The sequence below is a fragment of the Schistocerca cancellata genome, chromosome 8 (genome assembly GCF_023864275.1).
Source record: "Schistocerca cancellata isolate TAMUIC-IGC-003103 chromosome 8, iqSchCanc2.1, whole genome shotgun sequence".
Lineage (NCBI taxonomy): Eukaryota > Metazoa > Arthropoda > Insecta > Orthoptera > Acrididae > Schistocerca > Schistocerca cancellata.
Window position 1 is genome coordinate 85990004 of NC_064633.1, and position 72089 is coordinate 86062092.

The window sequence follows — 72089 nt, forward strand, 5'->3', positions numbered from 1 at the left end:
GCGGGAATGCCTTGGGCTGCGGATCGGAGCCGCCAGGTGGGGAAACCGCCGGCGGTGGAGCACGCATCACCGGGTAAACACAGGACGAGTCGGACGACTGACCAACAACAACTGACAACAACCGACCACGACCGACTATGACTGACACAACCAGGAAGAGATAAACAATGGAGGCTTGTGGAAACCACAACACCAAACACCAACAGTAAATCCACTCGGAACCAGAGCAAGGCAAATGTCAACAACGAGCAACGACCAGAACGCAGTACTGCCGAGATAGAAACGAAATCCAGAGCGAGTACCAGACTGACTGGACTAGGTTTTCTTTTTTTTTTTTTCTTTATTGTGATTTCATTCCCCTGCCCCATATGGGCAGGAGAGGGCTGTCAGCGGCACAATCCGCCGCTCTTCAGCTGAGTGACACGACAATTAAAACAAGAATAAAATGATACATACATAAGGAGATAAAAAAGGGGAACATAGAACAGAGTAAGGGGAGAAAATGGAGGTAAAAATACATGGACATGGAGACGTTCATGGGGGACAGTTAAAAAAGTCACCAGAAAGTTAAAAAACACAGTTGGCGATTCTTGAAACAGAGAAGACACTGAATGCGCATGCACAGGTTAAAAGTTGGCCACAGTATTAAAAACACTTCGAAACAACACACTTAAAACCCACTTGGAGCACACACGACAAAGAGTAAAACTACCAGGTGGGACCTGCCGAGGGAAAGGTCAGAGAGGATGGAAAAGGAGGGGAGAGCATGGGGCAGCTGGGGAAGCGGCGGGATGAAGAGTGTAGGGGCAACCATGGGTTCACGAAGAGGCAGGAGATACGTGGGGCAGGAGAGGAAAAGGGAAGACAGGGCTGGAGGGAGCGCAGAGACACTGAAAGAAGGCACAAGAGATGGAGGGGGAGTAGGAGGGGAAATCCACTCAGAAGGAGGGAGGGGGGGAGAGGGAGCCCTGAGGAGGAGGCAGGAAGAGGGGGTTAGAGTTGGTAGGAAGGGTAGATATCAGGGCAAAGCTCATCATCCGGGAGGGGTAGACGGTGGAACTTGTGTTGGGAAAGGAGATGGAGGGTGTGGAGATGGAGAGAGGGAGGGACACAACGGTAAAGGCGCAGCAACTGGTTGGGGGTGGAGTGGAAGGGAGACACCAGGGGGTGAGGGGGATCAAGGCGGCGGACAATATATAGTGTGCGGATGTGTTCAAGGAAAAAGAGAAGGTGGGGGAAGGGGATGAGGTCGTAGAGGATGCGCGTGGGGGACGGAAGGCGGATGCGGAAGGCGAGGCGGAGTGCATGGCGTTCGGGGATTTGGAGGGCTTTATAGAACCGGGGAGGGGCGGAAATCCAAGCGACGCTGGCATAACAAAGGATGGAGCGGATCATGGATTTGTAGGTGTGGCTGAACTAGGTTTTTTTTTTTTTCTTTATTGTAATTTCATTCCCCTGCCCCATATGAGGAGGGGAGGGCTGTCAGCAGCACAATCCGCCGCTCTTCAGCCGAGTGACATGACAACTAAAACAAGAATAAAATAATACATACATAAGGAGATAAAAAGGGGAACATAAAACAGAGTAAGGGGAGAAAATGGAGGTTAAAATACACTGACACGTAGACGTTCATTGGGGACAATTAAAAAAAGTCACCAGAAAGTTAAAAAACACAGTTGGCGATTCTTAAAACACAGAGAAGACACTGGATGCGCATGCACAGGTTAAAAGTTGGCCACAGTATTAAAAACACTCCGAAACAACACACTTAAAACCCACTTGGAGCATACACGACGAAGAATAAAACTACCAGGTGGGACCTGCCGAGGGAAAGGTCAGAGAGGATGGGAAAGGAGGGGAGAGCATGGGGCAGCTGGGGGCTGGACTAGGTTTTTTTTTTTTTTTTCCTTTATTGTTATTTAAACACCTATACAGGTGGGCTGGCAGCAGCATGGTACGCTGCTCTTCAGCCTTTAGTTGCACAATAAACATGATAGAGCGGTGACATACAAAAAAGACGGCGGGCAAAAACATGGAGATACAAAAAAAAAAAAAAAAACAAGAGACAAGAAGCCGTTCACGTTGGACGAAAAAACACTAACACTTGGACACATGGCGCACAAAACACGGCGAACGGCGACGGCACATGTGAACAGTTGAGTCGGAACTGCACGAAACACAAAACGATGCACACACACTGAACACTGGTGGCGATGATCTCCGGCGCGCGAATGTTCACTGAGCGTGTACGAGTCCGGGGACCTGCCAAGAGGGGGGTGGAGGAGGAGGAAGGGGAGATGGGAGAGGGGAGAGCAGAGATGCCATGGGCAAAGGAGAGAGGGGGAGGGAGGAAGGGGGAGGGGAAGCCCGGAGGAGAGGGTAGGAGGGAGGGGGAAAGGAAAGAGAAGGGAAGGGAAAGGGGGGGAGGGAGGGTGCCGAAAGGAAAGGACACAGGAGGGGGGGGGAAGGATCAAAGTTGATAGGAGGGGTAGATGCAGGGGAGGAGGACATCATCAGGGAGGGGGAGCTGGCGGAAGCCACCTTGGGAGAGGGTATGGAGGGTGGAGAGATGGAGACCAGGTGGGACATGGGAGTACAGGCGCGGCAGCGGGCGGGGGTGGGAGAGGATCGGGGAGACGAGCGGGTGAGGAGGATCGAGTTTACGGGAGGTGTATAGGATTCGTATCCTTTCGAGGAAGAGGAGGAGGTGGGGGAAGGGGATAAGGTCATACAGGATCCGCGTGGGGGAAGGGAGACTGATGCGATAGGCAAGGCGGAGAGCATGGCGTTCAAGGATTTGGAGGGATTTATAAAAGGAAGGGGGGGCGGAGATCCAGGCGGGATGGGCGTAACAGAGGATAGGGCGGATGAGGGACTTATAGGTGTGGAGGATGGTGGAGGGGTCCAGACCCCACGTTCGGCCGGAAAGGAGCTTGAGGAGACGGAGTCGGGAACGTGCCTTGGCTTGGATTGTCTGGAGATGGGGAGTCCAGGAGAGGCGACGGTCGAGGGTGACGCCAAGGTACTTAAGGGTGGGGGTGAGAGCGATGGGACGGCCATAAACGGTGAGATAGAAATCAAGGAGGCGGAAGGAGGGAGTGGTTTTGCCTACAATGATCGCCTGGGTTTTGGAAGGATTGACCTTGAGCAACCACTGGTTGCACCAAGCGGTGAACCGGTCAAGATGGGATTGGAGAAGGTGTTGGGAGCGTCGCAGGGTGGGGGCAAGGGCAAGGAAGGCGGTGTCATCGGCAAACTGGAGAAGGTGGACGGGGGGTGACGGCGGCGGCATGTCCGCCGTGTACAACAAGTACAGAAGGGGGGAGAGGACAGAGCCTTGGGGCACACCGGCGGAGGGGAAAAAGGTGTAGGAATCAGTGTTATGGATGGTGACATGGGAAGGACGGCGGGAGAGAAAGGAACCGATCAGACGAACGTAGTTGATGGGAAGGGCGAAGGTTTGGAGCTTGAAGAGGAGACCGGAATGCCATACGCGGTCATATGCGCGTTCGAGGTCAAGAGAGAGGAAGATTGCGGAGCGACGGGAATTGAGCTGTTCGGAAAGGAGATGACTGAGGTGAAGGAGAAGATCGTCGGAAGAGAAGGACGGCCGAAAGCCACACTGGGTAACGGGGAGGAGGCGGTGCTGGCGGAGATGCTGGTGGATGCGGCGGGTGAGGATAGATTCCAGGACCTTGCTGAAGACCGAGGTAAGGCTGATGGGACGGTAAGAGGAAACGGCGGACGGCGGTTTGCCAGGTTTGAGGAACATGAGGATACGGGAGGTTTTCCACAGGTCGGGGTAGTAACCAGTGGACAGGACTACATTGTAGAGCCTGGCCAGGGTGGAGAGAAAAGAGACAGGAGCTTCACGAAGGTGACGGTAGGTGACACGATCGTGACCAGGAGCGGTGTTGCGTTTGGTGCGGAGTGTAGTGATGAGATCCTGTGTGGTGATGGGGGCATTAAGGTCTGTGTGTGGAATGTTGTCCAAGTACTGGAAACCAGGAGCGAGGGGAGGGACAGAGGTGTCAGTTCGATCGCGGATATCTGGGAAGAGGGAGTAATCGAACTGGGGATCATCAGGGATGGAAAACACATCGGACAGGTAGGAGGCAAAGTGATTGGCCTTACTAAGGGCGTCAGGGAAGGGGTGATCATCGTGGAGAAGAGGATAGTAGGGGGAGGGTTTGGTTCCGGTAAGGCGACGGAAGGCGGTCCAGAACTTGGACGAGTTTACAGGGAGGGTAGCATTTAAACGGGTGCATGTCTGTCGCCAGTCCCGGCGTTTCTTAGCCGCGAGCAAATTTCGAATGTGCGCTGTAGTTGCCGGTGGCGTCGTAGGGTGTCCGGGTCACGCGTGCGGAGGAAGGCACGGTAGAGACGACGGGATTCACGGAGGAGGAGGACGGCCTGTGGTGGTAAGGTAGGACGGTGGGGGTGGATTGCAACAGTAGGGACGTGGGCCTCCACAGCCTCAGACAAGGTCTGCTGGAGAAAGGAGGCGGCATGGGTGACATCATCGGGACGGCGGTAGGCGAGAGGGTGGCTATCGACCTGAGTGGAGAGGGTATCCCGGTAGGCATTCCAGTCGGCACGGGAATAGTCATGGATGTACTTAGGGGGAGGGGCATGACGAGGGTCGGGGCGGGGGTGACGGCCGTCTGAAACGGTGAGGAGGACAGGGAGATGATCGCTACCAATAGGCTCCAGGACATCAACCGTAATGCGACCAAGGAGGTTGGGGGAGGAGAGAATAACATCGGGAGTGGAGTTGGATTCGGGACGGGTGTGCTGGGGGATGGGGATGAGGTCGCCTTGAAGGGAGGAGAGGAACCGATGCCACCGCCGTAACTGGGCAGCGGAGCGACTATGGATGTTGAGGTCGGCGGCGATCACATAGGAGGAGAAGGTACGGTCGATGTGGGAGAGGAAGTCGAAAGGAAGAGGGGCGTTGGGGCGGACATAGATGGTGGCACAGGTAATGGTAAGGCCGGGGAAGAAGAGACTAAGGATCAGGTGTTCGGTGGGGTCGGGAAGGAGAGGTTGGAGCCGAACGGGGATCTGGCGGTGGTGGCCAATGGCAACTCCGCCACGCGCAACTGGGAGGGGATTATCGGAGCGGTGGAGGAGATAGGGGGAGGTGTGGATGGAGTGGTGGGGTTGGAGGAAGGTTTCATTAAGGAGGAAGGCATCCACACGGTGGGTAGCAAGGGTGTGCAGGAAGAGGTTCTTGTTGGCGGGAAGGGAGCGGATATTGTTGAAAAGGATACGATGCTGTCGCGCCATGATAAGGACTTATACGAGGGTGTCAAGGCGGGAGAAGGTGAAATGGGCCTGGTTATTGGAAAAGGTGGCGTACATTTTAAGGTGGAAGATGGAACGGGCGGCGAGGGAGATCTGTTGTAAGGTGTGGGGGCGCTGAAAGGGATGGACGTTTTGGAGGACAATGGTGAGGAACCTGATGATGTCCTCAGCAGTGGGGGGGGGGACGAAGGGAATTGCCAGGAGGGGTGGGGGCGTCCAGGGGACGGACAGGGACGGTGAGTTCAGGAGTGGCGGGAGGGGGTCGGGCTTTACACTTTTGGGAGTAGGTGGGGTGGGCTGGACTAGGGCAGAGCGGGTCCCTATATACGAAACCGGAGGGAGCGGCTATTGGCCGCTGTCTGCACGTGGCGTAGCGGTGGCGCCCTCGCTGCGCGGAATAGCCGCCGCGGACGCGGAGCCCTCTATGGGCTGACCACGTCCATTTGTTCTGGCGCGTGTTCGGCTTCCGCGGCGGAAGGTACTACTAGAGTCAGCATGGGTGCACGAGCAGGCACCTGCTGCGGAGGCTCGCACGCAGCGACGTTCGCTGAACAGTCGTTGAGCAGACACTTTCGATAGCGCATTGGTTCGTGTGGCCAGTCAATTGTCCAATCACTGGACGCTTATTTGGCCGTACACATCTCCGGAGCCGTTGTTCACCCCTCTCATCTATGGTACGTGGTGAACCACACTTGCCTCAGTGCCGTCTTGCCATGTACGAAATGCTTTAACCACGGCGGGACGCTAACGGTTTACGAACTTAACTGTTTGCAACTGCTTCCAGCCCGAAATCCAATGATCATGCCCTATTTGACGTCCGATAAATCTCCCATTTACGCATTACGACAGCGATAGCACTGTTTTCCGCGTCCCCCGACACGCCTTATGTACCCTCGACTGCTAGTGCTGCCGTCTGTGAATGACAACTGCGCGTTAACGTCGTGCACAGGCGGCGAACACAGTAATGCGACTGGACCGTGTATCACAGTAGTCTGATGTAAGCTGTAAGTAATACGTTTCTCTACAGTAGAGTGGAGATTTTAAAAATACAGGGTGCATTAAAAAGAATCATCCGATTTAAAAAAAATGATAATCATTACGTTATTGGAGACACGCGCGTGAAAAACCTACTGTTGGAAAGAGCAAACTCTAGAGTTTTACTCGGTTCCCGCTAGGTAGCAGCAGTGTGCGCCCACTTCACTTCTAATGAAAATGGGCAACAGAAAGCGTTTTGTGCTCTACGTTTTGCGCAGTGCGGATCAGTAATAACTGTTCAGCTTGACTTTCGTACTAGGTACGGTGTGGATCCTCCTACAGCACAGAGTATTAGAAGATGGCATCAACAATTCCGGAAATCAGGTTGTTTGTGTAAAGGGAAATGGTCGGGCCGTCACCGATTGTCTGACACAGACGTCGAACCCATCCGCCATAGTTTCACAAGGAGTCCGCAGAAATCTTTTCGTCGTGCAGCTCGACAGCTCAGCATTCCCCCGATGTCCGTCTGGCGTTTGTTACGTCGACGTTTACACGTGAAACCATAGAAAATTCAGCTACTGCAAGCTCTTCGTGAAGGTGACAAACAGCAACGTGTGGAGTTCTGTAATTGCGTTTTTGGCAAAATGGAGGATGACAGTTTTCTTCCACGCTTACTGTTTAGTGACGAGGCAACATTCCATTTAAACGGAAAGATGAACCGTCATAAATTGAGAATATGGGGTTCGGAACAACCACACGAAGTTGTACAACATGAGAGGAACTCTCCAAAATTTAATGTTTTTTGTGCATTTTCACGCGAGAAGGTATACTGTCCGTTTTTCTTTGCCGAGAACACTGTTACAGAAAGCACATATCTCGATATGGTTGAGAAATCTCTTTTCCCACAGTTGGAGACTGATTCGAACGACTTCATTTACCAACAGGATGGGGCACCGCCACAGTGGCATCTGGAAGTGCGGGAATTTGTAAATCGAAGGATTACTGAACGATGGATCGGTCCCACTGGACCAGACGATTCAGCCTTACATTACTGGCCTCCAAGACCACTGGACCACCGGACCTCACTGTACGTGATTATTTGATGTGGGGGTTTATTAACCCTTTCGGGACGGAGCGCGTTTCCCCAGAGCGGAGCAATTCGGTGGCGCTGTGCGGGTTCGATATCCCTTAGGTTTCTTTCATCGCTTATAAAATCTACACTTTTGACCTAATCGGTGTAATTTCTTTTGTAAATGAAGCTTAAAACACGCTCTTTACTGGCATACTATTTTCATTAGTCCATATCGCACACTTTTTGACTTGGTGGTGGTGTTAAAATAGAAAAAAAAATTGATTTTTTGTTACTTTTTTTTCAGTTGAGAGGTCAAGCATTGAATTAGACATATTAAAATTAGTTGTACCTTATTCTTTAAAGTTTTAGCTTTAAAACGACATATAAAACACAATTTTATCTCTTATGGGACGTCCGTGGGAAGAAAAATAAAAAGTCTATTTTGAGGGATGAAAAATTTAATTTATGTCAATAAAGTACAAAATTTCATAAAATTTGTTTAAACAAACTTTACCACCTTGGCATATCGATTTTTCGATAGGCAACCATATTTTACAAGTCCTTTCGGTACTTTGCTACTTTATGATAACCTGTTGAAGGACTCGGGCATGTGAAGATTTGGGTTGGACGGGCAAGTTTCGCAAGAAAAGGGGGACCGTTTGCGCCCTCCTGCCTTGGGGCGATCACTGCAAATGACACAGTCACCCTGTTTTCCGGTGTCTATTCTTGCGATGGCATGGCACAGGCCGTCCATCCTGTGTAGGTCACCATGCTCAGAGCCTGGCCTCTTCCTCGAGCCCTGACGTCGCCCACAAGCTCCTTGACTGAGACTCTTCCGAAACTGCAAATGACTCTTTGGTGTCACTCCTCTTTTCTTTGCTATGATGACATATAGCAAGGAAGCGTTGTCGATCCCCACCTGCAATGAGCCAGAACGGTTACCCTTTTGTCAGGATGCTCCCCGTCCCGTGTCGATACTCCAAGCCAGTCCCTAGGTACAGCGCTGGGTGTGTGACGCGACAATCTGGCCACGTAAACGGGCCTCGCGTCCCGAAAGGGTTAAAGACTCTGTTTATGTGCCTCCGTTACCAACAACAATGAATGAATTGTGTGGTGTCACCGCGAGACACCACACTTGCTAGGTGGTAGCCTTTAAATCGGCCGCGGTCCGTTAGTATACGTCGGACCCGCGTGTTGTCACTATCAGTGATTGCAGACCGAGCGCCGCCACACGGCAGGTCTAGTCTAGAGACTCCCTAGCTCTCGCCCCAGTTGTACAGCCGACTTTGCTAGCGATGGTTCACTATCTACATACGCTCTCATTTGCCGAGACGACAGTTTAGCATAATCTTCTGCTAAGGCGCCATATTCAGTTACTATTCTGAACAGATAATACAGGGTGATTCAAAAAGAATATCACAACTTTAAAAATGTGTATTTAATGAAAGAAACATAATATAACCTTCTGTTATACATCATTACAAAGAGTATTTAAAAAGGTTTTTTTTCACTCAAAAACAAGTTCAGAGATGTTCAATATGGCCCCCTCCAGACACTCGAGCAATATCAACCCGATACTCCAACTCGTTCCACACTCTCTGTAGCATATCAGGCGTAACAGTTTGGATAGTTGCTGTTATTTCTCGTTTCAAATCATCAATGGTGGCTGGGAGAGGTGGCCGAAACACCATATCCTTAACATACCCCCATAAGAAAAAATCGCAGGGGGTAAGATCAGGGCTTCTTGGAGGCCAGTAATGAAGTGCTCTGTCACGGGCTGCCTGGCGGCCGATCCATCGCCTCGGGTAGTTGACTTTCAGGTAGTTACGGACAGATAAATGCCAATGTGGTGGCGCTCCATCCTGCTGAAATATGAATTGTTGTGCTTCTTGTTCGAGCTGAGGGAACAGCCAATTCTCTAACATCTCCAGATACTGTAGTCCAGTTACAGTAGCACCTTCGAAGAAAAAGGGACCAAAAACTTTATTGGCTGAAATGGCACAGAAAACGTTCACCTTAGGTGAGTCACGTTCATACTGAGTTGTTTCCCTCGGGCATGGATGTGTGTAATGTCCTTAGGTTAGTTAGGTTTAAGTAGTTCTAAGTTCTAGAGGACTGATGACGTTAGAAGTTAAGTCCCATAGTGCTCAGAGCCATTTGAACCAACCTGAATTGGTGGCATTTTGAACGCGTGTGAAAAGGTATGAAAAAAAACTTGTTGAGTTTCCCGTTCATTGAAAAACAAAATTTATTGTATATGTTTATTAGTTTCAGAAACATAGACGTGACAAATCGGGTTATTCTTTTTGATACGCTGTACGTATAAAATACTGCGCGGACCCTCAGAACAGCTGGCAAAGCGTTCTGTTGGACGTTCGACTCCCCAATTCACGCAAGAGACAGGCGGGTTGCTCAGCAGTGGGGAGTTGCTGAGTGTCGTGCTCTAGCTTCGGGGCCAGCAGTCGGCAACGGCGTCACCGAGCCAGTGGCGCAGCAGGGAGTGTGTGTAAGCAACGCGCGCCGGTTTTGGCGTGCAACGCGGCGGCGACACGCCGGCGACAGCGACAGCACGGCGCGATGCGGCGGGCGCGGTACTGTGTGCGCGTCCGACAAGACGGGCACAGTGTTTAGGGGGGGGGGGGGGGGACAGGCGGCGCGGCGCCGCTGATTAGCCCGCTGCTGCATTATGAATGAGCCGGGCCGCCATTGTCCCAGCGAGCCGTCGACGTCGGCGTCTTTGTCAGCCGGCGCCGCAGCATTCCTCGGCCTCTCCGGGACGTATTGCGCAGCGCTGCGCGTGCGGGGGTGTCCCTCCGCCTCGCACTGCACCGCCACTATACTGGTCACCTGTCTACCGGCTTCCAGATCGAACAGAATTTGATTTTCAGTATTTCCTATAATACCTGACGCAATTTCAGAATGGTGTCCTGAACTACGCACTCTTACTTGAAAGGTTTAAGTTACAAATTGTGTACATGTCCTGTGAGGCAGCGGCCGCTGTGGCCGAGTGGTTCTAGGCGCTTCAGTCCGAAACCGCGCGACTGCTACGGTCGCAGGTTCGAATCCTGTCTCGGGCATGGATGTGTGTGCTGTCCTTAGTTAGGTTTAAGTAGTTCTAAGTTCTAGGGCACTCATGACCTGAGATGTTAAGTCCCATAGTGCTCAGAGCCATAGGAAGCATTTGATTTTGTGAGGCAGCGTAACTCATAGAGCGCAAATTACCCGGACTATAGAATGAGATTTTCACTGTGCAGCGGAGTGTGCACTGACATCAAACATCCTGGCAGATTAAACCTGTGTGCCGGACCGAGACTCGAACTTGGGACCTTTGCCTTTTGCAGGCAAGTGCTCTACCAACTGAGCTACCCAAGCACGACTGGCGACCCCTCGTCATAGCTTCAACTCCGCCAGTACCTCGCCTCACAATTTTAATCTGCCGGGAAGTTTCATATCAGCGCACACTCCGATGCAGAGTAAAAATCTCATTCTGGGAACATCCCCCAGGCTGTGGCTACGCCATGTCTCCACAGTGTTTCCTCCAGGAGAGCTGGTTCTGCAAGGTTCGCAGAAGAGTTTCTGTGGTGTTTGGATGGTAGCAGACGTGATACTGGCAGAATTGAAGCTGTGAGGACGGGTCGCCAGTCGTTCTTCGGTAGCTCAGTTGGTACATCACTTGTTCGCGAAAAGCAGAGGTCCCGACTTTGAGTCTCGGTCAGACACACAGTGTTAATCTGCCAGGAAGTATCGTATCAGCGCACACTCCGATGCAGAATGAAAATCTCATTCTGGAAACATCCCCCAAGCTGTGGCTAAGCCGTGTCTCCGCAATATCTTTCTTCCAGGAGTGCTAGTTCTGCAAAGTTCGCAGAAGAGCTTCTGTGATGTTTGGACGTTAGGAGATGTGATACTGGCAGAATTGAAGCTGTAAGGACGGGTCGCGGATTGTTCTTCAGTAGCTGAGTTGGTACAGCACTTGTTCGCGAAAGGCAAAGGTCCCGACTTCGAGTCTCGGGCCGCCACGCAGTGTTAATCTGCCAGGTAGTTTCATACCCAGACTATAGTCATCCAGAATTTCAGAAAGAAAGCACTTAGTGACTTCCAACAAACTTTGCATATAATCTCAACCCTTTTCGGAACTCTTTCTCGCTGAACATCTCCTCTCCCCCTCCCCCATCCTCCAATCAATCGAAATAGTGAAACAAAAATTTTTGTCGCCTACTGCATTTTCGCTGTTCGTGCAGTAAGACCTCAGCATCAGCGATGACGTCGTTGTGCAGGTGTGTGTGTGTGTGTGTGTGTGTGTGTGTGTGTGTGTTTTGAAGGGTCTCCATATTAGCTCCTTCTTCTTCTTCTTCTTCTTCTTCGTTTCACCCAACTTTGGGGTACGTTGAATCAATCACTTCTGTGTGTTCTGTGCCTTTCTTTTCGCCCAGTACTGTTTCATTCTTTCTGATCTTGCTTTTCTTTCCTCATCAGAGATGACAATCGTTCTTTTCTTTCTATTTTGGAGCTGGAATCCCTCTTTTCTGTCTTTGCTTATCATTTTTGCGGTCCTGTCTGTGAGCATTTTTTCTGTGATGTGTAGTTCTCTTAAGTCTTTCTCTGTTTGGATAAACCAATTTGGTTTGGATTTTTTATTCCTGAAGTAGTCAAACATTCTTTTTGTAAGTCTATTTGGGTTCATTCTGAGAATGTGCCCATAAAACTCAATTCTTCTTTTCCTCATTGTATCCGAAAGTTTTTCTGTGGTTTTGTAGAGTGTTTCATTTTTGGTATGAATTAGTTTGTCGTTATGAAATTTGGGGCCTAAAATTTTTCTCAATATTTTTCTTTCTTTGATCTCTAGCCTTTCAATTGGGCCATGGTTAGTGATAGATAATGTCTCAGCTGCATATAGTGCTTCTGGTTTAATGACAGTGTTGTAATGTTTTATTTTTGAATTCCATGAGAGGGACTTTTTATTATAAGTATTTTTAGTAAGCTGAAAGGCTAGTTCAACTTTGTTTCTTCTTAATTCTATTGCTTTTTTCTCAAGGGCGTTCCAGCTAATCCATTCGCCAAGATATTTGAATTCTTTAACAATTTCGATCTTTTGGTCTCTTACTTTAAGATATTTCATTGGCTTTTTTATATTTGTGATTATTTTGGTTTTTTCAAAAGAAATTTTAAGGCCTATTTTCTCTGCTTGTTTCTGTAATTCGAGGATCTGTTCTTTGGCTTCTTCCCATGTTTCAGCTAGTAGGGCCATATCATCTGCAAATGCTAGGCAATTAACCTTGATGCCTTTGTTTTTTGTTCCTAGTCGGATTCCACTATTGATTTTCTTGTTCCATTCTCTTACTATTTTTTCTAGGGCACAGTTAAATAACAATGGAGAGAGTCCATCACCTTGTCGTACTCCAGTTTTTATCTCAAATAGGTCTGAGAGTTCTCCCATAAATTTAATTTTGGAGTATGTGTTGGTGATGGTTTCTCTAATTAGGTTTGTAGTTTTATTGTCTAGGTTCAATTCTTTTAATATGGAGATTAGAGATTCCCTGTCTATGGAGTCGTACGCCTTTTGAAAGTCAATGAATGTGATGACATACGCTTTTGCTCTCGATTTTTGGTAGGCCATAAGATTTTTGATGTTTAGAATTTGTTCTGGGCAGGATCTTCCCTTTCTGAAGCCTGCCTGGTATTCTCCAAGTTGACAGTCTAGCTGGGGTTCTGCTCTGTTCAAAAGGACTTTAGACAGTATTTTGTATGTTACGTCAAGGAGCGAAATCCCTCTGTAATTGTTGGGGTCTGTTCTGGATCCCTCTTATGAATTGGGTGAATGAGGGCCATCTTCCATTCATCCGGAATTCTTTCTGTTTTCCATATTTCTTCAAATATGTTTTGGAGAGATTCTATGGCATTTCTATTGACATTTTTCCACAGTTCAGCTGTAATTTGGTTCTCTCCCGAAGCCTTATAGTTTTTGAGATTCAAAATGATTGATTGTAGTTCCTCGACGGTGGGTGGTTCTGAGTTAGGACTTGTTGAAGTTGAGTTGCTGAAATCCATTTTTTCAATTGGTTCTTTACAGTTGAGAAGGTTTCTGAAATATTCCCTCAAAATTTTGCAATTATCCCTGTTTTTGTGTGCAATATTACCATTTTTATCTTGTAATTGGAGTGTCGGTGGGCTGTACTTGGTTATTTTTTGTTTAAAAGTTCTGTAAAAGCTCCTAGTCTTGTTTTTGTTGAAGTCTTCGTTGATCTGCAAAAGGAGTTGATCTTCTTGTGCTTTTCTAATTCTTTTGAGGTTTTTACTCACTAGTTTTCTTACACTCAGGAAATTTTGCTTATTATATTCATTTTTCTGAGATTGCATCTGTTGCCATGCTTTCTTTCTTTGCTCAATAAGTTTGTCACATTCCTCTGTCCACCATGCGTGTTTTTTGATTTTGGTTATAGGTGCTATTTGTTCAGCTTTGGTTAGTAGGCTTTCCTTCATTTGATCCCAATTTTGGTTCCTTATATCTTGAGCCGCGAGGGGAAACTCCTTCGAATTCATTATCTTTTCTGGATCGTATCTTCTGCTTTTGGGTTTACTGTTTCTATCTTTCCTTTTGGGGATAATTTTGAGTTTTATTTTAGAAAGATAGTGATCAGAATCCAAGTTTGCTCCTCTGAGTACTTTGACATTTTGTATTTCTGTATGGTGTTTCCATTTTATCGCCACATGATCAAGTTGAAATTCACCCAAGTGTGGGTTTGGTGAGGTCCATGTCTTCTGTTTTCTGGGTAGTCTCTTAAAGGCTGTGGATTTCAGGATCAAGCCATGCGCTTGGCAGAGTTCTACTAATCTGACTCCATTTTGGTTAGTTCTATTGTGCGCTGGGTAGTTTCCAACAATATTTTTGTATTTCTTCTCTTTTCCTACTTGAGCATTGAAGTCCCCCGTAAGTATGATGTTGTGTTTGTCTGGGATCTTTTGCACCGCGTCATCTAGTTGTTCCCAAAAACGTTCCACCTTTTCCTTATTTTTCCTATTGTCTTCATTTATGGGGCATGTGCATTCACAATTGTGTATACTCTATTAGCAGATTTAAAAGTGAGTGTGGAGAGTCTTTCCGATTGTGATTGAAAGCTGATAATGGAGTCTAAAATACTTTTATCTATTATAAAGCCCGTTCCGAGGTGGGGTGTGTTTTTCATTATTCTTTTGCCTACCTTTCCTTTGTATATTCTGAAACCTCCGGAATCAAAATTGTTTTCATCTATGTATCGAGTTTCTTGTAGTGATGTTATGAGTATTCTATGATGTTTGAGGGTATCTGTAAGATGTTTTAATTTTCCTGTTTTTAAAAGAGAGTTTACATTGAAAGTAGCTATGTAACTTGTTTTTTTACATTTCAATTTGCTTGATGTCTTATCATGTCCCGATTCATCTCTGTGCAATGCTGCAGACTCCCCAGAATCCGATAGTCTGCTTGCGCACCTTGGTGCGGTGGATTGTCCACCTGGGGTAATTTGTTTCACATTACACTCTTCCATGATTGATAGTATTATGTAAGGGGTGACTCTTCGAGCCACAAATTTACAACCACGGTTGTTAGCCCTGGAGGTTTTTCCCAGCCGCCCCTAACCTGGGGAACAGACGCTGACCAAAGACCGCCCAATGTGAGACAGTCGCCTTTGGATTTCTGGTCCTGTGTTGGTCCACGGGTGGTATTTTATTTCCCACCTACCCTACATATCTGTAGAGCTTTCCCCTATCCGCCACCTGGGAACGCGCCCGGTAGGGGAACAGGTTCCCCCTCGGGATTAGCTCCTTCATAATGTATAAATAAAAATTTTTTGGCAGTTTTAGTAACAGAGTGTGGCTGGATGCCCTTCCAGTTTTGTGCTACCTAACCTAAGGACAGCACACAACACCCAGCCTTATACATTAGCTCCTTCATAATGTATAAATAAAATTTTAATAGGTACAGTTCATGATTTCCACAGATGATGTACGCAGATAACTTTCAGTGTGTGCGACTGCGTGCGCGCATGCGGTGTCTCCAAAGCTCTACCACCTGTGTGGCTGGACATCCAAGGTGTTTAGGTGAATAATTCAGGTTCAAAAATGGTTCAAATGGCTCTGAGCACTATGGGACTCAACTGCTGCGGTCATAAGTCCCCTAGAACTTAGAACTACTTAAACCTACCTAACCTAAGGACAGCACACAACACCCAGCCATCACGAGGCAGAGAAAATCCCTGACCCCGCCGGGAATCGAACCCGGGAACCCGGGCGTGGGAAGCGAGAACGCTACCGCACGACCACGAGATGCGGGCAATAATTGAGGTCAACTTTATTTGTTATTGAGCAGGGTTTTGGGCTCAGGAGTCCTTAAACCCTACTATGAGGGTTACATTGTGTTTATTTTATTTTCATTTATTGAGGGTCCTGCGTGGTAGCGCGAGGTACCTTTGCCTTGCGTCACCGTGTTGGTGCCACACATCCAGCTCATTCACGGTGTCTCGATGTGGAGCGAAGTTCCCCACATTTGTCGATAAGTCTTCTAGGTGATGCTTGGATGTCTTTCTTTATAGTTCTCATGTTGAGTTCCCTGTCAGGGTCTACCATTCTCGACCACATGAGTGCGCGGAGAATGGTGAGGAAGTACATATTCTGGATAGCCTGAAGAGGTTTGAAGTTTGAGGGACTCACACCACCCCACGTTGAGCATCCGTATAGGCAAAGTACTTGGTTCTTGTTTGTAGTTGCGTACTAACGAGCAATGCATAGAACTGGTGCAGAAGTCCGCTTCTGTCTGACTTGTGGTTGGAAGAACGGCGTGCTGTCGGGAATGACTCCGAGGTATTAACACTATCTCCTTCCAGTTTATAAGGGCCGATTACGGAGAACCAATCTGTCTCCGAGATCCGGGCGCCGGCGGGTGAACATTACAGCCTTCGTTTTTTCGGGGTTACGTTTAATCCAGTTTTGTGCTGCCCATTTTTCGTTAATATCAGCTAGCCCTGAAGACGGCCTGGGGTGGCGGTGATGCGTCTGCTGCTTGTCAAGAATGTCGTGTCCACGGGAAATTGGGCTAGTACAGCTTGTGGTGGGTCGGGGAGGTCTTTGGCACACATGACAAATGACAATGGCGAGAGGGGAGGCGCTTGCGGAATGCCTTCTCTGAGGTGTTTCTTTCTTTAGCATTGGCCGTCAGTCTTGACCATTATCTTTCTGTCGTGAAGAAAGATCAGTATCATCTCAGTGCAATAATCTGTGGGATGTTAGAGTCTTGACGTTTGGTAATTAACTTGTATCGCCAGGCGCGATTTCTGTGTCCAGAAATATGGAGGTGGAGTAGTTGCAAATATTGATCTCGTACGTTACATATTCCAAAACCCATAACAGTTGCGGTTCCGATGAAAGTCTCGGCTGGAAGATAAACTGGCCTGGCGTTGTCACGTCCTCGTGGAAGACGTGTCGTCGAATTCTGTAGAGGAAGACCGTTCAAGAACTTTTGGCACTGTAGATAATAAACCAAAGACCCACCAAGGTAGCCGAGAGCTCTAATGTGCTGCTTCGTGGCCTCTGGTAGGCGCGCTGGCCCCGATCGAATCCGCCCGGCCGATTAACGACGAGGCCCAGTATACTGGCCAGCCTGGATGCGGCTTTTAGGTGGTTTTCCACATCCCACTTTGTGAATACTGGGCTGCTCCCCACGTTCCGACTCACAGACATTTGAAAACGTTCGCACTATTTCATGGCTTACACTCAATGCAGACAGTTGGGGTTCACTACTTACGTCCTGGGGGTGGGGGGGAGAGGGGGGTTCGGGGTGGCGCAGGAAGGGCATCCAGCCACACTCTGTTACTAAAACTGCCAAACCCGTAATAACACGGCCGACCCCGCACTGAAGCAGGACAGACAAAGGCCCAAAGAAAGAAAGAAAGAAATAATAAAGTAATTGGCCCACAACGTCAATTTATTATTCCTTTTTCTACCAAGTCTGTTCACAGAATATTTTACAGACGGCATCCACATTTATACTATTGAATGTATAGGGTGACCAGCAAATAACTACCTGATTTCAAAATTGAATATATGTATTGTGGTGTCTGTTCTTTCAAATATGTCCAAAAGAACAGACACCATTTTGAACTAGCAGCCATAATGAATTAAGTCACAACAAAGGAATTACAGACATTGGCTGTGAGTGGACATTGGTTTAAATCGATGAGGAAAGTTCAAAATTTGTATCAGACTGGGATTCGAACTGGGTCTCTATGCTTACTCTTTCTTTTTAAATTGTTGTATCGAATGAAACAATGCCACAACCAGCAATCGAGAAGGAAACATTGTACCTTTATTTAGATACTTCTTTTATTATTTTAATTTTTGTATCCCAGGAAAAAATACCAATCACATCTGAAAAAGAAAAGAAAGAAATGTAGACTGAACTGTCATCATCGTTACTCTGTTAACGTGAGGCTTACTAGGCACATGCGCTCTCCACTGCGCCAACCGGACTCAGTGGTCACCGCCACTGCACGGACTGCCCTAGCACGCCTCCCTTAAGGGGCTCCGGAACGCCCTATACTTGCAATGTTAAAATAACGCTTATAAATTACATCTTTCCTCACAAAGTATTTGAGGTAGGAAGTTGAACTTTTTACAGATTATTTATTGGAATATGGGCTACAACTTAACACAGGGATTTTACAAAATTTTAGTTCAGTTATTAAAGATGATTTTTTTTTCAATTGTAATTAAAATTCACAACATTTTTTTGCAATTTTTTATTTATATATTCAAAAATATATAGTTTTTTGGAAAAAGGCTGTGTTAAATTATGCGGAAGGTACTGTGTAACATTTACTGAAAGTTTGAAACAAATATGTTTGGAAGATCCTTAGAAAACATGTAATTAGTATGAGAAAATAAAAGTTTTGGGAATCGAGCGACAAAGATTGGATTAACTTTTTAGTGCATTCCAGGTACATAGGATGGATTATCTTCATCCTCTGCAAACTCCTCCTCCAGCTTTCTCTTATTCCTCCTCCTGTTTACTCTTGCTTGTATTTCTAGACTCTTTACAGCCCTGTCTGCAGCCCGAAGGCGTTCCTTGTCTAAAGCAAGCATCGCTCGTACCATGTTAGAACCTATGTTCATTCCCATACCTTTGGCTTTCCAACATTTCTCCTTTTCTTAAAAGCCTTCAGAGGATTTCTAATAACTTTACTTTTACTCATTATTATACTTCAACAAAACAGAGACTCAAGAAACAGAATTAATTACGAATATTTTCGAGATAACGACAGAGTAAATAAACATGAAACAATCGACAATCACACCAGCGATATATATTGAACCATCACAGGTTAGCCACAACACATACTTTATCTCACATCACTAAAATGTACCTGATGAACACGGACGTTAATAATAACACCATTTGACAGCAGTTTAACAGCGCCACAGTGGGTCACGCCCATGTAGAACACATTTCAAAAAAAATTTAAAAATAGTGGTAGTCTTCGGAATTGAATAAATTATATATCTATTAAAAGGTAATAGTCTGCAGATTCAGAAAACGCAAAAAAGTAAAAATTGAACTTTTCATGATTTTGAGCCTTTCCGGAGCCCCGTAAGACTAAAATTGTCAACACATCCGCACACTACCAATGTTGTGCCCCCTGCCCATTATCCTCATTACTCGCGGAATCTCGCCGATTCCAGCAACAGTTCGATCCTGGTATGCATCCACATTGAAGAGATCATTGGCCATCCTCGCATTAATTATACACTGGAGAGCCAAAGAAACTGGTACTCCTGCCTAATATCGTGTAGCGCCCCCGCTAGCACGCAGAAGTGCCGCAACACGACGTTGCATGGACTCGACTAATGTCTGAAGTAATGATGGACGGAACTAACACCATGATTGCTGCAGGGCTGTCAATAAATCCGTGAGAGCACGATGGCGTGGAGATCTCTTCAGAGCAGCACATTGCGAAGGATCCCAGATATGCTCAAAAATGTTCGTGTCTAGGGAGTTTGATGGCCAGCGGAAGTGATTAAACCCAGAAGAGTGTTCCTGGGGCCACTCTGTAGCAATTCTGGACGTGTGGGATGTCGCATTGTCCTTCTGGAATTGCCGAAGTCCTTCGTAATGCACAGTGGACATGAATAGATGTAGGTGATCAGACAGAATGCTTACGTTTGTGTCACATCACAGAGTCGTATCTAGACGTATCAGGAGTCCCATGTCACTCCAGCTGCGCATTTCCCACACCATTACAGAGCCTCCACCAGCTTGAACTGTCCCCAGCTGACATAAAGGGTCCATGGATTCATGAGGTCGTCTGAATAACGGCCGCATACGTCCATCCGCTCGATAGATTTGATACGAGACTCGTCCGAGCAGGCAACATGTTTCCAATCATCAACAGTCCAATTTCGGTGTTGACGGACCCAGGCGAGGCGTAAAGCTTTGTATTATGCAGTCATCAAGGGTACATAAGTGCATCTTCGGCTCCGAAAGCTTATATAGATGATGTTCCGTTGGATGGTTGTTGATGGCCCTGCATAGAAATCTGCAGCAACTTGTGGAAGGGTTGCACTTCTGTCACGTTGAACGTCCCTCTTCAAATAGTTCAAATGGCTGTGAGCGCTATGGGATATAACATCTGAGGTCATCAGTCCCCAGCGCCTAGAACCGCTCGGCCACAACGTCCGGCACGACTCTCTTCAGTCGTGGTTGGTGCCGTTCTTGCAGGATCCTTTTCCGGCCGCAACGATGTCGGGGATTTGATGTTTTACCAGATTCCTGATATTCATAGTACTCTCATGAAATGGTCGTACGGGTAAATCCCCGCTTCATCGCTACCTCGGAGATGCTGTGTCCCATCGCTCGTCCGTCGACAGTTACACCACGTTCAAACTCAGTTAAATCCTGATAACCTGCCATTGTAGCAGCAGTAACCGATCTAACAACTGCGCGGGACACTTGTTGTCTTATATAGGCGTTGCCGACAGCAGTACTCTATTCTGCCTGTTTACGTATATATGTATATGAAATCGCATGCCTATACCAGTTTCTTTGGCACTTCAGTGTATGGCGTGTCTGTTCTTTCGGAATCGAGTCGTGGGGATAATGGGCAGTTGGCATTACATTAGTAGTATGCTGGTGTTGTTGTTATTGTCTTCAGTCCTGAGACTGGTTTGATGCAGCTCTCCATGCTACTCTATCCTGTGCAAGCTTCTTCATCTCCCAGTACCTACTGCAACCTACATCCTTCTGAATCTGCTTAGTGTATTCATCTCTTGGTCTCCCCCTACGATTTTTACCCTCTACGCTGCTCTCCAGTGCTAAATTGGTGATCCCTTGATGCCTCAGAACATGTCCTACCAACCGGTCCCTTCTTCTTCTCAAGTTGTTCCACAGACTTCTCTTCTCCCCAATCCTATTCAATACTTCCTCATTAGTTATGTGATCTACCCACCTAATCTTCAGCATTCTTCTGTAGCACCACATTTCGAAAGCTTCTATCCTCTTCTTGTCCAAACTATTTACCGTCCATGTTTCACTTCCATACATGGCTACACTCCATACAAGTACTTTCAGAAATGACTTCCTGACACTTAAATCTATACTCGATGTTAACAAATTTCTCTTCTTGAGAAACGCTTTCCTTGCCATTGCCAGTCTACATTTTATGTCCTCTCTACTTCGACCATCATCAGTTATTTTGCTCCCCAAATAGCAAAACTCCTTTACTACTTTAAGTGTCTCATTTCCTAATCTAATACCCTCAACATCACCCGACTTAATTCGACTACATTCCAATATCCTCGTTTTGTTTTTGTTGATGTTCATCTTATATCCTCCCTTCAAGACACCATCCATTCCGTTCAACTGCTCTTCCAAGTCCTTTGCTGTCTCTGACAGAATTACAATGTCATCGGCGAACCTCAACGTTTTTATTTCTTCTCCATGGATTTTAATACCTACTCCGAATTTTTCTTTTGTTTCCTTTACTGCTTGCTCAATATACAGATTGAATAACATCGGGGAGAGGCTACAACCCTGTCTTACTCCCTTAACCACTGCTTCCCTTTCATGTCCCTCGATTCTAAAGGTGGCAGGGGTAAAATACAGGGAGCGAAAGGCTATTTACAATTTGTACAGTATGCTGGTAAGGTCACAATTTGCATCTGCCGGGTGGCGGATGGCGCAATCGTGAGCGCATCTGCCTGGTAAGCAGGAGACGAGCGTTCGAACCCTAGACCAGGACAAATTTTCAACTTGCCCCGTCGATTTAAATAAATACCCACTCACAGCCGATTTCTGTAATTATTTTGCGTCTTAAAATTAAATATCTGGAAAACTATGATCAATAGGCGAGTGCAACAAACGGTATGTATATTGTGAAAGCTGTAACAGTTTTATACCGGAGTTTCGAAATAGTTCGAAAAGCTGCTAACAGATGGTGTTGTAACTGCCATACGTTGTTTCTATAAGTAGCGCCACGCAGCTCAAAGCCATGAGTTGCACCGTCGAAAAGTGAAAGAAGGTTAGGGTACCAAAGCAAGACGTTGAAATTATGTATTTTATTTAACAACTTGTTTTCCTGGTACTGGAATGTTACAGGTCAGAACACAGTCATACCGCAACAAGGCCCAGTTTTCGAACGCAATTAACGTTCCAAAAGCGTCCGATGCGAAACCCATTCTCAAGCTCTTCGCCAAATTCGGACGGACAGGCAGCGTGGCTGATGATTTAGCGTGGAATGTTGGGTCCAGAGAAACTGTAGTTACTCCTGGAAATGTCGCCACCGTGGCTGGAATTATTCAGCAAAATCCAAGAAAATCATTCCTAAGAATCGCAGCAAAGACTGCGTTGAGGTGTTCCATCACACAAGAAATACTGAGACAGAGGCTACTCACGTTTCCATTCAAAATCCCAAGCCACATGGCCATACCTGTACAAGCTGTGCGACAGAGGGCTGACTTTGCGAACCAGTTCTCACGGCGACTGGTAATGAAGGATTTGATATTGGCTGCATCTGGTCCACCGATGAAGCACACTTGCACATGAATGGAGTCATGAATAAACAAAACTGGCGACTTGGTATCCCAAAAATCTCCGTTTGAATGAAGCGAAACCACTGTATCCTACAAAAGTTCCTCTTTTAGCTGTGGTATGCAGCAGAGGCATTATTGGCTCTTTTTCACTAGAAAAACGACCATTAGTGAACGTTACGTTGAAGTTTTATTACAATTTGTCAGCAGACAAATAGCGTTGAATGATAGACGCGGCACTGAGTGTTTCATGTAAGGTGGGGCCCGACTATATTACGCCGAACAGGAGTTTCGCTATCTTGACGAATACTCTGGAAACAAGAGTAAGTGCGTTGGATTATTGCAAGTTTATTGTCGCGCGGATGGGTCAGCACCATATTCGTCCGATCTGACCCCTTGTGACTACTTGTAGTGGGGCACATTGAAAGAAACTGTCTATCGGGAGCATCCCACTGCGCTGGGTGATCTTGAATCGGCGATCTGTGTGCCATTTGACTCCATTTCCGATGAGACACTGCAGGCTGCGATGGTAAATTTCATGGTTCGTTTGCGCGGCCTCCGAACCGCGAATGGTCGACATTTCGAAAAAAACTGTAACGTGGTTGCAAAGACTGTTTGCAAAGGACGAGTTTTACTATGAACGCTGATGCTGTACGGGCATCACAGCAAACGGTGCCCTTTATTAGCAGCTTTTCGAACTGTTTCGAAACTTCTGTATAACTTCTGAATAAAGTTCTTAGAGCTTTCACAATAAACATCATCTTGTAAATAAGTTATACACAACTGCAACCAGTCACTTTTTTTCCATAATAATGCTTTATTACATGAACCGGTTTTCGAACCCTTTCAGGTTCATCTTCAGATGATTTCGGGAGGATCCGGGAAGTTACATCATTACTGGTAGTAGCATAATGCTGGGTGCTGGTTCTATGGCAGAAAGATGGGTCACACTTTAATGTATCGTCATGACTATAGCTTATCTGTCGATATGGATGTAAATTTAGTTTTTACTTACTGCGACAGTATAGGCGGCTTTTTTCGTATCAGTCTGCCTCCATTTTGATGTCCAGAACACTTTCACACGTGTGAAAGTGTTCTGGACATCAAAATGGAGGCAGACAGATACGAAAAAAGCCGCCTATACTGTCGCAGTAAGTAAAAACTAAATTTTCACACGTGTGAAAGTGTTCTGGACATCAAAATGGAGGCAGACAGATACAAAAAAAGCCGCCTATACTGTCGCAGTAAGTAAAAACTAAATTTACATCCATATCGATAGATACGCTATAGTCATGACGATACATTAAAGTGTGACCCATCTTTCTGCCATAGAACCAGCACCCAGCATTATGCTACTACCAGTAATGATGTAACTTCCCGGATCCTCCCGAAATCATCTGAAGATGAACCTGAAAGGGTTCGAAAACCGGTTCATGTAATAAAGCATTATTATGGAAAAAAAGTGACTGGTTGCAGTTGTGTATAACTTATTCACATTTAATATACAGTCACGTTTCTAAAATATCCGTAATGGATAAGCATAAACATAATCTTTGTTGCTCTCTTTTATACTTTTTAGTTCTCGAGAACTTTAATTTTAAAATCAGGGACTGTCTCCCCGGGCACCCTGTATCTGCAAAATTATGTCACTGTACGATGCTCAGTTCATGAGCCATGCCGGCATAAACATAGCGATTCCTAAAAAAAGCCAGCGTTCTTAAAAACGGAGCGCAAATTACCCAGACAATACTCATCCCTTGCTTGGTGAGGGCAGCACTTAGCGTACTCCAAAAAACTAAACTTAATTTGTTTTGGATTTGACTTTTTTATAACTCTGTGTGTGAATATTCCAAAACGAATAATAGCCACATAATCAGCGTTTTGCGCACTCAACCATGTAAGTTTTACATGTTTGGCGCCAAATATTTAAGGGTATTACGTAATTTGTAAAGTTATGAGATTTCTGAAACTGTCTTATGCATGCATGGGCGTTCCATTCCTCAAGGAAATGATGTGGCCGGGTTGCTAGTTTTTTCTAATACACTTAAGGAACCCCATCTAAATCAAGTGATACTGAGGAAAGTCTTTCAATAAATAACGCACCACAATTCTTTTCGTGAGAATATATTTACTGTTAAAAGTTATAAGTTTGTGACAGTATCGCTCTCCTACATGCCCTATTTTTCTTATAGTTTCCATCACTTAGTACGGCTTTACGGCAGCGTTGCATAAGAGTATGTATTCTCTGTTGGTAAAAGCTCTTCTCCTGTGCTTCTAGCACTGTTTTTGCAGCACGAGTTACGTTCTCGCCATCTTCAATGTGGCTACCACTTAGAGAAGCCTTAAATGGCCCCAGGGAATAAAAGTCCACTTAGGTCTCCTTGTAAAAGCTATAGGTGGATCAGACAATGCTGTTCAACCCAACTTGGAGGCATGTCCCTGGGTTTTAAGAGTTCTGTATGGAAGTGCATGGTCATGCTGCAGCAAGATTTCTTTTGGATTCTCGTCAGACCGTACACGACGGAAACGGTTCTTGAGTTTGTTCAATGACTTGACATACTCCTCTGAAAGAGTGGTTGGCTCTTTCGGCAAGACATCCACCGTCACTATCCCAAAAGACTGTCGTCATGAGTTTGCAAGCAGAGGAAATAGACTTAATTTTTCTTTATTTTATTTTTTATTTGTTTGTTCTCTGGTGGTGCTACTCCACTGACAGCTTTTTTGTTTCCAGCTCAAAGTGATGCACCCAGTGAAACTTCTTTATTTAAATGAGTGTGTCTGTAATTAAATTGCTGAATGATTGAGGAGATGAAACTTCTACGTTATTTGATTCTGAAACAGCTGAGTAAAACTGAACGTACCGAGCCTACTTTGTCTTTACTTTTTCTTATCATGTCAACATTGACCCACAATATTCCAGCGCAACGTAATCTGACTGCTCAAAGAAATTACAACGTGACTTCAAATGATTGATACAAAAGAATGGCCTTGAATAAGAAGCAATCCTGACAATAACCTATACATTTCAATTAGCACTTACCTCACAAAAATCTTCACTACGCGAACTACTGCAATAAAGCGAGCAACTATACTGCTACCTAAATAAAAGATTCTAACTAATAAAGCCACTAACTACTAATACGCATGTGGTTAGCAAAGGAAAGATTTTGTTGCAAACCAAATAATGTAATTTTATAACTTAATAATGTGACATCCAGTTTAGAAACGAATATAAATCGTCGTTGACATCTAGTACAAAGATATATAATCATGAATAATATTCAATTTCAAGCTGAACATGTACAGATCGTTAGCTTACGCTAACATTTCAGACCTCTACCCTCCATCAATACTAACTTCTTACATCTAACATCCATCACTGCTGGATGTTCACCTCCAACTGCCCAACAGTACTTCCATCACTGCTGGCGACTAACTTCCAGCTGACCAACAGTACTGGCAATTAACTTGCAACGAGTCCAACCAGCCACAGCGTCTCTTACAAAGAAAGCGCAGTCAGAGATCCAATGCAAATCGCTACACAGCGCTGCCAATACAGAAGCAGCCCACACACCCGCAACGACCCGTGATACAAAGGCCTCTTCATTGACCTCATTCTGCTCCAACAGTTCATATGAAATGGCTTCATTTGAATCTTGCGGTCTCTTGTGAGTTTTCGTCCGCAGCTCGTGGTCTCGCGGTCGCGTTCTCGCTTCCCGAGCACGGGGGTCCCGGGTTCGATTTCCGGGAGGGGTCATGGATTTTCACCTGCCTCGAGATGACTGGGTGTTTGTGTTGTCCTCGTCATTTCATTATCATTCATGAAAGTGGCGAGATTGAGCTGAGCAAAGGTTGGGAATTTGTACGGGCGCTGATAACCGCACATTTGAGCGCCCCACGAACCAAATATCATCATCATCTTGAGAGCTTTTGTGGAACTCATCTTTAGAACGTCTCTGAATATCCAAGAGTCTCATCGGTTGCATACGTGCTTCCAATATTCACCGACAGCTGCAGAGCCAATTGTCGAGTTCCGATGCGTCGGTCTGCACGAACAACGGTATCGGCGTGATTTCAACATGACGGTAGCAGGGGCTGTGGCAGGACACCCCGAACGTGCCCGATCACGGAGCTGAGGTTCTGTGCTTCCTGACGCGTTAACTCTCTTTACCCGTCACGCAAGTGTATTACTATCAACCGCATCATTACCATGCATTACTCACCAATGTTTATCCATGTTCACCACGGTTCCTTCCTCCTCAACCAAGAATCCGCTTAAGGCACGTTGCATATGACGAGTGTCTTCAGGCCCCCACAACCTCACGAGTGGTCGACTGTGAAGAGCGGAAAAATTGAATAGCTGGCCGGCGGCCATTAGAGTGGTAAACTGACGCGCGGATTTCGAATGTTTATACATCGCTTTTGGTTATAAAATGCCTTCCCTAGAGTTAGGTCACAAACATAATGCCTCATTTATATACGTTACTACAACATAGTTTTTAATTTATGAACAAACAGCAACTAGTCACTGTTTATGAATTTTTGTTACGTAGTACATGGAATCTGCCGTAGCTAAAAGTTATGCACTGGACCCCTAGCATTTTTCGTAGTTCATTTACGATAGATGTACGCAAAATGCATCAAAATACTATGTTAATAGATATTTTCTGACTCTGCCTTGCTTTAGCTTTTATGACGAAAAGTGCGTTATATATGGCGTAGTGCTTTGGCAACTAACGACCAAATTATCAAGTTTCAACCTAACTTGGACCATGAAAACTACCGATCAGCCAACTACAACAAATAAGACTTCAGGCAGTATCGCATTAGTCACAATATTTACTTTCGAAGATGTACACTTCAGTTTATATGTGTGGTTTTTTCATATAATAAATAAAACTCAACAACTGTTCCGTAGAGAGAAGTTGTGAAATCAGATTACAATTACACACATTCAGTTGCATCTTATAACGATAAAAATGCCTGCTAACTCAAATTTCGTGTTGCTTGAAACTCAACTTTTATAGTTAAAATAAAATGTGGTTCACAAAGAAAAATTTATCTTCTGCTGTATATGGTCAGGAAAACGAAAGATGGATGGAACAGCACCATCTTTCAGCTTCCTGCGATTTACGTAATTTTCAAGGAAACAACTTTCTTCAAAATGATCGGAACATATAAAATGGTATTCTGTCGGTCGGAAATCTTGCCGCCGGCCAGAGTGGCCGTGCGGTTCTAGGCGCTACAGTCTGGAGCCGAGCGACCGCTACGGTCGCAGGTTCGAATCCTACCACGGGCATGGATGTGTGTGATGTCCTTAGGTTAGTTAGGTTTAATTAGTTCTAAGTTCTAGGCGACTGATGACCTCAGAAGTTAAGTCGCATAGTGCTCAGAGCCATTTGGAAATCTTGCCTCCTGACAGCGTGTAACCATTTTTGTAACAGCTGTGGTTTTGACAAAGGAAACCTGCAAATATATGCACAGACATTATGCTAATACCGTTACAAAAACATTTACTAAGCAAGTGCACTGACATAAAAAACAAAATATCCACATACCTGTGAAATGTAATATTCGTTCCTTTCTCGAATTTATTTGTACAATTAATCGCTGCACAACTCTTCACAATTGTACTTCTTTTGATTGGAACGTACAGACAGTAGAATTACGAGTAACAAATACTGTATGTACGCCCCAACAAATATACAACGCTGAATCAGGGTCTTCATAAACAACAGTACTACAGAACACATCAGACTACAACCACTATAATGGCGTCCAGCCGAAGGTTCAAATTATCCCGCGACTGCAGCGCCATCAGTGAGTCTAGTTATTTTTTACAAGGTCTTTGAGTGTCTTGCGTAGACTCCATTTTGATGGTTCACTACTGCTCTGCCATCTGTCGAAATTGTTCGAAACGTCGCACACGTGCAGAACAAACATCAAATTTGAAGTACCTAAAAGACTTTTTTTGTTTAAAAAGTGTCACATATTCAGAGGAGGTGGTAATGGCCACAACTAGAAGAAAAGGTCCTGTTTAGATATAGGCGAATCTGTCCTCTCATTACCGTCTGTTTATTGCTTAGAAGTAGACAGTATAGGCAGTGCTGTACATTGTTACCACGCCTCCAGACACATCCTTCAGCGCTTCTGTGCAACGAATCACGCACTCTTTCAAATAAACCTGGCTCCATTTGGACTGCGTCACACGCCCCTGTAGCGTCTGCACACTATCGATGGGTTGCGATACACCAGTGCCTTTAAATATCCCCAATAGCAGAAATTCAACGATGAGGCCCTGCTACCCGACCCCCTAGACAATCCCATTGCACATGAAACGCCGCGGTGAGGTACTGTCGCACTGTTGTACATAAGCTAAAGTCGTTGTCTTTCTGCAAGGGAAGAATTCTGCTGTAGCACTGGTAATTAATCGCGCAGAAATAGGTGATACTCTGCAACTGGTAATCTGTTTGGTGGAGTATACGGCAATATGAGGCTGTCAGCGATAGATTCCGCCCACACATTGAATGTAAAGCCTTCCTGACGCGTCTCCGCGATTGCTGGAGGATTTACATCTGCCGACACTTGCCTGCGCCATCTCTTGTGAATTGCTGCCTAATCTGTAAATGAAATACAGGGTGCGAGTGGCGGATCTTCAGCGGCCCACATGTTAAAAAGGTACTGGTTTCCGGAAATACGTATATCATATAACCTCTGCAGAGTGAAAAACTCATTCTGGAAACATCCCCCAAGCTGTGGCAAATCGCAGTCTCCGCAATAGCCTTTCTTGCAGGACTATATATGACGGTAGTATCTGTTCCCGAAAGAACAGTTACCGTGGATGACCATGCAGCTTTGCTAGAAATGAAATGATAATTAAATGGACACCCTAGCCGCAAACAGGCGTTGATGTACTTCATTGGGGACATGTTGAAAATATGTGCCCCGACCGGGACTCGAACCCGGGATCTCCTACTTACATGGCAGACGCTCTATCCATCTGAGCCACCGCGGGCACAGAGGATAGTGCGTCTGCAGGGACTTATCCCTTGCACGCTCCCCGTGAGATCCACATTCCCAACATGTCCACACCACTACACTCGTAGTGCGCCTAATAGATGTTTGCCCATCATACTCATTACTCGTGGCAGATTAATCTACCAAGTTGCAGTCAGTCCTTGTGAGGCAAATGAAGAACTACCTGATTGAGAAGTAGCGGCTCCGGTCACGTTAACTGACATGCAGCCGGGAGAGCGGTGTGCTGACCACATGTCCCTCCATATCCACATCCAGTGACGCCTGTGGGCTAAGGTTGACACGGCGGTCGGTCGGTACCGTTGTTCCTTCATGGGCTTTTCGGGCGGAGTTTAGTTTTAACTTTCTCTAACGGATGCGAAAACATAACGGCTGCCACCTGCATAGAGGGAAACGATAATCGTAATAAAATAAGAGAAATCAAGAGTTCACACGGCAAGATTCAATTGTTCGATTTTTGCATGTGCCATTCGCGGATGGAACAGTCGACAAATAGTTTGAAAATGGTTCTTTGAAAGCTCTGGCTAGCACTTAAATCCGAACTGCAGCATAATCATAGAAATGTAAATGTAGATTTCTGCGTGAGACATGAAGTTTTATTTCACGCACTACTCGTTTCGATGATTAACCGTGATCATCAGATGGAACTTGAAAGGCGTCTGCTACATGGTTGCTGACAGTGGTAACCATCACAGATTTCGTGCTGCACCGGTGTGGCGGCTCAGAGGTTACTCTGTGACTTGCGCACTTGATAATTAAGTGACGTTCCAGACGAAGGTACTTACAGTACAAGAAGATCAGCAAGTGTGCTGCATTTCGCCGCTGAAATTCGCATACACTTCTCATTCAACATTAGTCTCACAATGTTGTGGTTATGGACCAAAGAAGTTACGTTATTTCGCCAAAGAATTTGAAACCAAAGAGTTTAATAACAGAATCAAGCAAACAGAAAATTATTATTAAGTCATGCCACAGTGACAACGAGGATTTTGTTCTTTTAAATATAATTTACAACGGTGGGAACTGTTTAAACTACTTATGAATGTTGCAAAATTCCACTGCTGGAAGTTTCTGTGCAGTAGTGTATAAAAATGAAATATAGCTATATATTTTGTGAAACTCTTTACAGAGGCACGAAAAGGCTACGTAAATAATGCGTACATTATAATGTTTCTATCTGAGAGATAAGACAATATATATATATATATATATATATATATATATATATATATATATATACACTCCTGGAAATTGAAATAAGAACACCGTGAATTCATTGTCCCAGGAAGGGGAAACTTTATTGACACATTCCTGGGGTCAGATACATCACATGATCACACTGACAGAACCACAGGCACATAGACACAGGCAACAGAGCATGCACAATGTCGGCACTAGTACAGTGTATATCCACCTTTCGCAGCAATGCAGGCTGCTATTCTCCCATGGAGACGATCGTAGAGATGCTGGATGTAGTCCTGTGGAACGGCTTGCCATGCCATTTCCACCTGGCGCCTCAGTTGGACCAGCGTTCGTGCTGGACGTGCAGACCGCGTGAGACGACGCTTCATCCAGTCCCAAACATGCTCAATGGGGGACAGATCCGGAGATCTTGCTGGCCAGGGTAGTTGACTTACACCTTCTAGAGCACGTTGGGTGGCACGGGATACATGCGGACGTGCATTGTCCTGTTGGAACAGCAAGTTCCCTTGCCGGTCTAGGAATGGTAGAACGATGGGTTCGATGACGGTTTGGATGTACCGTGCACTATTCAGTGTCCCCTCGACGATCACCAGTGGTGTACGGCCAGTGTAGGAGATCGCTCCCCACACGATGATACCGGGTGTTGGCCCTGTGTGCCTCGGTCGTATGCAGTCCTGATTGTGGCGCTCACCTGCACGGCGCCAAACACGCATACGACCATCATTGGCACCAAGGCAGAAGCGACTCTCATCGCTGAAGACGACACGTCTCCATTCGTCCCTGCATTCACGCCTGTCGCGACACCACTGGAGGCGGGCTGCACGATGTTGGGGCGTGAGCGGAAGACGGCCTAACGGTGTGCGGGACCGTAGCCCAGCTTCATGGAGACGGTTGCGAATGGTCCTCGCCGATACCCCAGGAGCAACAGTGTCCCTAATTTGCTGGGAAGTGGCGGTGCGGTCCCCTACGGCACTGCGTAGGATCCTACGGTCTTGGCGTGCATCCGTGCGTCGCTGCGGTCCGGTCCCAGGTCGACGGGCACGTGCACCTTCCGCCGACCACTGGCGACAACATCGATGTACTGTGGAGACCTCACGCCCCACGTGTTGAGCAATTCGGCGGTACGTCCACCCGGCCTCCCGCATGCCCACTATACGCCCTCGCTCAAAGTCCGTCAACTGCACATACGGTTCACGCCCACGCTGTCGCGGCATGCTACCAGTGTTAAAGACTGCGATGGAGCTCCGTATGGCACGGCAAACTGGCTGACACTGACGGCGGCGGTGCACAAATGCTGCGCAGCTAGCGCCATTCGACGGCCAACACCGCGGTTCCTGGTGTGTCCGCTGTGCCGTGCGTGTGACATTGCTTGTACAGCCCTCTCGCAGTGTCCGGAGCAAGTATGGTGGGTCTGACACACCGGTGTCAATGTGTTCTTTTTTCCATTTCCAGGAGTGTATATGTGACAAAAGGGCAGAATTTTAATACGTACAGAAGTCTACAGTTATTACCTAACGATAATTTCTGTGACTATATTAAGAGGATATGAATCATACGATTCGCTAATGACATTGTTGAATGGAATGAGCAGCCGAACGAGCACAGAATATGGACTGAAAGTAAATCGAAGAAAGACGAAAGTAATGAGAATTAGCAGAAATGAGAACTGCGAGAAACTAAACTTGATGGTCACAAAGTAGATGAACTTAAGAAATTCTACCACCTAGGCAGCAAAATAACTAATGGCGGAGGACGACATCAGAAGCAGACTAGCACTGGCGAAAAGGTCTCTGCTGGCCAAGAGAAGTGTACCAGTGTCAAACATAAGGCTTAACCTGAGGAAGAAATAGCTGAGAATGTACGGCTGGAGCACAGCATTGTATAGTAGTGAAACATGGACTGTGGGAAAACAGGAACAGAAGAGAATCGAAGCAATTGAGATGTGGTGCTACAGACAAATGTTGAAAATTAGGTGAGGAATGAGGACGTTCTGCGCAGAATCGGAGACGAAGAAGGGACAGGGTGATACATCTTGGAAGACATCAGGGAATGACTTGCATGTTACTAGAGGGAGCTGTAGAGGGCAAACACTGTAGAGGAAGACAGAGATTGGAATACATCCAGCAAATAGTTGAGGACGTAGGTTGCAAGTGCTACTTTGAGATAAGACGTTGGCAGAGGACAAGAATTTGTGGCGGGCCGCACCAAATCACTCAGAAGGCTGATGACTCAAAAGGAGGTAGGATGTTTGAGGAAATAGTTACACACGTGATACGCGCATGGGTGCGAGTTAAACATCTAAACATATATCAAACACTTCGTCGAAACATGTAAAGAAATTGCTTGCATTTCTTTCAGAATGGTTGTAAGCCTACCGCTCCTGTCTTATTTAAACTTGGATGTTCATGAATAATTATGAACCAGGTTTCGCGCAGAAATTTAACCCTTTTATACTGGATAAGGCCGCGGATAACGCAATGTGACTAAAACAATCGTACTTAGGAGGCGGTAGAACCCTCGCAAGCGAAACTAAAGGAATGAGATTTTCACTCTGCAGCGGAGTGTGCGCTGATATGAAACTTCCTGGCAGATTAAAACTGTGTGCCCGTCCGAGACTCGAACTCGGGACCTTTGCCTTTCGCGGGCAAGGCGAAAGGCAAAGTCCCGAGTTCGAGTCTCGGTCGGGCACACAGTTTTAATCTGCCAGGAAGTTTCGAAACTAAAGGAGTTAATCTGACATGATTCAGAATACTTAAGGTTTGAATACTGATTACCAAGACGGAACAGTGAATTTTCGTCGTGTATTGAGCCGCATGTACAGACTCGACCTCTGCAGGACCAATGTGCCTGCCATTTGTGTCGTGTAGTGCCAGAAAAACCTGTTAACCTATGACTTGGCGAGGGGGAGAAAGTGAGATCCGGTGACATAGTTGCTGCAAGCGCTTGTCTCGTAGTACTCAAGACACGTAGCTTCACCTGTCGCGCTGTGGAAATCTTACGCTGAAGAAGAAAACAGCGGGAGGGTTGCGTATGTGTGTGTCGTTGGTGTTGGGTAGAGTGCGGGTACCTTTTCATGAAACAGTTTTAAGTATGCGCATGCGCAAGTGAGAGATACGCGGTCGTGATCATAGACAGAAGCTAGTACGAAAAGTGATAAATAAATTCACGAATGCCAAAATGATGATCAAAGAGAGGCTACAGAACCAGTTTTACCCTTCAGGGATGATTACATTGCATCAGATCCAAGATCTTCTACGTTTCAGCTTCATATCGTAATAGAAAGAAAACTCAAAAGAATAATATGAAGTTACGGATTGTGATTTGACGAATGAGAGAAAACGATTATAAGTCGCTTGAGTGCACAGGTGTTTCAACTAAAATCGGATGGCGGCTACCACGTACGCTGGTGAAATCGAATGACTACAAAGTTCCCCACAGCAGTGCGAATGAAAGAAGCGACACGAGAAATGAGCGTGACTTTACATAGTTTTAAACTATGATGAAATTCCAGGAGCGTACATTAAACGCGAATGCAAGAGGGGAAGTTGCGGTCTCACCAAATTTTTGTAGTAGCAGCGCACCCATCTCGAAACACACAAACCGTACTCATTGGCTGAGGCGGCAGGCACGAGAGTAAAGTTTCCTCTTATGACACGAAGCTGCCCATCCTCCTACATTTTCACTACGGGTATGCTGTGCTCACAAAGTTGCACCAGAGGTGAGGCGCTGCACCACCCCTCGTCTTGCCCGCTAAACCAACCGATCTCAAACCCCATACAAAAAGTCTTCCACTATTTGAAGCAGCGAATGAAACGTAGCAACCAACATCTCTCCAAGTTGGCAGATTTGCGACATATATTCATCAACGAGTAATTCCACTTGTTTACGGGACGTCTGAAGACCAGGTACTGAATAGAACTGACGAGAAAAGAAATTTATTACAGAACTTGACTAAAAGCAGGGACCAGTTGTTTAGACATACGTGAGGCATCAAGGAAATGTCAATTTGGTGCTGGAGGGAAGTGTGGAAGGCAAAAATTGCCTAGCTCTTAAATGAGTATTAAAAATTTTTAAATTCTATCAGTAATTATATGGAATCGCGAAAATAAAATTTTTGTTGCCACTGTAAGCCTGCAAGATAGCCAACCTGCAACTGAGCTAATGCCATAGAGATGTCGTCCCATACTAGTTGCGATACAGATGCCCTACTGAAATGGGCCGTAGGGCCGACTGCATGAACGTCGATGAAAAATCAAGGCAACCGAGGGTCAGGTGATCACTGTTAAAGCTTAATTATGATTAAATTGTCTCTGTGTTGCAGCAACATTAAATGCCAGTTAGCAAAACGCGTACAGCTAATCAGTAATTTGAATCCCAGTGTTACAAAGGAAAGTGCCCGTTACACAAAGCATAGATACGGATAATGGCAGTGTCCGGTACTTAACTCTGAGGTCCTTGGTACTTAACGACACTTTTCAATTTCTTATTCTAACATGGGTATCCTTGCTGTTCTATGGAGGGAGAGAAAAGGGCACCGAATTTTTCAAAATTTGAAACTGATATCCACAATAATGATGGAAGCTGAAGAAATGAATTAAAATTCGTGCCATGGGTGGGACTTGAACCTTAGTCTGCTTATTTACTGGGCAGGTATACTAGCTGTTACACCACCACAGCATTATAGCTAACAGGCTTGCATGGAAGGGACCGATGACCTCAGCAGTGTGGTCCCATAAGACCTTACCACAAATTTTCAATTTTCCTACATGGACTACCTTGGTCCAGTGCCCCATTGACACAATTTTAGCTTACACCGCCAGCTTATTTACCTCTTCTTAGATGTGGTGTAATGTTTAGCATACATGCCCAGTAAACAAGGAGATCTGGGTTCAAGTCCCAACCACAGCACAAACTTAAATTCATTTCTTCAGCTTCCATTATAATCAGACGAGACTCAAATTTCGCGAGGAAAATTTATTTGTATCAGAACTACAAAGCTTAGAACTGATCAGGTGTAATTTTTAGAATGCAAAAAAAAGGGGGTGATGGCTGTAGTGTTGGGGAGCAACTAGAAGTATGGTCAAATATAGCAACACAGTTTAACTCCACACCAGTACACCGAGCAACAAGGTTCTATATTATTAAACTGTGATCGCTGATGGTTTAGCAGTTAAATGAAAAATACGATTTTCTGTTACAGAAAAGTTCCGTATTATATCCCCCAGGAGACTGAATCCTGATGTGAGTACAATCCTATACACCAGTGACTCCAGGAAATCCATCCAGTACACTTTCAAAACTATCCATCATGGCGTGTAATTCAGTTAAAAAAGGAACCTTTATGTATTGTGGAGACATTGCTGATATGATCCTCAACACATCATTGATGATTCTTTGCGCTGTTCTACAATGTACAGGGTGTTTCAAAAATGACTGGTATATTTGAAACGGCAATAAAAACTAAACAAGCAGCGATAGAAATACACCGTTTGTTGCAATATGCTTGGGACAACAGTACATTTTCAGGCGGACAAACTTTCGAAATTACAGTAGTTACAATTTTCAACAACAGATGGCGCTGCAAGTGATGTGAAAGAGATAGAAGACAACGCAGTCTGTGGGTGCGCCATTCTGTACGTCGTCTTTCTGCTGTAAGCGTGTGCTGTTCACAACGTGCAAGTGTGCTGTAGACAACATGGTTTATTCCTTAGAACAGAGGATTTTTCTGGTGTTGGAATTCCCCCGCCTAGAACACAGTGTTGTTGCAACAAGACGAAGTTTTCAACGGAGGTTTAATGTAACCAAAGGACCGAAAAGCGATACAATAAAGGATCTGTTTGAAAAATTTCAACGGACTGGGAACGTGACGGATGAACGTGCTGGAAAGGTAGGGCGACCGCGTACGGCAACCACAGAGGGCAACGCACAGCTAGTGCAGCAGGTGATCCAACAGCGGCCTCGGGTTTCCGTTCGCCGTGTTGCAGCTGCGGTCCAAATGACGCCAACGTCCTCGTATCGTCTCATGCGCCAGAGTTTACACCTCTATCCATACAAAATTCAAACGCGGCAACCCCTCAGCGCCGCTACCATTGCTGCACGAGAGACATTCGCTAACGATATAGTGCACAGGATTGATGACGGCGATATGCACGTGGGCATCATTTGGTTTACTGACAAAGCTTATTTTTACCTGGACGGCTTCGTCAATAAACAGAACTGGCGCATATGGGGAACCGAAAAGCCCCATGTTGCAGTCCCATCGTCCCTGCATCCTCAAAAAGTACTGGTCTGGGCCGCCATTTCTTCCAAAGGAATCATTGGCCCATTTTTCAGATCCGAAACGATTACTGCATCACGCTATCTGGACATTCTTCGTGAATTTGTGGCGGTACAAACTGCCTTAGACGACACTGCGAATACCTCGTGGTTTATGCAAGATGGTGCCCGGCCACATCGCACGGCCGACGTCTTTAATTTCCTGAATATCAGGTGTATTTCCTGATTGCTTTGGGCTATCCGAAACATACAGGAGGCGGCGTGGATTGGCCTCCCTATTCGCCAGACATGAACCCCTGTGACTTCTTTCTGTGGGGACACTTGAAAGACCAGGTGTACCGCCAGAATCCAGAAACAATTGAACAGCTGAAGCAGTACATCTCATCTGCATGTGAAGCCATTCCGCCAGACACGTTGTCAAAGGTTTCGGGTAATTTCATTCAGAGACTACGCCATATTATTGCTACGCATGGTGGATATGTGGAAAATATCGTACTATAGAGTTTCCCAGACCGCAGCGCCATCTGTTGTTGAAAATTGTAACTACTGTAATTTCGAAAGTTTGTCTGCCTGAAAATGTACTGTTGTCCCAAGCATATTGCAACAAACGGTGTATTTCTATCGCTGCTCGTTTAGTTTGTATTGCCGTTTCAAATATACCGGTCATTTTTGAAACACCCTGTACATTACCACTGTCGACAACAACTTACCCTGCCACACATCACAGGTAATTTTTCAGTCCCTTCATAAAAACTGATTTCTTTCAAAAGCATCGAGAGACGTAAGATGCACGAAGAATTTTTTTACTTATCTTCATTTTCTCGTTGTTGGCTGCAGTTCGTCACGTCTAGGGGTAGATTCTTCAGGCTGTAATTTTTTTTAACTTTGTGGGTTCCAAATAACTAGATAAATTTTAAGTAAGCCTGTTGTATGATTTCCGATTTCACCTTTTTCTTATTATGTCACATTCTTCTATATCACACTGACATCACAATCTCCAATTCCGTAAAAAAGAAATTTACGTTGTTGTTGCCAAACATAAAAACACGCCCGACGCCATCAGAGGAATGAACCATTTGCATATGCCCTTAATGTGATTAAAGTCTGTTCATGAGTAAGACAGGATTAATCTGGTAAGTAGGAAATTCCATCCTTTCATTGATTTGACATACTGACGACCTCACCTGATTCTTTTGAAAGACGAAATCTCCGTTCAAATTTCCTTTACTCCTGATCTTCGAAAGGATTTCCCTTTCCCAGAGGTACACCAATATGGTTGTGGTGACATCTCTTCATCTTCTATGCCATCTGAAACATCAAATCGCGTCACCATCTGAAGACAGTACGTGTGTACTCCATTTTAACCATGATTAATTAAAGATGGACCAGCCTCCAACTTCAGCCAACTTTAACCTTGATTGATTCTCTCATTTAACTTAAAGCGATGTTGGTGCAGTTGAATTTTTTGTTGACCAGAGTTAAATGCCAACATAACTGCGGTTAACTTTTAATCGATGTTGGTGCAGCTGACCCTTAGTCTTACGCTCTCACACAAGCAAATCCACATCTATATTCCGCAAGTCACCTCGTGGTGCGAGGAGGAGGGTACTTTTTGTACAACTATCACTTTCCTCATTCCAGTTCCAGCCGCTAATGGTCCGCCGGAAGAACGATTGTGGGGAAGCCTCCGTGTGAGCTATAACCTCTCTAAGGTTACCTTCATAGCCTTTTCGTGCGGTATACATAGGAGAAAGCAGTATGTTAGTTGACTTTTCTCGGAACGACCGCTCTCGGAATTTTTACAGAAAGCCACGCTATGATGTAGAACGCATCTCTTGCAGCTTCTGCCAATGGAGTTGCCTGAGTGTCTCTGTGGTGCTTTAGCGCCTTCTATACCAATCTGTGACGAAACGCGCTGCTCTTCTTTGGGACTTCTGTACTTCCACAATCAATCATACCTGTTACGGATTCCAGACTGACAAGCAGTATTCAAGAACTGGTAAAACGAGGCTCTTGTACGCTACATCCTCTGCAGGTGGACTAAACTTCCTGAGGATTGTCCCACGAATCTCAGTCTGGTATCCACCTCACCCGCAATTACTTTTATGTTGTTGTTCCACTATAAGTCGCTCCGAACGCATGCTCTCAGATATTTAACGGATGTGACTGCTTCTAGTGATCGTCCTGCAATCGTGTGATCATACAATAGCGAATCTCCCGCGTATCCATGTACAGTACAAACACTTGTTTATGTCGAGGGTCCACTGCCAATCCCTGCACCAAGCCCCGACTCTGTGGAAATATTCGTGCATTTCGTTACAATTTTCTAGCGTTGTGTCTTCTTTGCGTACAATAGTATCATGCGCGAAAAACCTCAATAAACTTGCGATTATCTGCTAGTTGTGTATCGGTTCTATACGTCCAGGAGGAAGGCGTGAAGGGTGTGCGAAGACAAAAGTTCGGTCAGGACGGGCAACTGGAGTGGTCTCTGTCTGGTAGTTACTGGTAGGTGTCTTCCATACAATGCAGCCAACTGTCTTAGGTGTAAATTACCTGCTCTCCTCGCAGTCGACCTATTTCAAATGAAAAACGTACGGGCGCTGCTTTCATAACTCAAAAGTCGTTTTGCGTTTTATTTTTTCCTTATGGTTACGCAAATAAATGACTGTTCCGCAGGACAGAAGCAGATTCATCTACCTTATCATTCATATGTTTAACTTAACCATCGTCGTGACTCGTTGTTCTACAAAATTAAGATTATTACCCAATTTCTTGTGTGAGTGGCCGTGAATGTCCTGACATAAATGAGAATATGAAAATATAATTACAGTTCAGTTTGTTTCCACTGTTTCCATGGCAACATTGGTTGCTGTAATATGCATTACAGATCCCCATTGTAATTTGCCTATTGTAGAATGAAAATGATGATAATTAGTTGTCAAAATGATGATAATTAGGAAATGTGAATTGTAAATTTACTGAACATTTTTGAGTTACAGATTGTTTCGAGCCTTGATTTAGTGCTTATTTCTCAGAATTTTCAAAATTAATTTGCGGAAGCGTTCATTTTATATTATTGCGTTTCTGCAATTTGACTGATTGAAGTGCGGTAGCGGTATTAAACACGGCCAAGACTTCCAGGTAACTGAGTGAAACAGCACTTTTGCGAGCTTCTGTGTTGCAAACTTTGTATAAAAATACCGCGCTGCGTAATTAGTGGTTGTTCATTGGACGCCACGTTAATTGGCGGCATTTACTGTGCGTGACAGCGCGTGCAAAAAGCGCACAGAGGCAGTTTAGATCGCTACTGAAATAAAATTTCTGTAACAAACGCAATGATGTGTACTGTGCAGGTTGAACGTTTTGCGTAGTGTGAGGGGCAGGTCCTGCTTGAATGAGCAGTTCATTTACTAATTTGTAAGTCGTGGAAAGGAATTGTTTCGCGGCACTGCATGTACTAGATTCCAGACCTGTTCTCTGTGTACCCTCCTCCAGTGGTCCATCGGAATTATTTGCAAAGCACGTTGCCACCCCTACTGGTGACGTAAGGCCGTAACGGAATGTAATGGTCCCGAACGTGGCAAGAATAATGGTTGGCATTAATCGACAGGACCATTGGGCGAGGGCACACATAAAACAACTTTGGAATCTAGTGTGCGCAACAATTCGCGTCCACGACGTGCAAAAGTCTCCTTTAAAAGCTGAGCGATGTAAACGATTGTACTTCCATTTCTGTGTCCATAGTACGTAGCTGCAAATGTTTTGTAGCAGACCCACTGTAATCGCTGTATGACGATTAAGACGTCAAATACCGTACCACGCTGACCATATTTAGCAAATAAAAACAAATAACCCACGACCCAGAGTCGAACCCTCGACCTCCTGCATGCTATCCCAAAACGCTATCTACTGTACCAATTGCACGGCACTGAGCTGTTTGCTGACAGAGGTAGTTACCTTATATGTGATTACGGTGTTTCCAGACTGCCAGTCTTTAACGTCCACTTACTGCCTGAAATATTCGCAGGACGAAATTTTGTGACAGACATTTTTGTATTGCCGGTATGTGAGGAATCGCGCTGCGAAGTTCGAGTGCGCGAATTTTTGTTCACCCTGTGTATATGGTGAGTCACGTAAGAGGTAACAACGTTTTCATTTCCTGAAGGGTTACATTTACCAAACCCGGTTATCGGCAAATATTAGAGCATCGAGAGGCACGTTTGGTTTTGTTTGGTTAATGTTTTTAGCGCTAGTATAAACTGAGATACTGGAGTAAGTACGTTTTTTTTTTTTAAAGATGGAACCGTATACTTTATATAACTGCATTCGGTAGCTCTTGAGAAGACAATTACAGTTATATAGCGTTCACAAACTGCCTATTGGCTTCTGTCTCGGGTTCTTCGGCCGACGTTCATCTAATGATTTTTCTGACGTTTCGCCAGCACGAGTGGCTGGCATTGTCAAAGCTTCACCCTCCATTGCCGGTGGTGAACTGGAGGCGAGCTCGCGGCCGCAGACTGTATGTACCTGGCGCGCCAACGTCCGAGGGCTCCTCCACGGTCATTTCCGGTGCGGTTCTCCTCTTGCTACCTGCGACGGTCGTTCGCTGCAGTACGGGAAGCCAGGATCCGTTTACCTTAAGGCTTTCCTCCTCCTTGTTGAAACTGTTCGCGTGTTTTTGGATTTCTACAGCTTCTCGGAACAAGCGCGTGTGATAGTGCTTCTCTACAGCCAGAACTTCCGTGTCGGCGAATTTTATTACGTGGTCGGTCTCATTCAGTGCGTGCTCTGCCACGGCCGATTTCTCCACCTGCCCCAACCTGCAATGTCGCTTATGCTCTTTGATCCTGGTGTTAATGGATCGTCCAGTCATTCCGACATAAACTTTTCCGCATGTGCAAGGTATACGGTATATTCCCGACATTGCAAGTGGGTCTCTTTTCTCCTTCGCCGATCTAAGACACTCTTTGATCTTCCTTGTCGGTTTGAAAATCGTCTTTATACGCCGTGTTTGCGCAATATACGGCCGATTCTGTCCGTCAATCTGGGAATGTATGGCAGAAAGGCCGTACCCGACATTTCTTTTTCTAAGAACCCGAGACAGAAGCCAATAGGCAGTTTGTCAACAAGTGGCCACGAAAGCCTTAACAATTTTGTATATAGCGTTCGTTAATGTCGACGTTAAAATCTATCGTAAAAAAACCGAGAAATGTTCTATTGTGAGAGCACGGTGGCCGGAAACGGCGTTTGGTGTGCGTACGTTGCCAATCAGGCGCCTCGCACCAGGCTGCGTAGTTGTGTGCCGCAAAGGAGCCCTGTGCTACGAGAATGAAGCTCTGTTTCCCCTTGAACCAACTTACGAGCCAGACGCAGGTTCATCAACGAATGTTGTAAATGGAAATACGAAATAGGCTGCAACATAGCGTGTCACTTAGGGCTTCTACATCTACGTTTACATCTACATTTGCGTGATTACTCCGCTATTCACAATAAAGTGCCTGGCAGAGGGTTTAATGAACCACCTCCAAGCTATCTCTCTACTGTTCCACTCTCTAACGGCGCGAGCCCTGATTTCTCTTATTTTATCGTGATGATCATTTCTCCCTATGTAGGTGGGTGCCAACAGAATGTTTTCGCAATCGGAGGAGAAAGCAGGTGATTGAAATTTCATGAGAAGATCCCGTCGCAACGAAAATGCTTTTGTCTTAATGATTGTCACTCCAACTCACGTAGCATGTCTGTGACACTATCTCCCCTATTTCGCCATAATACAAAACGAGCTGCCCTTCTTTGTACTTTTTCGATGTCATCCGTCAGTCCCATCTGATGCGGATCCCACACCGCACAGAAAAACTCCAGAATACGGCGAACAAGCGTGGTGTAAGCAGTCACTTTAGTAGACCTGTTGCACCTTCTAAGTGTTCCGCCAATGAATCGCTGTTTTCGATTGGCTCTACCCACAACATTATCTATGTGATCGTTCCAATTTAGGTTATTTGTAATTCTAATCCCTAATTATTTACTGGAATTTACAGCCTTCAGATTTGTGTGACTAATCGCGTAATCGAAATTTAGCTGATTTCTTTTAGTACTCATGTGAATAACTTCACATTTTTCTTTATTCAGAGTCAATGGCCACTTTTCGCACCATACAGATATCTTAACTAAATCATTTTGCAAGTCACTTTTTAATCATCTGAGGACTTTACAAGACGGTAAATGACAGCATCATCTGCAAACAATCTAAGACGGCTACTCACATTGTCTCCTATGTCGTTAATATAGATCACAAACAATAGAGGGCCTATAACACTTCCTTAGGGAACGCCGGATATTATTTCTGTTTTACTCGAAGACTTTCCGTCTGTTACTACGAACTGTGCACGTCTGACAGGAAATCATGAATCTAGTCGCACAACTGAGGCGATATTCCATAGGCACGCAGTTTGGTTAGAAGACGCTTGTGAGGAACGGTGTCGAAAGCCTTCTAAAAATCTAAAAATATGGAGTTAGTTTGACATCCCCTCTCGATAGCACTCATTACTTCATCAGTATAAATAGCTTGTTGTGTTTCACAAGAACGATATTTTCTGAATGCGTGCTTACTATGTGTCAATAAATCATTTTCTTCGAGGTACTTCATAATGTTCGAATACAGTATATGTTTCAAAACCCTATTGCAAATCGACGTTAGTGATATGGGCCTGTAATTCAACGGATTACTCCTACTTCCCTTTTTGGTTGTTGGTTTGACTTGAGAAATTTTCCAGTCGTTAGGTACGGATCTTACTGTAAGCGAGCGGTTGTATATAATTGCTAAATATGGAGCTGTTGTATCAGCATATTCTGAGAGGAAACTGACTGGTATACAATCTGGACCGGAGGCCTTGCCTTTATTAAGTGATTTAAGCTGCTTTACGACATCGAGGATATCTGTGTTCCTCATCTTGGCAGTTGTTCTTGATTGGAATTCAGGAATATTTACTTCGTCTTCTTTGGTGAAGGAATTTCGGAAAATGGTTTTTAATAACTCTGCTGTAGTGGCACTGTCATCAGTGACTTCACCGTTGTTATCACGCAGTGGAAGTACTCATTGCGTCTTGCCACTGGTGTCCTTTATGAACGACCAGAATCTCTTTGGGTTTTCTGCCAGATTTCCAGACAGAGTTTCGTTGTGGAAATTCTTGAATGCATCTCGTATTGAAGTACGCACTATATTTCGAACTTCCGCAAAACTATGCCAATCTTGGACATTTGCTTTCTTTCAATTTGACATGCTTTTTTCGCTGCTTCTGCAACAGCGATCTGACCCGTTTTGTGTACCATGGGGGATCAGTACCATCACTTATTAATTTATGTGGTGTGTGTGGTGTCACCGCCAGACACCACACTTGCTAGGTGGTAGCCTTTAAATCGGCCGCGGTCCGTTAGTATACGTCGGACCCGCGTGTCGCCACTATCAGTGATTGCAGACCGAGCGCTGCCACACGGCAGGTCTAGTCTAGAGAGACTCCCTAGCACTCGCCCCAGTTGTACATCCGACTTTGCTAGCGATGGTTCACTGACTACAGACGCTCTCATTTGCAGAGACGACAGTTTAGCATAGCCTTCAGCTACGTCATTTGCTACGACCTAGCAAGGCGCCATATTCAGTAATTAGAATGTCTTCTGAACAGATAATATTGTGACTCGTGTACCGTCAAGAGCGACGTTCATCACTAATGGATTAAAGTTAAGTATAAAACTAATTACGTCATGTTTCTGAATTCTAATTCCTTGACATGTTCCAGACCTCACGTAAGTATAGTTCTTCCCTCCTCACGCCAGCCTGCGTGAGCTAAAACGCGTGCATTTCGGTCTCCTCTAGTAACACGGCGTTGGCTCTTCTGCCAACTACAACAGTGTGTATCTCTCAGTTGCTGTCGATAGTATCTCTTTGAATTCATTCCACAACTTTTCTGCGCTTACATGATCAGATCGGAAGGAGTGCAGACTGTCTCTTATAAAGGTGTTAAGAGCATTTTTATCAGCTTTTTTTAAATAGATATACTTTGAGTTTCTTTTTCATGCAGTATTCAGCCCATCAGCTACTGCCTTATGGTCGCTAATCCCTGTATTCGTCACGATACTCACTATTTGTCCACGATTATTTGTTGCTAAAAGGTCAAGTATGCTTTCGCAACCATTTACGCTTCGAATGAGGTCATGAACTTACTGTTCAAAAAAATTTTCTGAGAAAGCATTCAGTACAATTTCCGATGAGGTTTTATGCCTGCAGCTGGCTTTAAACGTATAATTTTTACAGCATATCGAGGGTAGATTAAAGTCACCACCGACTGTAATTGTATGAGTGGGGTACCAATTTGAAATGAGACTCAAGTTTTCGTTGAAATGTTCAGCAACTGTATTTTCTGAGTCGGGGGGGGGGGGGGGCGGTAAAACACGACCCAATTAATAGTTTAGTCCGATTGTCAAGTATAACCTCTACCCATACTATTTCGCAGGAACTACCCATTTCAGTTTCACTGCAAGGCATACTACTTCTGACAGCAATAAATATCCAACACCAACTGTATTTAATCTATCCTTTCTGAACACTGTTAGATAGATAGAAGCCCGCATCTCGTGGTCGTGCGGTAGCGTTCTCGCTTCCCACGCCCGGGTTCCCGGGTTCGATTCCCGGCGGGGACAGGGATTTTCTCTGCCTCGTGATGGCTGGGTGTTGTGTGCTGTCCTTAGGTTAGTTAGGTTTAAGTAGTTCTAAGTTCTAGGGGACTTATGACCACAGCAGTTGAGTCCCATAGTGCTCAGAGCCATTTGAACCATTTTTTAGATAGATAGAAAAAATTTATGCTGAGCTTATTTACGGCTTTAGACAGCTTTCTGTACCTATAACTATTTGAGCTTAAGTGCTTTCTATTAGGGCTTGGAGCTCTGGTTCTTTCACAACACAGCTACAACAATTTACAACTACAATACCGATCGTTCCTGCAACTAACGTACTGTGTTTTACCTGCCCTCTTTTAGACGGACGCCCTTTCTGTGGTTCCCTGAGGCCCTCTAATATAAAAAACCGCCCAGTCCCTTCTACACAGCCACCGCTACCCGTGTAGCCGCTTCCTGTGTGTAGTGGACTCCTGACCTAATAAGCGGAACCCGGAAACCCACCACCCGATGGCGCAAGTCAAGGAATCTGCAGCCTACTCGGTCACAGAACCGCCTGAGCCTCTGATTCAGACCCTCCACTCGGCTCTGCACCAAAGGACCACAGTCGGTTCTATCGACGATGCTGCAGATGGTGAGCTCCGCCTCAATCTCGCAAACAAGACTGGCAGTCTTTACCATTTCTGTCCACTGCCCGAAACCAGAGAGAATCTCCTCCGATCCAAAGCGACATACGTCATTAGTACCGACATGAGCCACCACCTGCAGTTGGCTGCACCCTGTACTCTTCATGGCATCCGGAAGTAGCCTTTCCTCATCCGGAACGATTCCCCCCGGTGTGCACGCTGAGTGCACACTGGTCTCCTTCCCCTCCTTGGCAGCCATGTTCCTAAGGGGCCGCATTACGCACCTAACGTTGGAGCTGCCAACTACCAGCAAACTATTTCATTGTTGTGTATCCTCCCAAATTTACATTAGCTGAAATAGAGAAATCAACTGTTCATTCTTTAAAACTGAAGAGGTCTTATACGCTGCAAAAGCGTTTACAACATGAAATATCTAAATGCCAGAAGGGAAATTTGACCTGTCTTTTCTTGTACGTGGCTGTGTGCTTCTTAGAGGAAAAATACAAGCTGTCACACAACTGTCTCTACCTACACTGCTCTAAATTACATCATATGTGATACATTCATTAAACTAAACATTTTATTAGAAATACTTTGGAGAACACCTGTACATCGCAAAACAAATATTCTTGTTAACCAAACTTCGTTTGATGCTGAACGTAAGCGCGTAATGACAGTGTTCCCAGTAATAGAGGAAAGGTGCCTAATATGAGACACACTTTTGTAAACCCATTTGAAAGACCTAAAAGTAAGTGCAATTGTATTTTTATGATGGTAATAAGATCTTGCATTATTTAATTTTACCATACAATTATCGTATTTGCAGTAATAAACAATCTTTCAGAGTAGTTATTAAATCTTCTCAAACAAGGCATTTCGTAGAAATGAGATCAAGGTTTCCTAAAATGAGACAGTAATAATATTTTGCTTCAATTATTTTATTACATAGTAATGACATATGAATACACAATTTTTACATGTTCATTCATTTCTGTTATCCTTCACTCATTTCACACTACTTAGGTTTATATTTACGACATCCGGGGCAAACAAAATTGTCTTCTGTGACACCGCAATCTTCATGAGCCCAGCGATAACATTTCGTGCACTGTGCCCATTTCTCCCCGTGTTTGCCTTCAGAAAGGCGCCCAGTACAGAATAGACACTCTGCGCTATCGTCATCACTGCTGTCTGAATCCCCACTGTCATCAAGATGGACATCGGGTACCGAGTCACTAGACGACTCTTCTGCTTTAGGTCTACGATTGGAAGATTTTCCACTCTTCTCCCCAAATAACTTTCTCGCTGCTTTCTTAGCTTCAGTTTCTGATTTCTTCTGTTTAGATTCTTGCAGTTGCTTCACATAAGGAGTTGAGGTTAGTAACGCACCAGAGCACGAACGCGATGTTTGACCTATTTGACTAACTCCAGGTGGTTTTGCGATGTGTGGGAGAGGGCGGATGTCCGCCAGGCAGACAGCTTGACCATTACCGTCAGTAGTTTCATTTTCGTTTTGGCACCTCTTTCTTGAAGAGCGTTAGCATAGCGATGAATTGAAAATTCATGTTCCCTAAAGCTTCCATTGTCGCTGCTCGGTTGTAAGCTGCTCCAAATAACTTGGCTATTAATAATGGGGTGATAACACGACCTGTGTTACTTGCCAACCACGTTTCTATCTCTTGGGCATAGTAGGTTTTCAAAGGCTCCATAAATCCGACGTAAAGTGGCTGCGTTTTATGCGTTGAGTGAGGTGGTAAACATACAATATGAATATTCCAGAATGAGATTTTCACTCTGCAGCGGAGTGTGCGCTGATATGAAACTTCCTGGCAGATTAAAACTGTGTGCCCGACCGAGACTCGAACTCGGGACCTTTGCCTTTCGCGGGCAAGTGCTCTACCATCTGAGCTACCGAAGCACGACTCACGCTCGGTCCTCACAGCTTTACTTCTGCCAGTATCTCGTCTCCTACCTTCCAAACTTTACAGAAGCTGTCCTGCGAACCGAACCATGGCTAAGCCATGTCTCCGCAGTATCCTTTCTTTCAGGAGTGCTAGTTCTGCAAGGTTCGCAGGAGAGCTTCTGTAAAGTTTGGAAGGTAGGAGACGAGGTACTGGCAGAAGTAAAGCTGTGAGGACCGAGCCTGAGTCGTGCTTCGGTAGCTCAGATGGTAGAGCACTTGCCCGCGAAAGGCAAAGGTCCCGAGTTCGAGTCTCGGTCGGGCACACAGTTTTAATCTGCCAGGAAGTTTCAATATGAACATTGTTTTAACGTGATTTTTCTAACACATCGAGATTCTTTGTGGGGAATAATGCCCATCAAGAATCAAAATGACAGGGTCATTTGAAGATGGCTTTACATGACTCACAAAATGACCAAACCACTGAGTAAAAATGTGAGTTTGTATCCAGCCACTTGGATGACAAGCTGATATTGATCCTGCAGGTGCACCGCCCATCAAGTTCCAGAAAACATTCCAATTTCTGATCGTAAGACTAGTCAAAGTAATCCCTGTTTATGATCATTTAATCGAATTAAAATAAACGCAGTTGCCAAAATTTTACTACAAAAAATGATGAAATATTGTTATCTCATGATAGTATTGCGTAAATTACATATAAAAAATCGTGAGAGAAAGAGTTCCCCCAATATGGGATTTGGATACCCATACTATCGCATATTAGGAATTTCGCCATCTTACGCAAAGAATCACGCACTTGCTAACAACGTTGGTTGGAAAGTGAACCTAATTGCCGATTATTATAGGTAATACCATTACAAATAACAACAATAAGGGTACAGTAATATCCACTCACGTTTAAGCTGAAATATTGTCTCAACACCGATGTCGCTAAAACTCCAAACACAAGAAATTTTGTATCAACCTCTACGTACTGTGTCCGGCTCAACTATGGCGTCCAACTCGCTATGTTGTCGTCTGGCACGCAGTAGACGTGTTTAAGAAACTCTCCACCAGAGTGCAGCCCCTAACACGGGCACAGTTGGGGTGTCTCATATTAGGGAACTATCGCATCATAGGCACCTTTCCTCTGCACGCTGTCGACTTATTTGGCATTGCAGTGCAATTTCGTACACGCGTAAATGAAATAAACAATTTAATAGCCGCGCGTTCTGAGACGCCTTGCCATGGTTCGGGCAGCTACCGCTGTCGGAGGTTCGAGTCCTCTCTCGCGCATAGGTGTATGTGTTGTCCTTAGCGTAAGTTAGGTTAAGTAGTGTGTAAACCTAGGTACCGATGACGTCAGCAGTTTGGTCCCACAGGAACTTACCGCCACCACCAATTTAATAACAGTGATTTGGTAACGACTCAAATCATATAACAGATTTTGCCTTCCAAACAAATAGCTTTACCCTTTATTTAAGCATGTGTTCAAACTTTTCACCATGTACTGAAAGGCACATTTGCAATCGTCGTTCGAAAGAACGATGAACAGATGTCATTACAGTGGATGATACGGTAGAACATGCACTAGCGAGTCGACGACATGTATCGTCTTGCGTATTTGGGGCTTCGTCATAGGCTGCATCTATGAATGCTCCTCCTCCCTCCCCCCCCCCCCCCCTCCACGCCCCCCACCGTCCAGGAAAGTTTCCAGCAGTCAGTATTTTCGTTGAAACACGGGACGAGTGAGATGGAAAACCGTCGTCTTGCAGCCACAAACACTGTCGAATATCTAGTGGCACCTCTTCTGGAAGAAACGGTAGAATGTTCGTATGTGTACAAATGTCCATGTAGAACGCCTGAGATGAAGTATGGCGCCACACTGTAATTTCCACTTGTAAAATGTTAGCCGGCCCCTGTGGCCGAGCGGTTCTAGGCGCTCCAGTCCGGAACCGCGCGACTGCTACGGTCGCAGGTTCGAATCCTGCCTCGGACATGGATGTGTGTGATGTCCTTAGGTTAGTTAGGTTTAAGTAGTTCTGAGTTCTAGGGGACTGATGGCCTCAGATGTTAAGTCCCATAGTGCTCAGAGCCATTTGAACCATTTTGTAAAACATTTATCAAACGCTTCACGAATTTCGATCAGACAAAATAAATCGTAATAAGCTGGTGCAGTTCTAAAGATCGGCTTGAGTGAAGTCCCGAACTGTAGGCATAGACTTAATTCGGTTCAACGCGGGTTTGGTCGGTACGACGGCGCCACTCCAACGGCACGCGGAACCGCCGGCAGCCGGATATCGCGTGAGCAGAACTCGAATTCGTGCGCCTCTACCTCGGGTTGACCTGAAATCCTTTCAGCCCGAGCTAACACGGTTTGGTAACTCGAGCTGACCCATCGCTGCCTCAGCCCAGTCCAGATGACGCGGACACAGCGCCTAATTGGCGTGCCTGCTCTTGTGATCTTCACGTCTCGTGAGTAGATGGAGCACAATTTACATACGTTGACGCCACCGCATCGTGAGCCGTCAGGTGTGAACCACTTGATGTCGGCTGCTTAAGCGAATGGGCTCAGTGGGGACGGCACTGTTGCGTGGTCATAAGACTGTGTCCCACAGTACGCTTACAGGAGTCTTAACCATTCGTGTTTTCCGAGCCTCTCCAGTTCGTGTTGATAGCAAACATTTGCCCACTTTTAACAGTTGCAGTCAGTGCAAGGCAGTGTACCCTCGCAATGAACGTTGAGGTGTCCACGCGGGAATGCGTGCATGTAGCCCAGGGCGTAGCAACCCTGTGCACGGTCCCTGGCCTCACAGCACTCAGAACATTAGTGTGATTCAAATGAATTACTCGAAAACAGTCTTAATCGCATTTATGCCGTTATGTAGACAGGAGTGACACCACCAGCAGTCGACCAGTGGTGCACACGCCCAGAAGATGGCCCATACGTCGGGTTGAAACTGGTTGGTGGTATAATAATAATAAATGCTATTAAGACTGTTTTTGTATAATTGATTAATGATACTAATCGCTGCTTCATCTCCACAACTATGTTGTGATTCAAATGAGCTGGGCCCGTAGTTTACGACCCATAGTTCCTACGTAGTCACGGCAAGTACTGTCTGCAGCCAGCCGGCGCTATAATGAAAAGTGTCTATGCCTCCATCAAAAATGTCTCGAAGTGCCAACAGGAAACCTCTCCGTTATGTACGGAGCCTCTCTTGTAGCTCCTCCCATTGGAGTCTCTTAGCATCTCTGTAACGCCCTCGCGGCAACTAATCGATCCTGTCACGAATCGCGCCGCTCTACATAGGATCTTGTCAATCTCTTCCGTTAATCTAACCTGGAAAGCGTCCCAGATTGATGAGTGCTACTGAAGAACCAGTCGAACAAGCGTTTTGTAAGTCACTTTTTTTCGCGTGTGAGTTACATTTTCTTTAAGATTTTTCCTATGAATCTGGCCTCTGCTTTCCCTACTAATGGTTTCAGGCCCTCACGTCAATTTTCGTAGCACCGGATGGCTACTCCTACACTACTGGCCATTAACATTGCCACACAACGAAGATGACGAGCTACAGACGCGAAATTTAACCGACAGGAAGAAGATGCTGTGATATGCAAATTATTAGCTTTTCAGAGCAATCACACAAGGTTGGCGCCGGTGGCGACACCTAAAACGTGCTGACATGAGGAAAGTTTCCAACCGATTTCTCATACACAAACAGCAGTTGACCGGCGTTACCTGGTGAAACGTTGTTGTGATGCCTCGCGTAAGGAGGAGAAATGCGTAGCATCACGTTTCCGACTTTAATAAAAGGTCGGATTGTAGCCTATCGCGATTCCGGTGTATCGTATCGCGACATTGCTGTTCGCGTTGGTTGAGATACAATGACTGTTAGCAGAATATGGAATCGGTGGGTTCAGGAGGGTAATATGGAACGCCGTGCTGGATCCCAACGGCCTCGTATCACTAGCAGTCGAGATGACAGGCATCTTATCCGCATGGCTGTAACGGATCGTGCAGCCACGTCTCGATCCCTGCGTCAACAGATGGGGATCTTTGCAAGACAACAACCATCTGCACGAACAGTTCGGCAACGTTTGCAGCAGCATGGACTATCAGCTCGGAGACCGTGGCAGGGGTTACCCTTGACGCTACATCACAGACGGGAGCGCCTGCGATGGTGAACTCAACCTGGGTGCACGAATGGCAAAACGTCATGCTGTTTACAGCATCATGATGGTCGCATCCGTTTTGGCGATATCGCGGTGAACGCACATTGGAAGCGTGTATTCGTCATCGCCATAGTGGCGTATCAACCGCCGTGAGTGTATGGGTTCAAATGGTTCAAATGGCTCTGAGCACTATGGGACTCAACTGCTGAGGTCATTAGTCCCCTAGAACTTAGAACTAGTTAAACCTAACTAACCTAAGGACATCACAAACATCCAAGCCCGAGGCAGGATTCGAACCTGCGACCGTAGCGGTCTTGCGGTTCCAGACTGCAGCGCCTTTAACCGCACGGCCACTTCGGCCGGCTGATGGTATGGGGTGCCATTGGTTACACGTCTCGGTCACCTCTTGTTCGCATTGGCGGCACCTTGAACAATGGACGTTACATTTCAGATGTGTTAAGACCCGTGGCTCTACCCTTCAATCGATCCCTGCGAAACCCAACACTTCAAAAAGATAATGCACGACCGCATGTTGCAGGTCCTGTACGGGCCTTTCTGGATACAGAAAATGTTCGACTGCTGCCCTGGCCAGCACATTCTCCAGATCTCTAACCAATTGAAAACGTCTGGTCAATGGTGGCCGAGCAACTAGCTCGTTACAATACGCCAGTCACTACTCTTGATGAACTGTGGTATCGTGTTGAAGCTGCATGGGCACCTGTACCTGTACACGCCATCCAAGCTCTGTTTGACTCAATGCCCAGGCGTATCAAGGGCGTTATTACGGCCAGAGGTGGTTGTTCTGCGTACTGATTGCGTGAAAATGTAATCACATGTCAGTTCTAGTATAATATATTTGTCCAATGAATACCCGTTTATCATCTGCATTACTTCTTGGTGTAGCAATTTTAATGGCCAGTAGTGTAGTATTGGCTATAGTTACTGTTCCCTGTAGGTTGTCACCAGTAATGTAATCGTTCAATAGTGGATTTCTTTGTTAATACAAGCGCACTATATTTCTTCCGTTCAGGGCCAACTGCCAATTTCTCTATCAATCATCGATCCTCTGCAGGTTTTCGCGCATTTCGGTGCAGGCTTCTGGAGCTGATAATCTTCTTATAGAAAACTGCACCCTCTGTGAACAGCCTGAAGGTGATTCAGAAGGCATCCACTAGCTCATTTATACGGGGTGTTCAAAAAGTCTCTCCGCAGTGTCGTATGATTGTTAGCCGCGCGTGCCGTATGATTGTTCGCCTGCCTGAGTTACTTCCCTTCAAGTGGACTCTGCCAACATTCCACTGTTTCATTTATCTCAGCCAGCGTCGGTAGTATCGTTGGAGAGTGTCGTTACTTGTTGACGTGAACGTTCAAGTTTAGTTCCTTTTTCGTTTGTCTCGTTTTTGTCACTGTTGAAATGATAACCATACAAGAACGTGTGTTTTTAGTCGAATAAGTGTTCATAGCTGGCGGTAAATACACAGTTTCAGTTCGTCAATCATTTAACTCAGTTTTCCCGGAGGCAACAATCTCACATTGCGATACTGTGCGAGATTTGATTAAAAAATTTCGAAGTACGGGTTCAGTGACAGATGCACCGAGAAGTGGTCGTCCTAGCTTTTTGTCTGAGGATAAACTACTCGATATTTCTGATAAAATGTGCAAGCGCCCGAACAAATCAGGAAGAAAACTCGACCGACAAATCGATGTTAGTGTCGGAACGGCCCACACAGCTGTAAGGAAAAAATTATAAGTTTTTCCATACAAAGTGACAGTCGTGCAAGAACTGAAATATACTGATCATGACAAGAGACTGCATTACTTGAATGATTCAAAAATTTCGTTCCGCAAAATGGAAGGGATTTTCGTAATGAAACGTTTTTCACGTGGCGTGGTTTCATTTATCCCGTTACATGAACTCGCAAAATTCTCGCATGTTGAGTACTGCAAATCCATTGTGTATTCATGAGGAACCACTTCATTCTTTGAAAATAGGAGCTTGGATTGCAATTTCTAGACGTCGGATTGTGGGTCCCATATTTTTCAACGAAACAATAAACGCACAACGATACTGCATTGATATTCTGTACCCATTCATAGGAGAACTTGTGTGAAGTGAAATACTGAAGGGTTATTTTCAACAAGATGGTACAACCACGCATACAGCTCGCGTTTAAATGTCCGTGCTTGCTGGTGTTTTTGGTGATCGCATTATTTCACAGAGACTTTGGCCTCCACGATCGCCTGACCTAACACCACGTGACTTTTTCTTCTGGGGTGCAGGGAAAGCAACTATCTATAAAAACCGTCCAAAATCCATCGATGAAATGAAAACTGCAGTATCCACTTTCACTGCTTTTGTTACAGAAGAAATATTACAGCTTGTGTTTGGAAACACGATTAGACGAATTGATTTGTGTATTCAACAACAGGGGGGGGGGGGGGGAGACACTTTCAACATTTAATGTGAGCATTTGTAAGTAAAAGTGAATATTCAATAAATTAATTACTTGTATTTCACTGAGTTTCTTTTTCGGTATATTCACTACGGCCAACAATCATACGGCGCTGCGGAGAGACTTTTTGAACACCCCATATTTACTCTAAGATTTAAAAAAATGAAAAATAAAATAAAAAAGACTCGTCGTCAAGGAATTATCCGAGTGGGACGGAAATCGATAGATGTGGTGTCCATGTACAGACAAACAAGAGATAAATTTTAGAGAAACTGAATGATTAATTCAGGAGAAAGAACTTCACAAATTGAGCTAGTCACTAACGCGTTGATTACCTCTGGCCCTTATGGAAGCAGTAATTCGGCTTGGCATTGCTTGGTAGAGTTGTTGGATGTGCAACTGGCGCGTTAGATCTACGAAATCTAGAGTGGAGTGGAGGGCACTGCCCATAATGTCCCAAACGTTCTCAGTTGGGGATACATCATGCAACCTTGCTGGCCAAGGTAGGGTGTGGCAACCACGAAGACAAGCAATGGAAACTCTCACCGTGTGCAGACGGACAATATCTTGATGAAATGTTAGCCCAGGATGGCCTGCCGTCAAGGGCAAGAAAATGAGCCGTATAATATCAACGTAAAGCTGTACTGTAAGTGTGCCACAGATCACAAACAAACGGGTCGTGCTATCAAAAACAACGGCACCTCCGACCATTACTCGTGATTGCCGGCCCATATGGCTAACGACAGTCGGGTTAGTATCCTACCACTGTCGGGGCAGTCTCGAGACACGTCTTCGGCCTGGAATCTCATTTACTGGAGTAGAACTGTCTTCAGTGATGAGTCCCGCTTCGAACTGAGCCTCGAAGACCAGTGAAGATGTGTCTACAGACGTCCTGGACAGCAGTGGATGCCAACCTGGAAGTCGTCCGCCATATGGCCCAACCAGAAGTGATAGCTCGGGGTGCAATTTAGTTTTGTAGGAGGACCCCATTGGTTGTCATCCGCGGCACCCTAATAGCATAGCGGTACATCGACGATATTCTACGCCCACTTTTATTGCCCTTTAGGGTAACCCATCCTGGGCTTACGTTCCACGGAGATAATGTCAGCAACGCACACGGCCAGAAACTGCTTGTTTTCACGCTTGCCAAACTCTACCTTTGTCAGCAAGTTCACCGGATCTATCACATATTGAGAACATTTGGAGCATTTTGGGCAAGGCACTCCGACCAGCTAGGGATTTTGAAGATCTAAGCCGCTAACTGGACTAACTGGACAGAATTTGGCACTATAACCCTCGGGAGGACATCCAACAATTCTGCCAGTCAACGCCAAGTCGAGTAACTGCTTGCACAAGTGCCAGTAGTGGACCAACACGTTGTAATAATGAACGTACGACAGAGGTGTCAGTACACAACGTAGTTTGAAGCGTACTCCACACAACATCGCCGTTCAACACAGTCAGCGTGCATTTGTAGTCATTTGCGCATTTGTCGAACCCAAGCATCACAACCATTTTGGAAAAATTCAGACTATTGCTTCTCGACTCATGATTTTAAAGACGTTTTAACATCATCCGTGAAGAAGGAGGATGGGGACGCTGTAACGGACAGTGGGAATGTGCGGCGTTGTATGAAGAAGTTTGGAAACTGAGAAACGAACGACGCAGATAAAGCACGCAACGACCAGCCGACATCTGTCAGTAGAGGACGTGCCGATGAAGTGATTCGACTGAGAGGAACGTTGGAGTTCAGAGTCAACAGGGAAATCATTGAAAGACGTTCATGCCATCATGCTTCATCACGATAATGCACTTACTCACACCTTATTCTGCACAACACAAGCGATTGCAAAATGGGCGGGTCAGTGGTTCCCTGTACACCCTACATCCCTGATTTTGCTCCGCCTGACTTCCACCTCTTTGGACTTATAACAGACAGTCTATGTGGTTACAGATTCAATGACTTGAACGAGATTAAAACTGCTTTAAAATCATGAGTCAATAAGCAAAATCCAGAGTTTCTGTGAACTGGTTTTGAGACCTGGGTTCAGCGACGGCGCAAATGTCTAACAGTGCATGGTGTCTATGTTGAACAGTAGTGCTGGGTAGAGCACAGTTCAGGCTCGGAGCTATACTAATTCTCCTGTTACATGTTCATTGTTGAAATTTTTATGACACAGGAGGTATTACTTTTTGATCCTTCCTAGAAGTCTTACATGTGTCGATTCTGTTCCGTTGAGGGAAGACTCCACCCAAAAATTTTAACTTTTATTCTACTTCGCCGATTTAAAGCTAATTTTAAAATCATGTTTATCACGTAAAGACACATTCATTGGTTTGTCAGGTCTGTAATTTTAATATGATGTAACGGTCCTTTTGGAAACCATCTTTTGGTATTCAGACCTCAGTTTTCATATTACAGATATTTTGGGCACATTCACAAGACTTTGTCCAACAGTTCTAAGCATTAATTTCACGAGAGCTACTATTTATTTGCTTTAAGTATTTTTTCTAGTTTCTTACTTTAATTTTCTTTATTATCGCTACATAAATATGATGATAAAATAGGGAAAGTACATTTTTGACAATATTAATGCATAGAAATATGCAAATACTTCAAGCTTAATTCCTGCAAAAGTTTCATTGAGGCGAGTTAACATCAATAATAAACAAGTTGCCACTCAGAAAAACAAATTTACAGGAAAATGGATTTTAAGATTTTATTAAGAAGTGCAAGATCATATCTACTAAATTCACCATCACCATAGTTTTCCTTCTCTGCTTCTACAAGGTTTCTCCTTGTTGTAATTTCAAGACCAGGTAGCCATTTTCTAGGATTTTTCCTTCCTTTCCTTGTGGACTGCTTGATCGTTTCTAGATAAGCAGATCTTCTTCTGAGAGGGTGATAAAGGAGTGCTGGGACTCATGCTTTCTTCAGCCGTCAAACATCCCAATCTGAACTGAGAAACAGATTCTGTAAGACTTAAAGGTTTTCATTTTTGGGGAGGGGAGGGGGGGGGGCACTTACCAATAGTGCATTCGATGCATGTTGCTGATAGACAGGTACTATCTCGACCACTTTAGCAGCTGTCATTGTACTATGGTTCCTCGTGCAGTCCATATTTCAAACATTTCTTTGACGTAGTTGTGATTCGAATACATCCAAATCGTTTTGAGATCTCAAAGTAAACACTCCGAAGGTGAGAAATACCTATCAAAACTTTTGTTGAAAAAAATGACGTTTTAGGGTGGAGCCTCCCCTAAAGAGTGACATGTTGAGTTGCGTCTGCAAGGCAGTCCCGAACCCTGACAGGAGTCTGGTCCGATACTGGGTAAGTTCGATGTTGTTTCACCAACCAACAGTGACAACGTATGTCAAATGCTTTCCTCGCGATGACCGCCACTTCACGTCGTAACCAGAACTACTTAAACCTAACTAACCTAAGGACATCACATACATCCATGCCCGAGGTAGGATTCGAACCTGCGACCGTAGCAGTCGTGCGGTTCCGGACTGAAGCGCCTAGAACCGCTCGGCCACCACGGCCGGCAGTTCTAGCTGTGGCAGCACTGTGTCCTGCTACGGATCCCTCGGCCCATCCGCCAAAAAAATTAACAACAACGATAGTACTAAACACAGCATGCCGGGAAGACACGCCGGGTGGGCAGACAAGCAGATTTCGATACGTCCGATGAGAGGGAAAACCATCGTGACCTGGAAGCGAGTCTCATGTTCGGTAGGCGATCGCGCAGGCGGAAACACTAAAAAACTCCATCCGAACAGGCCATGAATGCCCAACTGTACCGACCGGCCGCCGTGTCACCCTCAGCCCACAGGCGTCACTGGATGCAGATATGGAGGGGCCATGTGGTCAGCGCACCGCTCTCCCTGCCGTACGCCAGTTTACGAGACCAGAGCCGCTACTTCTCAATCAAGTAGCTCCTCAGTTTGCCTCGCAATGGCTGAGTGCATCCCGGCAAACACTACGCACGATCGTATTAAAACGCATGCAGGTCACTATAGCCAATGCATTTGGCATCACTGTGATACGTTGCTACATAGCTAACGATCGAGAGTTACGACCACGCACCGAAATTCTGGACTAGTAAGGGGTGATCAAAAAGTCATTATAAATTTGAAAACGTAATAAACCACGGAATAATGTAGATAGGGAAGTAAAAATTGACACATATGCTTGGAATGACATGGGGTTTTATTAGAACAAAAAAAAAGTTCACAAAATGTCCGACAGATGGCGTTGGACAGCAAAATGTCAGTGACTGCGCATGACAATCGTGTATAAAAGGAGCTGTAATGAGAGGGAGAATCAGATGCGCCAGCAGTCGCAGCATGTTGACGTTACCAGAGGAGGCGCTTTTAGTGAAGCTGTATTATCAGAATGGGGAATGTGCTAGTTCAGCGTTACGATCCTATCGCCAGAGGAATGGGACTTAAACGGGTAAACGTCCGTTGACAAATGCAGCTGTGGCGAGAATGATTTCGAAGTTCGAAGCCACGGGTTGTTTAGACGATAGACCCCGTAGCGGCCGACCGAGCACAAGGCGTAATGCTGCTGAGACAGTTCAGGAAGAAATGGAGACTGTAGCGGGTTCGTCTATGCACGGGGAAGTCAGCGCTGGTGCAGTCGCACGTCGCACCGGCATTCCATACACTACTGTTTGGTTGGGACTAGGGCGTCCGCTCCGATGCTATCCGTACAAAATCCATCGGCATCATGAACTGTTACCTGGCGATTTAGTGAAGCGGAGGCCATTTGCAGTGTGGGCGTTTTTAAAAGGTGGCGGAAGATGACGATTGGTTGAGTAACGTGTTGTGGACCGACGACGCTCATTTCACGCTCCGACGGTCTGTAAACGCCCACAACTGCAGAATTTGGGCTACCGAAAATCCTAGAACTATCGTGGAAGCTCCACTGCACGACGAGAAAACCACGTTATGGGTCGGATTTACCACATCTACCGTTATCGGGCCTTTTTTCTTCGAGGAAATGCGTGATTCTGGTTTTGTAACTGCTACCGTGACGGGTGAGAGGTACGCCGATATGTTACAGAATCGCACCATCCCCGGCCTGGCTGATAACACCTGCTGGAACGTACGATGTTTATGCAGGATGGCGCTCCACCCAATATTGCTAGACGCGTGAAAGATCTCTTGCGCGCGTCGTTTGGTGACGATCGTGTGCTCAGTCGCCACTTTTGTCATGCTTGGCCTCCCAGGTCCCCAGACCCCAGTCCGTGCGATTATTGGCTTTGGGGTTACCTGAAGTCGCAAGTGTATCGTGATCAACCGACATCTCTAGGGATACTGAAAGACAACATCCGACGCCAATGCCTCATCATAACTCCGGACATTCTTTACAGTGCTGTTCACAACATTATTCCTCGACTACAGCTATTGTTGAGGAATGATGGTGGACATATTGAGCATTTTCTGTAAAGAACATCATCTTTGCTTTGTCTTACTTTGTTGTGCTAATTATTGCTATTGTCATCAGATGAAGCGCCATCTGTCGGACAATTTTTAAACTTTTGTATTTTTTTGGTTCTAATAAAGCTACATGTCATTCCAAGCAGGTGTGTCAATTTGTACCTCTCTGTCTACATTATACCGTGATTTATTCAGTTTTCAAATTTGTACTGACTTTTTGATCATCCGGTACTTTGATATATTGTAGCAGTTACCGTCTACGCTTGGCCCGACTAAATGGATGCTGCTTATCCGAACGGATTATGGCTTGTGAATTGGACTCGTAGTTCCGTGGTGTGTGTATTAACCGTTTTGTGTTAGCAGAAGAGCCAACACGGTGTTACGAATGGAGGCCGAAATGCACGCGTTTTAGCTCACGCAGGCTAGCGTGAGGAGAGAAGAACTATACTGACGTGAGTTCTGGAACATGAGAAGGAATGAGAATTCAGAAAGCGGACGTGATTAGTTTGATACTTAACTTTAATCCATTAATGATGAACGTCGCTCTTGACGGTACATGATTCACAATATTATCTGTTCAGAATACATATGGCGCCTTGCTAGGTCGTAGCTGAAGGCTATGCTAAACTGTCGTCTCGGCAAATGAGAGCGTATGTAGTCAGTGAACCATCGCTAGCAAAGTCGGCTGTACAACTGGGGCGAGTGCTAGGGAGTCTCTCTAGACTAGACCTGCCGTGTGGCGGCACTCGGTCTGCAATCACTGATAGTGGCGGCACACGTGTCCCATGTATACTAACGAACCGCGGCCGATTTAAAGGCTACCACCTAGCAAGTGTGGTGTCTGGCGGTGACACCACAAACCGTATGTCAGTGACTGAGCTTGTGTTCTCTCGGTCGTAACGTACCAGAAATCGAGGAACACGGCGTGAACGTGAGAGCCGCCGATGGCAGCGTGATAGGCAACGACCTGGAGGCGGTTGCAAAATGCCAAGGGGACTGTTGGAGTGGGCCGGGGGTGGGGGCAGCGGCTAATCCGTTTTTGGAGCAGACCGCAAGAGGCGCGCGCGTTCTTGCCGCGGGCGGCGTCGCTCGGTGCGAGAGGAGAGGCGTCCGCCCGGCGTGTCGAGGCGTGGGCCGCAAAACAGCGCCCGCCAGAGTCAAGAACCGCGACCAAGGACCCCGTGGCGTGGCAGCTGGGCGCCCGCGGCTCACCGGCTGCCTCGGCTACCCCGCTACCTGGCCGCCGCCTCTGCTACCGGCTGCCGCGCGGCACTGTCTCCGAGGACGGATCAAATGGTTCAAATGACTCTGAGCACTATGGGACTTAACTTGTGAGGTCATCAGTCCCCTAGAACTTAGAACTACTTAAACCTAACTAACCTAAGGACATCACACACATCCATGCCCGAGGCAGGATTCGAACCTGCGACTGTAGCGGTCGCGCGGTTCCACACTGTAGCGGCTAGAACCGCTCGGCCACACCAGCCGGGAGGATGGAGCAGCCCGCTCCAAAAGCAGCGGCAAGAGCTCGGTCAGTATAGTAGGCCGCTGCGGTGAGGATTCGAGGTATGCCACGAGCGCCCGGCTCACTCGGAAATCACGAGGGGCGTTCAGTAAGCAAGCAATACTTTTTGCTGAAAACGGGTTCTACATCTACAGCTACATCTACATCCATACTCCGCAAGCCACCTGACGGTGTATGGCTGAGGGTACTTTGAGTACCTCTATCGGTTCTCCCTTCTATTCCAGTCTCGTATTGTTCGTGGAAAGAAGGATTGTCGGTATGCTTCTGTGTGGGCTCTAATCTCTCTGATTCTATCCTCATGGTCTCTTCGCGAGATATACGTAGGAGGGAGCAATATACTGCTTGACTCCTCGATGAAGGTATGTTCTCGAAACTTCAACAAAAGCGCTTACCGAGCTACTGAACGTCTCTCCTGCAGAGTCTTCCACTGGAGTTTATCTATCATCTCCGTAACGCTTTCGCGATTACTGAATGATCCTGTAACGATGCGCGCTGCTCGCCATTGGAACTTCTCTATCTCTTCCATGAACCCTATCTGGTACGGATCCCACACCGGTGAGCAGTATTCAAGCAGTCCGCGAACAAGTGCACTGCAACCTACTCCCTTTGTTTTCGGACTGTATTTCCTTAGGATTCTTCCAATGAATCTCAGTCTGGCATCTGCTTTACCGACCATCAACTTTATATGGTCGTTCCATTTTAAATCACTCCTAATGCCTACTCCCAGATAATTTATGGAATTAACTGCTTCCAGTTACTGACCTACTATATTGTAGCTAAATGATAAAGGATCTTTCTTTCTATGTATTCGCAGCACATTACACTTGTCTACATTGAGATTCAATTGCCATTTCCTGCACCGTGTGTCACTTCGTCGCAGATCCTCCTGCATTTCAGTACAATTTTCCATTGCTACAAATTCTCGATACACTACAGCATCATCCGCAAAAAGCCTCAGTGAACTTATGATGTTATCCACAAGGTCAGTTGTGTATATTGTGAATAGCAACGGTCCTATTCAAGATTCCAAAACTCCATATTATTGACCGCTCCCTCACTATTTTTCAACGAATCTCCGTTCAAGGCGACGGCCTTACGCCACCTTAGTGTGAGGTCTTCTGTGCCCACGTGGCACCGCTCTACTGGTTGACGTCGCAGCCAGCATCTTGCCGCGTCAATGACCTCCTCATCATCCACGTAGTCTTCCTTCATTGGCCAAATAGATGCAACTCGGGAGGACAGGGATGCCCGCTGTAGGGTGGATGAGGAAGAAGATGTCAGTGAAGATTTCTGAGCTCCTCTCGGGAGCGCAGATTTGTGGGAGGCCTTGCGTTGTCATGCAGAAGAAGAAGTTCATTTGCATTTTAAGGTGACGAATACGCTGAAGTAGTGTCATCAATTTCCTAAGTGCAGCACAATAAGCCTCATACACTCCTGACCACTAAAATGGCTACACCAAGAAGAAATGCACATGATAAACGGGTATTCATCGGACAAATATATTATACTAGAACTGACATATGATTACATTTTCACACAATTTGGGTGTATAGATCCGGAGAAATCAGTACCCAGAACAACCGCCTCTGGCCGTAATAACGGCCTTGATACGCCTGGGCATTGAGTCAAACAGAGCTTGGATGGCGTGTACAGATACAGCTGCCCACGCAGCTTCAACACGATACCACAGTTCATCCAGAGTAGTGACTGGTGTATTGTGAAGAGCCAGTTGCTCGCCCACCATTGACCAGACGTTTTCAATTGCTGAGAGATCTGGAGAATATGCTGGCCAGGGCAGTAGTCGAACATTTTCTGCATCTAGAAAGGCCCGTACAGGACCTGCAACATGCGGTCGTACATTATCCTGCGAATTGAAGGGTTTCTCAGGGTTCGAATGAAGGGCAGAGCCACGGGTCGTAACACATATGAAATGAAACGTCCACTGTTCAAAGTGCCGTCAATGCGAACAAGAGGTGACCGAGACGTGTAACCAATGGCACCCCACACCATCACGCCGGGTGATACGCCAGTATGACGATGACGAATACACGCTTTCAATGTGCGTTTACCGCGATGCCGCCAAACACGGATGCGACCATCATGATGCTGTAAACAGAACCTGGAATCATCCAAAAAAATGACGTTTTGCCATTCGTGCACCCAGGTTCGTCGTTGAGTATACCATCGCAGACGCTCCTGTCTCTGATGCAGTGTCAAGGGTAACCGCAGCCATGGTCTCCCAGCTGATAGTCTATGCTGCCCCCCCCCCCCCCCCCAATGAACCATGGACCTTGCCGTTGGTGGGGAGGCTTGCGTGCCTCAGCGATACAGATAGCCGTACCTTTGGTGGAACCACAACGGAGGGGTATCTGCTGAGAGGCCAGACAAACGTGTGGTTCCTGAAGAGGGGCAGCAGCCTTTTCAGTAGTTGCAGGGGCAACAGTCTGGATGATTGACTGATCTGGCCTTGTAACACTAACCAAAACGGCCATGCTGTGCTGGTACTTCGAACGGTTGAAAGCAAGGGGAAACTACAGCCGTAATTTTTCCCGAGGGCATGCAGCTTTACTGTATGGTTAATGATGATGGCGTCCTCTTGGGTAAAATATTCCGGAGGTAAAATAGTCCCCCATTCGGATCTCCGGGCGGGGACTACTCAGGAGGAAGTTGTCATCAGGAGAAAGAAAACTGGCGTTCTACGGATCGGAGCGTGAAACGTCAGATCCCTTAATTGAGCAGGTAGGTTAGAAAATTAAAAAAGGGAAATGGATACGTTAAGGTTAGATATAGTGGGAATTAGTGAAGTTCGGTGGCAGGAGGAACAAGACATTTGGACAGGCGAATACAGGGTTATAAATACAAAGTCAAATAGAGGTAATGCAGGAGTAGGTTTAATAATGAATAAAAAAAAGAGGAATGCGGGTAAGCTACTACAAACAGCATAGTGAACGCATTATTGTGGCCAAGATAGACACGAAGCTCGCGCCTACTACAGTAGTACAAGTTTATATGCCAACTAGCTCTGCAGATGACGAAGAAATTGAAGAAATGTATGATGAAATAAAAGAAATTATTCAGATAGTGAACGGAGACGAAAATTTAATAGTCATGGGTGACTGGAATTCGGTAGTAGGAAAAGGGAAAGAAGGAAACGTAGTAGGTGAATATGGATTGGGGGTAAGAAATGAAAGAGGAAGCCGCCTGGTAGAATTTTGCACAGAGCGTAACTTAATTGTAGCTAACACTTGGTTCAAGAACTATGAAAGAAGGTTGTATGCATGGAAGAAGCCTGGAGATTATATGATGGTAAGACAGAGATTTAGGAACCAGGTTTTAAATTGTAAGACATTTCCAGGGGCTGATGTGGACTCTGACCACAATCTATTGGTTATGAACTGTAGATTGAAACTGAAGAAACTGCAAAAAGGTGGGAATTTAAGGAGATGGGACCTGGATAAACTGAAAAAACCAGAGGTTGTAGAGAGATTCAGGGAGAGCGTAAGGGAACAAATGGCAGGAATGGGGGAAAGAAATACAGTAGAAGAAGAATGGGTAACTTTGAGGGATGAAGTAGTGAAGGCAGCAGAGGATCATGTAAGTAAAAAGACGAGGGCTAGTATAAATCCTTGGGTAAAAGAAGAGAAATATTGAATTTAATTGATGAAAGGAGAAAATATAAAAATGCAGTAAATGATGCAGGCAAAAAGGAAAACAAACGTCTCAAAAATGAGATCAACAGGAAGTACAAAATGGCTAAGCAAGGATGGCTACAGCATAAATGTAAGGATGTAGAGGCTTATCTCACTAAGGGTAAGATAGATACTGCCTACAGGAAAATTAAAGAGACCTTTCGAAAAAAGAGAACTACTTGTATGAATATCAAGAGGTCAGATGGAAACCCAGTTCTAAGCAAAGAAGGGAAAGCAGAATTGTGGAAGGAGTATATAGAGAGTCTATACAAGGGCGACGTACTTGAGAACAATATTATGGAAATGGAAGAAAATGTAGATGAAGATGAAATGGGAGATATGATACTGCGTGAAGAGTTTGACAGAGCACTGAAAGACATAAGTCGAAAGAAGGCCCCGGGAGTAGACAACATTCCATTAGAACTACTGACGGCCTTGGGAGAGCCAGTCCTGACAAAACTCTACCATCTGGTGAGGAAGATGTATGAGACAGGCGAAATTCCCTCAGACTTCAAGAAGAATGTAATAATTGCAATCCTATAGAAAGCAGGTGTTTACAGATGTGAAAATTACCGAACTGTCAGTTTAATAAGTCAGGGCTGCAAAATACTAACACGAATTCTTTACAGACGAATGGAAAAACTAGTAGAAGCCAACCTTTGGGAAGATCAGTTTGGATTCCGTAGAAATATTGGAACACGTGAGGGAATACTGACCCTACGGGGTCGGCGGGTGTGGCCGTGCGGTTCTAGGCGCTTCAGTCTGGAGTCGCGTGACCGCTACGGGCGCAGGTTAGAATCCTGCCTCGGGCATGGATGTGTGTGATGTCCTTAGGTTAGTTAGGTTTAAGTAGTTCTAGGGGACTGATGACCACAGATGTTAAGTCCCATAGTGCTCAGAGCCATTTGAATCATTTTTTTGACCCTACGGCTTATCTTAGAAGCTAGATTAAGGAAAGGCAAACCTACGTTTCTAGCATTTATGGACTTAGAGAAAGCTTTTGACAATGTTGACTGGAATACTCTCTTTCAAATTCTGAAAGTGGCAGGGGTAAAATATAGGGAGCGAAAGGCTATTTACAATTTGTATAGGAACCAAATGGCAGTTATAAGAGTTGAGGGGCATGAAAGAGAAGCAGTGGCTGGGAAGGGAGTGAGACAGGGTTGTAACCTGTCCCTGATGTTATTCAATCTGTATCTTGAGCAAGCAGTAAAGGAAACAAAAGAATAATTCGGAGTAGGTATTAAAATCCATGGACAAGAAATAAAAACTTTGAGGTTCGGCGATGACATTATAATTCTGTCAGAGACAGCAAAGGACTTGGAAGAGCAGTTGAACGGAATGGATAGTGTCTTGAAAGGAGGATATAAGATGAACATCAACAAAAGCAAAACGAGGATAATTGAATGTAATCGAATTAAGTTGGGTGATGCTGAGGGAATTGGATTAGGAAATGAGACACTTAAAGTAGTAAAGGAGTTTTGCTATTTGGGGAGAAAAATAACTGATGATGGTCGAAGTAGAGAGGATATAAAATGTAGACTGGCAATGGGAAGGAAAGCGTTTCTGAAGAAGAGAAATTTGTTAACATCGAGTATAGATTTAAGTGTCAGGAAGTCGTTTCTGAAAGTATTCGTATGGAGTGTAGCCATGTATGGAAGTGAAACATGGACGATAAATAGTTTGGACAAGAAGAGAATAGAAGCTTTCGAAATGTGGTCCTACAGAAGAATGCTGAAGATTAAATGGGTAGATCACATAACTAATGAGGAGGTATTGATTAGAATTGGGGAGAAGAGGAGCTTGTGGCAGAACTTGACTAGAAGAAGGGATCGGATGGTAGGACATGTTCTGAGGCATCAAGGGATGACCAATTTAGTATTGGAGGGCAGCGTGGAGGGTAAAAATCGTAGAGGGAGACCAAGAGATGAATACACCAAGCAGATTCAGAAGGATGTAGATTTTAGTAGGTACTGGGAGATGAAGCAGCTTGCGCAGGATAGAGTAGCATGGAGAGCTGCATCAAACCAGTCTCAGGACTGAAGACCACAACAACAACAGTCTGTGCTGCTGCAAATGTCGTCGAACTGTTCGTGCAGATGGTTGTTGTTTTGCAAACGTCCCCATCTGTTGACTTAGGGATCGAGACGTGGCTGTACGATCCGTTAAAGCCATGCAGATAAGATGGCTGTCATCTCGACTGCCAATGATACGAGGCCGTTGGGATCCAGCACGGCGTTCCGTATTACCCTGCTGAACCCACCGATTCCATATTCTGCTAACAGTCATTGGATTTCGACCAATGCGAGCAGCAATGTCGCGAAACGATAAACCGCAATCGCGATAGGCTACAATACGACCTTTATGAAAGTCGGAAACGTGATGGTACGCATTTCTCCTCCTTACACGAGGCATCACTACAACGTTTCACCAGGCAACGCCGGTCAACTGCTGCTTGTGTATGAGAAATCGGTTGGAAACTTTCCTCGTGTCAGCACGTTGTAGGTGCCGCCACCGGCGCCAACCTTGTGTGAATGCTCTGAAAAGCTAATCATTTGCATATCGCAGCATCTTTTTCCTGTCGGTTAAATTTACCGTCTGTAGTACGTCATCTTCGTGGTGTAGCAATTTTAATGGCCAGTAGTGTAGTTGATTCGTTGAACCGTGAGGGAGGACATCAAAGAGAATAATCCCCTCAGAGTCCCAGAAGACTATCGCCATTAGTTTACCGGCATAGAGTGCGGCTTTCAACGCCTTCTCCAGTAGAGAAGTGTGGTGCCACCCCGTGGATTGCCGTTTTGTTTCCGGCTCGAAATGATGAACCAAAGTTTCATGACCTGTGACGATGTTCGACAGAAAATTGGTACGATCAGCCTCATCACGCGCAAGCAATTCCGCACAGTTGGTCCTTCATTGCTCTTTATGGTCGTCTGTCAGTCGGCGAGGAAGCCAACGGGAACACACCTTTCAGTACCCCAAATGGTGAAGGAGTGTGTCAGAACTACCAACAGAGACGTCCAGTTGAGCTGCGAGGTGTCTGATTGTGATCTGTGGATGATCTCGAATGAGAGTGTCCGCACGTTCCAACATTGCAGGAGTCACACTTGTGTACATCCGGCCGGCGTGCTTGGATAGGTTTGCGCGGCCTTGTTGCTATGACTGCTCGACCACCGCGGTTCAGTTCACTTCCAGGCCTCCGCAGACATTCTGCAAGGACCTATAAGTGGCTGCGACGCTTTACTTTTCCACCAAAAGAAACTCGGTGACAGCTCCCTGCTTGCATCACACTTCCATTTTGAAGGCTACATATAGCGCCACCACATATCGGAACTTCAAGAAACTACAGGGCATGAAGCGCGAGTGTTCCACGATGTCCCACAGCAAATTTCACATTTTTTCAACCGAAATTCGTTGAGGGAAAAAAATGTGTTGCATTAGTTGTTGAACGCACCTGGTACTTGCTCTCCGCACGACGGCTCCTGAGCCGGCTCCATCCACTGCTACCCTGCTTACTTGTAGGTAGCTTCGCATGCTAAAGCGCGCTTGCTCCGCTGCTATTTCCCTCCGGAACGCCACCTGCGCCGGCCAGTCAGGACTCCTGCCGCCGTCTGACGTCACAGCCTTGAAGGCAGGGCCTCGCCGCAAGCGCGGTCTTCTTGGACCGCAGGTATTCACACATCGACGACAGTTCCTAGGTCTGTCGTATTAACGTTTGAAACCAGCGTTTAAGTCACGTAACGTAGGGCAAACGTCCGAGTTATTTTGTCACTACGCAGTACGCATACTGTTAATCATTTCTGTGATAAAACAGGGTGAGGCAGCTAAAACAACGCACCCCAAATGTATCAACAATTCATAAATATATCGAAATCTGGCTTTCTCCAAGTTCTAGCGGACAATATGGCGAATTTCCTGACGTTCACAAGTAATATTTTTCTTTTATACTCGCCGAATTACGACACCGACTTCCTTTTCTCTTATGAAATTATATACTTTTTGGTGCTGTTTGAAAGAAGCGTCTAAGAAAACTTCAACGACGTAACATGTATGGGGCGTGGTCAAATAGTACCAACATTACAACGCTGCAAACCATAGTTCCGACGTCAGGAGAAGTAGTTTCCATTATACCAAATGTAAGCAAATACGTAACTCAGGTCCGTTTCATCTGTTTACTGTCGCGGATGTCACACCAAGTGATCCAAAGTGTTGATTCTGAGCATTCCTACAAGCTATAAAACTTAATACTTCTTAAATAAATAAAAGAGAAACGCCATTTTCCGAAGCTTGTATGTAGAAAACGTAAAGCGATATCCAGCTTTCGAGAGATTCGTTGTGAAGAGTGGTATTCCGGGTAATCAACGAATGACAATATATTTCAGTGGGCTCAGTATTTTTCGAGATGTGATGTGGTAAGTTTACAGCAGAAAGGGTTTCGTATCGTCATGTATTCTTTCGCCCCCTACTCGTCAGCCGCTGCATGGAAGAGGCAGTGATGGTTCAAGATGGTTCAAATGGCTCTGAGCTCTATGGAACTTAACATCTGAGGTCATCAGTCACCTAGACTTAGAACTACTTAAACCCGACTAACCTAAGGACATCACACACATCCATGCCCGAGGCAGGATTCGAACCTGTGACCGTAGCAGCAGCGCGGTTTCGGAGTGAAGCGTCTAGAACCGCTCGGTCACAACGGCCGGCTTGGCAGGGATGGAAATACACTCCTGGAAATTGAAATAAGAACACCGTGAATTCATTGTCCCAGGAAGGGGAAACTTTATTGACACATTCCTGGGGTCAGATACATCACATGATCACACTGACAGAACCACAGGCACATAGACACAGGCAACAGAGCATGCACAATGTCGGCACTAGTACAGTGTATATCCACCTTTCGCAGCAATGCAGGCTGCTATTCTCCCATGGAGACGATCGTAGAGATGCTGGATGTAGTCCTGTGGAACGGCTTGCCATGCCATTTCCACCTGGCGCCTCAGTTGGACCAGCGTTCGTGCTGGACGTGCAGACCGCGTGAGACGACGCTTCATCCAATCCCAAACATGCTCAATGGGGGACAGATCCGGAGATCTTGCTGGCCAGGGTAGTTGACTTACACCTTCTAGAGCACGTTGGGTGGCACGGGATACATGCGGACGTGCATTGTCCTGTTGGAACAGCAAGTTCCCTTGCCGGTCTAGGAATGGTAGAACGATGGGTTCGATGACGGTTTGGATGTACCGTGCACTATTCAGTGTCCCCTCGACGATCACCAGTGGTGTACGGCCAGTGTAGGAGATCGCTCCCCACACCATGATGCCCGGTTTTGGCCCTGTGTGCCTCGATCGTATGCAGTCCTGATTGTGGCGCTCACCTGCACGGCGCCAAACACACATACGACAATCATTGGCACCAAGGCAGAAGCGACTCTCATCGCTGAAGACGACACGTCTCCATTCGTCCCTCCATTCACGCCTGTCGCGACACCACTGGAGGCGGGCTGCACGATGTTGGGGCGTGAGCGGAAGACGGCCTAACGGTGTGCGGGACCGTAGCCCAGCTTCATGGAGACGGTTGCGAATGGTCCTCGCCGATACCCCAGGAGCAACAGTGTCCCTAATTTGCTGGGAAGTGGCGGTGCGGTCCCCTACGGCACTGCGTAGGATCCTACGGTCTTGGCGTGCATCCGTGCGTCGCTGCGGTCCGGTCCCAGGTCGACGGGCACGTGCACCTTCCGCCGACCACTGGCGACAACATCGATGTACTGTGGAGACCTCACGCCCCACGTGTTGAGCAATTCGGCGGTACGTCCACCCGGCCTCCCGCATGCCCACTATACGCCCTCGCTCAAAGTCCGTCAACTGCACATACGGTTCACGTCCACGCTGTCGCGGCATGCTACCAGTGTTAAAGACTGCGATGGAGCTCCGTATGCCACGGCAAAGTGGCTGACACTGACGGCGGCGGTGCACAAATGCTGCGCAGCTAGCGCCATTCGACGGCCAACACCGCGGTTCCTGGTGTGTCCGCTGTGCCGTGCGTGTGATCATTGCTTGTACAGCCCTCTCGCAGTGTCCGGAGCAAGTATGGTGGGTCTGACACACCGGTGTCAATGTGTTCTTTTTTCCATTTCCAGGAGTGTGGAACAAAGGTTCAGCAGTGGGTATTAAAATTCAGAGCGAAAATATATCGATGATAAGATTCGCTACTGACGTCACTATCTTCAGTGAAAGTGACAAGAAACTGCAGGACTTGTTGACTGGAATAAACTGTCTGGTGAGCACGTATTATGGAAATGGAAATGAGCGTTTGGCTTCATTGGCCGGGAGGCCCCTTACGGGGCAGGTCCGGCCGCCTTGGTGCAGGTCTTACTACATTCGACGCCACATTGGGAGACCTACGCGCCGGATGGGGATGAAATGATGATGAAGACAACATAACGCCCAGACCCTGACCGGAGAAAATCCCCGACCCGGCCGGGAATCGAACCCGGGCCCGTAGGAAGGCAATCCGTCACGCTGACCACTCAGCTATGGGGGCGGACAGCACGCACTATGGAGCGACGGTAAACAGAAGAAACAGCAAAGTAATGAGAAGTAGCACAAGTGAGATTAGCGATAAACTTAACTTGGTGACCACGCAGTAGGTGAAGTTAAGGAGTTCTGCCCCACTGAAAGCAAAATAAAACATC

The 72089-nt window shown here is 45.8% G+C and overlaps 1 non-coding gene across 1 annotated transcript; it reads right to left on the reverse strand.

Moving 5' to 3' along the window:
* Nucleotides 1-29346: 29346 nt before the first annotated feature.
* Nucleotides 29347-29421, reverse strand: Trnat-ugu (transfer RNA threonine (anticodon UGU)). The gene has a single exon. It is a non-coding gene; the product is annotated as a tRNA-Thr (tRNA).
* Nucleotides 29422-72089: the final 42668 nt, after the last annotated feature.